The sequence below is a fragment of the Budorcas taxicolor genome, chromosome 7, assembly GCF_023091745.1.
Source record: "Budorcas taxicolor isolate Tak-1 chromosome 7, Takin1.1, whole genome shotgun sequence".
Lineage (NCBI taxonomy): Eukaryota > Metazoa > Chordata > Mammalia > Artiodactyla > Bovidae > Budorcas > Budorcas taxicolor.
The window spans coordinates 95,831,957-95,904,045 of record NC_068916.1 but is presented as its reverse complement, the minus strand read 5'-3'; the positions used below and the strand labels follow the sequence as shown (position 1 = coordinate 95,904,045).

General features: G+C 40.4%; 2 protein-coding genes across 3 annotated transcripts in view; both read left to right on the top strand.

Annotated features, from left to right (window-relative positions):
* Positions 1–7,260, top strand: part of RIOK2 (RIO kinase 2) — a 20,324-nt gene extending 13,064 nt beyond the window's left edge. The window contains exons 6-10 of one of the 2 annotated variants that reach the window (XM_052643670.1): positions 332–523; positions 2,049–2,141; positions 2,872–3,387; positions 4,622–4,718; positions 7,015–7,260. In XM_052643670.1, coding sequence (XP_052499630.1) covers positions 332–523; positions 2,049–2,141; positions 2,872–3,387; positions 4,622–4,718; positions 7,015–7,179 — 1,063 coding nt within the window. In that variant the 3' untranslated portion in view covers positions 7,180–7,260. The remainder of the gene's footprint in view (positions 1–331; positions 524–2,048; positions 2,142–2,871; positions 3,388–4,621; positions 4,719–7,014) is intronic. The other variant, XM_052643671.1, reaches the window with a different exon arrangement.
* An 11,026-nt stretch (positions 7,261–18,286) lies between these two features.
* On the top strand, positions 18,287–71,159 carry LIX1 (limb and CNS expressed 1). Its single transcript, XM_052644200.1, has 6 exons — positions 18,287–18,368; positions 40,108–40,271; positions 56,360–56,500; positions 59,550–59,645; positions 68,189–68,266; positions 70,872–71,159. The coding sequence occupies exons 1-6, from the start codon at positions 18,287–18,289 to the stop codon at positions 71,157–71,159; spliced, it is 849 nt and encodes a 282-aa protein (XP_052500160.1).
* Positions 71,160–72,089: the final 930 nt, after the last annotated feature.

The window sequence follows — 72,089 nt, the reverse complement described above, 5'->3', positions numbered from 1 at the left end:
GTAGTTTTGACAAGAGCTATTTTATTGGAGCAGGATGAATGAAAGCCTGTTTGAAATGGGTTCATTAGAATGGGAGGAAAAAAATTGGAGAAAGCACAACTAGAGGAGTTTGGTTATAAAGAATGCAGAACAAAGAATGTGTGTAGTAGTGGAAAGAAAATGCAGATTTGAGTGCGTTGTAGCTTTTTTTTTAAATAAGAGGTATCATATCATGTCTATATGCAGATAGGAATGAAGAGAGGCTTGAAGTGGAAATTATATGTAAATACACCCGTGCTTGTTTTAATTAAAATTATGAATGAGGACAAATTAACCATTTCCATACTTTCAGATGTCAAATACACCATGTTGAAGATCTTGCCTCAGTATATGATGAAGCTATGGAACTAATTGTTAAACTTGCAAATCATGGACTGATTCATGGAGATTTCAATGAATTCAATCTCATTTTGGATAAAGATGACCATATTACCATGATCGATTTTCCACAGATGGTTTCAACTTCTCATCCCAATGCTGAATGGTATACTCTGGACATGGCTGTGTTTATGTGTGCTGCAGTCATTTTTTAATTTATTCTTAAAGTTTTCAGCCTTGTCATACTGCCATTTGGTTAATAACTGTTTTGAAGTGGCTGATAAGGATATCAGAGTGCTAGGATCTTTCCACCTAAGAACTTTTCTTACTCCTCAGTATTTTAAAGGTGAAAAAAAATGCACATTGATCCAGTTTTTAAAATTTATTTATTCATTAAAATAATATTGTTTAAAAAAAATAATAGTGTTTATTAGAAGTCTGAGGAAACTTTACTTTTATAAATCATCAAAAGAATTTGAATTACTCTTGTAAGTTGACAAACTTGCAAAAGTCAAGCTTTCTTAGCGATGGAACTATCTATCCAAACAAACTTTGGGGTAGAACCCCAATTTTTAAAACAAAAGCCTGCTCAGAAGTAGGGACACAGAAGGGGGAACCCTGAACACCATCCTTTCTGCCTTTTTCTGCTTTTCTCTCTGTTGCATAGTTGCCTCCAAGAGGATTTCACCCAGCATAATTTAATAATTTTTTATGGCCTTAATGAAAGTTGTGGTTTTATACTGAACCTCAGTTACCAGTCAGATAATGATACCACCTCCTATCATTTTTAGCTTTTATTTTGTTAAGAGAAAGGAATTCATGTAAAACCTCATCCTGACACAGGGCAGAATCAATTTATATACTGTGGTAATCTTATTTCCCCTGTTGCTTGACCATCTAAACAAGCCCAATTGTGAAATATGACACAACATTTTCCTTTATGTGTTTGTATTCCATGATGCAATTGAGCATAATCAAATTAAGGCTGAGTACTTTTCTCTCCTGTTCTTTCAATTCCATGTCATCCTGTCTCTCAATTCTCCCTTTCTGGACACCTTCTAGAGAATTTAATCTGTTCCTGCTACTTTATGGTTACCTAAAAAGCACCCTGATACTCAGAGGTCCTTCTACTCCCAGATTAGCGTGTCTTCAGATTACTATTTATAAGCCATAGCATTATTAATCTCTTATAGATGTTTACTGCATATTAGCTATTGGGTAATAAAGATAATATAACCATAACATTCATTAGTCCCCAAACTTTTTCTTCTGAGTCACTAGTCTGTTTTTGTCTTCAACTTTCCCAGTTGACTAGAGGTTCTAGTGAACATAGTTGATGGGAACTATAACTAGACAGACTGAAAAGTAGAAACTGGCCCCCAAACTGCAGGCCCGTATCTTCTTTTTCTTGTTTCATATGTGTATCTGTCACAGTATGGGGAAACCTTGGGTTTATTCTAACCATAGAAACTGTATGCCCTTGACAGCTTATAGTCCTTGTTAGTTCCTCTGCTTTTAGTTTTAGTTCTTCAGATACTGGAAACTGATTTATTTTTCTTTTGAGTAACATCCTTTTCTCTTTCATGTAAGGATAAGAGCGTCATAACAAATAGCAGGGATGTTGTCATTGGCTAATAAGGAAAAAGATGAGCAACAAAGTCTGTATATAAAAATGATTCTTGCTTTTGCAGGTATTTTGACAGAGATGTTAAATGCATTAGAGATTTCTTCATGAAACGTTTCAGCTATGAAAGTGAGCTTTTCCCAACCTTTAGTGATATAAGGTTTGTACACTGTATTGCATAAGATGATAGAATTCTGTTAAAATACCTGATTTATTTACTTAGAAGTTAATGCTTTCATCTAAAAATTTTTTGAATAGTGACCTTTGGTACATTATAACCGTTGTTCAGTATCACTGCTGGTAATATACAAAGGAAAGTTAAAAATTATGCCTCCCTGTGGTCCAGTAACCTTACTGAATTTGGAGGAGGAACATACTTAGTTTCTTATAAATTCAAGAACTCTTATTCAATAACAGATGCTCTGTGAAGAACATATTTTTAAGAAATAAAGTCAAGTGTTTATCAGAATTTGTGTTTTTCCTTTATTCTCTATAGAAACTATCTTTAATTGATTCATGGAACATAATTCTCACAGCCAAATTTTCTCATTCTATATGCTCAGTTAAGATGCCATTTTCTAATTTGGGATGATTGACCTAACTTAAAATTGTTAGCCCCTTCTGAAAGTTAATGCACCGAAATTTCTGTAACTTTTCTAATATCTATTGCTCTTCGCGGTCCTTTTATTCTTAAATGACAACTAACATGTCTTTTATATTTGTGTACTTAAGTGATTTAAGTATTACCTTTTAGGCAGAGAAAAACCTTTAAAAGCTATAAACTGTTAAACTCATTTAAGAGCAATGATTCATCAGAATACTAAATACACTTGCTCATGTCAGGTGGATTTTTTTCTCTCTCCTAAATGCATAATGTTCTTTTTTTCTAGGAGGGAGGATTCTCTTGACGTAGAGGTTTCTGCCAGCGGCTACACAAAGGAGATGCAGGCAGACGACGAACTGCTTCACCCAGCAGGTCCAGATGATAAAAATATTGAAACAGAGGAGAGATCTGAGTCCCCATTTTCTGATGAGGAGATGTCAGAAAGAGCCAAGGATTGTAGATCAGAAAATGAAAGTGGACGAAACTCTGTAGGTGAATCAGTTGGCTGCTGTTGCGGGTCACTTGAAAACCTTGAGCAAATAAAGGAAGAGAGTTTGTCAGAGGACAATGCTGATGCACACAGATTCGAAATGACTGAATTCAGTCAAGCTTTAGAAGAAATAGGAGGGCAGGTTGTTGAAAGCAGTTCTGTAACTGAATTTCCCGGGGAGAACAGCAGACGTGAACGTGACGCCAGGCAGGATGGTGAGACAGGAATCCTCGTGGGCCCTGAGGAGGCTGAAGATGAGTGCCCTCATCTGATTGCCTTGTCATCATTAAACAAAGAATTCAGGCCTTTCAGGTATAGATTTTTGTTGATTGTTTTTTCACTTTAATCTGGAGACCTATACTTTGATTTTGATAAATGAGTGCTTTTTTCAAATGGCATGACAGCTGTATTCTGCATCAGATGTGCAGATAGCTCAGTCAGTAGAGCATCCATTTAATCTGAGGGTGCAGGGTTCAAGTCCCTGTTCGGGCACAACATTCCTTTGGGGCTTCCCTGGTAGCTCAGCTGGTAAAGAATTCGCCTGCAGTGCAGGAGAGCCCAGTTCGATTCTTGGATCAGGAAGATCCGCTGGAGAAGGGATAGGCTACCCACTCCAGTGTTCTTGGGCTTCCTTGGTGGCTCAGCTGGTAAAGAATCTGCCTGCAATGTGGGAGACCTGGGTTTGATCCCTGGGTTGGGAAGATCCCCCGGAGAAGGGAAAGGCTACTCACTCCAGTATTCTGGCCTGGAGAATTCCATGGACTCTATAGTCCATGGGGTCTCAAAGAGTCAGACACAGCTGAGCAACTTTTACTTTCATGCATAGAATAAAAGCAAATATCACTTTTATTGTTAAAATTCAAATAACTCTATCTACCGTTGACTTGATGCTACCACATGTATTCAGTTTTAAGCAGTTCTGCCTTAAAATTCAAATGATTACTTTCAAATAATAAATTGATAAGGTTTTAAATGTATGAATTGTTTGTATTTTTTAATAATTATTCATCTAACATGTTTGATTATAGTCTAATAAAAATATAGTAAGTGTTCTCTTAATATACATACTTAAAATGAATTTTATCTGGTACTTTGAAACTTCTGTATTTATTTGTTAATGTACAATTAAAATTACCATTACATAGCTCAGTCAGTAAGGAATCTGCCTGCAGTGCAGGAGACCTGGGTTCGATCCCTGGGTTGGGGAGATCCCTTGGAGAAGGAAATGGCAACCCACTCCAGTATCCTTGCCTGGAAAATCTCATGGACAGAGGAGCCTGGTGGACTGCAGTCCATGGGGTCGCAAAGAGTCAGGCACGACTGAGCAACTAACACTATTTTTCTTGTAAGATTTTTTTTGGACAAATTTCACATATTCATGAATCAGCCTCAGCTTAGATAGCAAAAGATGAAAAATTTAACTTTCAGATAGGGGTAGTTTAATGAAATGGCTTTATTTCAGAATATTGATAGTAAAATTCTATAAATTAATCAAGCATAATTAACTGTTAAGAATTAACTATGTAAATTTTTATTTTATTTTTAGAGATGAAGAAAATATTGAAGATACTAATCAACATAGAACAAGAACCCCGAGTGTTACTTCTGTGGGCAGTGTTTTAAGCTGTTCAACGATTCCTCCGGTAACTATTCATTCAACATTTCCAGGATGTTCACTGGGTCACTCTTGTGGGCTTCCCAGGTGGTGCTAGTGGTAAAGAACCTGCCTATCGATGTAGGAGACATAAATGGCAACCCACTCTGGTATTCTTGCCTGGAGAATCCCCATGGACAGAGGAGCCTGGCGGGCTACAGTCCACAGGGTCGCAAAGAGTTGGACACGACTGAGCATGCGCAGAACCACATGGTCTGCAGTTGGTTGACTCTGCAGTTGCAGAGGCGCCTCTCATGCAGGCGGCTGACTCTTGTGTTATACTCAGATTTTTGACTTTAAAGTGGGTCCATGCCCCTAACACAGCCTCACTGTTCAAGGGTCAACTGTATTTTATTTACCATTTCATCATTCTTTTTTAAATATAGTAATGTGGATTTTTTTCCCCACTTGTTTTTAACATAAAAGTTAAATTTGTAGGACTTATAAATTGTTCTAAATTAGGGCATGCATGCATAGTAATTCATTATCTCCTTGTTTTCTTTAGCTGCTTGATATGATTATCTTAGGTCTCGGCTGAAGTAAAGAACCAAGGGGAAGTTCAAGCAGAATATTTAGAAAATGAATTGATTTTTTCTTTTCTTAGAGCTATCCTGGAGGCCTCTGTCTGAATTCTTATTTAAATATGGTACACATTCTACAATTTTCCCAGTCTCCAATCTGTTGAGTGCTTTCTTTCCTAGTTTTATCTCTTTTTTCGTACCAAGCTTACTTTTTTATGGGACAGTATGGACTTGAGTAGTTATTTGGGTGGGCGGGGAGAGGACTTTTTATTACTAGATATGTCTTTTTATCCTGTTCTCACACCTGATTGAGAATTTTAAGTATTAGAGTTGTGATTTGGAAATAACTGACTTCAGAAGTCTGAAGGTGTTGCTCTGTTGTCTTGGTGATGTTAGGACGCCAGGCTTATGATGCTGATCTGATTCAGGTTTCTGGTCTCCTGGGGTGAGGAACTGTGACAGTTGCCTTGTTTCCTGAGATAGAGAAAAGGCACTCCCATGTTAAACTTTCAGCCAGTCCTAATGCTTTCAGTCATGAAACTTCTGCAGTACCAACCAGGTAGTTCTGAAACTGTGACTTTCCTGAGACTGCATCTCATAGGGTATCAGCCTCTGTAGGAACTTGCATTCTGATTCTTGTTTCTCTTTCTCTTTTTTTACTTTTGTTCCCATTGAGAATCATCAGACTAAAATAAAGAAGGATAACTTGTTAAAGCCCGTCTGCCTAACTATGTGAAATAGTCCAAAGTCTGCATTTAACTCAACTCATCCAGATTTTTACACTAATACACATACGGTCCAAGAAACACTGCATTAGGAAGATTAGTTTTCCTAGTTCCTTTTTACCTCTCACATCCATTAGTCTTTACTTTTTAATGACAGATTTTTAATAAATGCTGCCTTGTGCTTAACAGGGTGAGGCATAGTAAGAGACCCTTGCTTCAATCCTTTCACCGTTCAACTTCTTTTTTTAGGAGAGGTTGGATGATGTAAGATTATATATGATTAAATAACAGGCTGAATACTCCAGAGGGGGAAAAAAGGTTGCTATGAACAAAATATTCATCTTGCATGTCATTTGGCATTGGCAGCCTGTGTCTTAAGTGATAAAGAAATAATTTGAATTTATGATCGTTCATCATATGAAAACATGTTTCTCCCAGAAACTGAGGACTTTTCCATGAGTAATTCCTGCCATCAAGTCGTTTCTATACCTAAAGTTATGAAAGCGCTCTTAAATGTATTTGACCAGTACTAAGTGCTTTCAGACATAATTTTCTGCTACAGAACCATACCTGCTTTTACTTAGAAAGCAAAGGAATAAGCAAATTTTTTTGTCTTGGGGTTTTTTTTTGGTTTTTTTGTTGGTGGTGGTGGTTTTGTTTTCCATCTTGTTGGGTTTGGGTTTTGAGGATTTGTTTGGCCAATTGTTTGGTTTTCCCAGTTTTCCCTGTGACACTAGGTGGCACTATGATGATTTGTTACTCAAATTGTGACTGTTCACTACTATACTGCTATACCCTGCTTTTTGCTGTGATCTGTATTTCAGTTGGGAATTTAATTCCTCCTATTTAGTAGCAGTTCAGTGTTTTGTTTTATTGCCGGTTAATACAGTATACTGTCAGTGTTTGGAACTTTTTAAACTCAAGCTTTTAACAGAAAATTTTAAAATATTAGCAATGTAAATCTTTTCTTTTATTGACCGTTTACTCCTTATCAAAATGATCAGTTAGTTTTCAGTGATACTAATTCATATCTTTCCAGGAATTGGTGAAACAGAAGGTGAAACGTCAGTTGACGAAACAACAAAAATCAGCTGTAAGACGAAGATTACAGAAGGGAGAAGCAAATATATTCACCAAGCAACGGCGGGAAAACATGCAGAATATTAAATCAAGTTTGGAAGCAGCTAGTTTTTGGGGAGAGTAATATATTTAAGACCTTGACTATATTGCACTATGATCCCTTTTTAAGCCACCTTTAGTATTTTTTGGACCAAGGCAGATATATAAATAGGTAAATAAACTTTCTTTCATTGATAAACTTGACTCATTCAATACATGTTTTCTAAAAAATAGATGAGAGTAATTCTCTGCTAAAGCAACAGTTTTCCAAGTTATTTTTGTTAGGAATATTTGAGTAGTTTTTGAAATCTGAATATCACTGTGCTTGTTGTTTCTTTGTTCTCTCCCAGTACATTGCTTGGTTTCATATCCCAGCTTTTCCATTTACCAGTGGGAACTTTAAAGCAGGTCTCATTTCTCTCTCCCTCTTTTTTTTTTCCTCCTCCGCCTCAGTTTTCATACTGTTAAAATTGGGTTTATAACTACTTCGTAGTATTGTTTTGAGGACTGTATGAGAATGCACAGAAAGCACTTGGAACAATGCCCAGCACTTCAGAGTGTACCTGGGCATTGGAATGATAATTATAGTAATATTTATCTTTCAGAAAATTTGCTGATGACTTGATTGTGTTTCATGTAGCCACTGGAAGAATTCACTGCCATCTATTTTTTTTAGTCTCCAGTATTAAGGATAAGCCAGCAATGTCTGTCTATTTCCATTTCTTAAATTGGTAACATGATAATGGGAGCAGAAACTTGAGACAGTCCTGCCATGATTTTTTGCTGTTTCCAGATTTTATGCCGCCTGAGCAGAGGTAGACCTAAGGGTGGGGAGGAGTAGAAAGGACGGGAAGCAGAGGTAAGGGTGGGGAGGAGTGGAAAGGACGGGAAGAGAAAGATTCTCATGACCCTCAGCTGGGTGAGTCGAGAACATGCTTCACATCAAAGTTAACAAACGTGGTTGACCCTTGAACAACATGGGTTTGAGCTGCGAGGGTCCACTTATACACAGATTTCTTTTTTTTTTTTTTTTTAAGTAAATACATACTACAGTCCTGTTTGGTCTGAGGTTGGCTGAATCTGCAGGTGTAGGAGGGCTGACTAAAGTTACAGGTGGAGATTTCGCTGCCTTGGGGGTCATTTCCCCCAGGAAAAAAGGATACATAAGGCGTGGTTTCTCCCTCAAAGACTTTATTATGCAGTGAGATGTGAAAATGGGTTCTTAGATACACGTAACTAATAATAATCCAGTCCCTTCAGCACCAGCATGGCCAGGAAGAGAGGTGTCCCCTGCAGTGGAGATGGCCAGTAGGTGGCAGTGTCACCCCGCAGTTGCCGGCCAGGATGACCTTGAATTACTTGATACTTGATACCACTGGCCAGGAGATGTAACAGCAGATTATTTCCCAAGCTTGATAAAGACAGCAGATTCCCTTTAACCTTTGCAAAACTAGTTCTACTGCCCATTCCCAGTAAACCTCTCTGATAAATTCACTTTAATAATAATATAGATGCAAGAAAATGTCAAATCCAAGTCCCTTGATAATTATACTAATTTTGAAAGTATTTACATAGCTTTGAATTTTAGGTATGTCTTTAAATGCAGGTATTCATTTTTTATAATCTATCTACTTTAAAGCGTTTTAATAACAAAGTTGAAGACAATGTAACAGAACCACAGACTATTTTGGAATACATTTTCTTATATTAAAAAGTTTCAAAAACAAATTGGGAATGAAACTATATGGCTTCACCCTACTCAGCTTTATTCAGCTGATCAGTCTACTTTTGAGTGTCTGTTACCTAACAGTCTACAATTTGAGGAACTTAGAAGGCAAATAAACATAGTTCTTATGTTTAATAGCCTAAGATTTCCCATTAGTCAAATAGACAAATTTAATTCTGGGTCCAATCACAATAATGATTCTTAAAAGATGTTTTTAAGTGACCCTCATTTAGAATTTAGAGACTTTGCCTTATCAGACAAGATGTAACCCTCAGATTTTAAAGCATCCGAAGTGAACAATCTTCCCTGGTGGCTCAGACAGTAAAAGCGTCTGCCTGCAAGGCAGGAGACCTGGGTTCAATCCCTGTGTCGGGAAGATCCCCTGGAGAAGGAAATGGCAACCCACTGTAGTACCCTTGCCTGGAAAATACGCTGGACAGAGAAGCCTGGTAGGCTGCAGTCCGTGGGGTAGCAAAGAGTCGGACACGACGGAGCGACTTCACTCACTCACTCAGTGAACAAATAAGAAAAATTTTAAGTCTGCTACTACAAATGTAGTGAAAGTATTGTGATTCAGAACACTTGGTGAACCTGGGAGTCTGAGAGAAAAATCCTGCTTCTGCCACTTCGCTGAGGTACTTCCCATACCCTCACTTTTTTGATCTGTAAATGAAGACATGTAATGGTGCCCGTGTCAGGGTTGTTCTGAAGACAAAATGAAGCAACACCTTATAGGAGCTTAGCACAGGATGTGATACATTACAAGCATCCCTTAGCATCCTCTGGGGATTGGTTCCACGACCACCTGTGGGTATCAAAATCCTCTCTTGTTCAAGTCCCTCATAAAAGTGCAAACATGTGGACTCCCTCTCAGAGTTTCTGCCTCTAAGGATATAGAGAGCTGAGTAGAGTATGTATTACTCGAATGACTTAAAGTTACCAAAAGGGAGAGCCCAAAGGAATCTTTTTTCATGGTGTTTCAGCTGATTTTATCAAGGCGCACAGATGCTTTGCTTGCAGCCTTAAGTTGTCTACTTGGTGTTCCCTTGAAATGAGCTTTTCCTATAAATAACAAGTTTTGTAACCCTAAGTTTGTGGTGTTGATGGCCATTGGTCTGCTCTTTGGACACAGATGGCTGGCTGAGCTTTCTCCAGAACCATAAAGATCTTTTAAAAGGTACTAACTGTAAGGTTAGTGTAGCTCAAGATAATCATTCTCTTAGTTAAGTGCTCAGTAAATTTTCTGACAAAACATAGAGTTGCCTAATCTAAAAACTCCGCAGGTAAAGCTGCTGCCTCACAGATTTAATCAGCTGCTTCCGCAGGATAGAGGGTCGAGTTCAGGGTCTCAGGGGGAGCATTCCCCTGCGCTGTAGGTTTGTTTCATGTTGCAAATTGAGTGCTCTGGGTGGGCTAAGGTTCACCACCTTTGTTCGTCATCCCTCTTCAGAACAACTCCCGAGAGAGCATGGGGCCATCTTAGTTTGACCTTGACGTGCTTTATGAAGTACTGGAACCATCTTTCTCAACTGTATAATGCTGGGCATTGGTAAGGTTCAGAATAGTCACGAGCTGCACAGTTGGATAATAACCAGGAGTGGGAAACAATACTCAAAAGACTAATATTGATGCATTTAACGATCTTAAGTTTTTCTCTTAATATTGTAAATAATGATGACATTAAGAATCAAGTCATTGTCGCTTTAATCTCATAAATAGGAGCTATACCTCATAAATATGTTGATTAGGATATTTGTCAAGTATTGTGTGCTTCCTTTTAGAAAAAAGTACAACCGCTTAAATGAATCAAAAAAAAAAAACCCTGATTACTGTAACTGTGCTGTTGGTAAAAGAGGTGTCTACCTAAGAGTCCTACATTAGGAAAAAGAAAACGTCCAGTTTTCTAAGTGTTTGGTGTGGTATAAAGTGACATCTGGGGAAGGGGTACACAGGTTTTTTTAATGAAATTTTTGTTGACTGAAGGACTCAAAGTAGACTACACTAAAGAGCCTGATACCATGATTCTAGTGCTGAGGAATTTCTAAGGACAAAAGAAGTGAAATGCCAGAGTGTTTTGGTGAGCTATCTTGGGCAAGGGGGATTAGGTTAAATAGGTAGACTGAAAGAGCTTGCTAAGGAAATCATGCAGAAAATTCAGACGACAGGAATTAAGGTAGAAAGCTTATTACAGTGTATGTGGAGAAAGGTGGTGTGGTAAAGATGATTTTGAAATTTTTTTTTAATTTATTGAAGTATAGTTGATTTGCAATGTTGTGTCCATTGCTGTACGGCAAAATGACTCAGTTTTTTCTTTTTTTTTTTTCATATTCTTTCCCATTCTGGTTTATCACAGGATACTGAATATAGTGCTATACAGTAGGCACCTTGTTTAGCCATTGTATATTTATTTTTTAAAAAATAAGTCTAACTTGATGTATTAGGAAAATGAATGATTTTAGATTTTTAAGCAGTGCAATTATTTGACTTTAAAGAAGTGGGTGGAACTAAAGGAACTTTGTCAAAGTTAGACAGTGGACTGAAGGAAAACCAAAATCTAAAGTGTTAATCCTGTCGTCAGCCTAAGTATTCCAACTAAGACAATCTGAACTAGAATCCTATCCTAGAGTCTTGATTGTCTTATTCCTATTTTAGAGATAAGAAAACTTTCAGTGTAAACTAACTTCCCCAAAGTCACATTGACTGGATAAGGTTGGAACTGAGAGAAAAGATAAAATTCATGCTAACAGCTAGGCAAACAGGAGAAGCAGGTGGTTTAAAGCTTTTCAATTCTCCAAGTGAGTAAGCTCCACAGACTGTGATTTGTCTTCTGGTGCCATGGAAATACGAGAGAAGACAGTCCTATAGCCAGACCCGGCTTTGAGTCCTGTCTTTCACAAAGTTCCTCCATTTTTAGAAAGTGGTTGGTTTGTTGTTGTTGTTGTTTTTGTTTATTTTTCCATAACAAGCCTTTGCATCTTCTCACAGGCCCAAGAAAATCCATGTCAGTAGACTGAAGCCCTGAGTGGAATATCTCTGATTGGAGGAGGTGGAAGGGAAACAGGGTAATACCAAAGAAATAGTTATTTTTCCTTGAGCTCAAGTCTGCTGCAGCACCTTGAGATATATTTCCCTCTAACTTGGTCGTTCTCCAGTTTTCAATTTGTGGAAAAATAGCTCCCCTTTCTATCCCTCCTTCTTTAAACAAATTTGGAAAGAAATAATGTTTCCTCTTAGTCAGCAGGACGCACGCTAAGTGCATTGCTCTGGCGGAGACTGCATAGGAAGTGAAATGGAAATTACAGTTCCCAGTGCGAAATGGATGGGCTTTTATCTTAATGTAAGCGTGTCCATAAGTGTGGCCTGAAGTGAACTGAGAGTATACTAATGATTCAGTCTTTACCGGAAGCTGCATCTGAAATAAATGGAGCTGTGAAGTTACTGGCTTGCTTGAACCTCATGTTGCCATCAACTGATCTCAGGTTTGTCATTTGTTCATAGCCAAAAACATTTCCCTTGGTTTGTTTTAATCTAATAACTAATTCTTTTCATAGTCTAGATTTTCATTTTAAATTGCTTACTGTTGCAAAGTTTTAAGCATTTCATGCAATTCATACCCAGAAGTGTGGCATTACATTAAGAAAAAAAGAAGGTAGCTAATTAGCCCATGTAAACTGGTGTGTCTCACCCCCCAGCATGCCCATTATATAGAGTGGCTCAGAGACTCAAATGGAATTCAGGTAACTCTTTTAAGATCCAGCTGATCATTTCATAGTCATAGCTTATGTAGGTTTTTCCCCACCACCTAAATTTTTGTCCTGGACAGCAGGAAGCAGAGTCAACAGGGGTGGTGGTCCTGTGAGAAAGTGCAGGGAGAGGGAGAAGAACCAATAATCAGATTAAGTTTTCTGGAAGATAAAATATTGTCGTAAAGGCCACTGGCAAAGTCCACTCTAACAAGCTAAAAGAAAAATTTTAACTCTTCTTTCAAAGTACATATTATCCTGGAAGTACAGGGAGCCAGTAGTCAGTTCAGTTTCCACAGAACACGTATCTCATGACCCAAGGTTTGGCATCATCATCTCCAGTCTTGTAAATCTGAACGTCCAGAGTCTTCCACCATTTAAAAAACTCTGAATTTATCCTGGAACTGTTAACCTGTGAACTAACAAAGTCTTCCCCCAATGATATCTTTGTCCTCCAAAGTACTTCTTAGAGAATCAATTGTACTTCTCTTTAGAGACCAAATACCAGGATAGGGCTGAGTACTTGGTTACACAAAACAACCAGCATGGCGTCGGCTCATTCAGGATCCTCAAATATATTGAAACAAGGTGCAGGTAAATGAGGGGTTTCCTTTCACTGTGCTTTTTGGTTAAGAGTTGACTCTGACTGCTCTGGCAAAGATAAAGGGCAGTTCACTAGAGTGGTTCTGTCCAGTGGGGAGGGAAATTACTTCAGGAAAGCATTTTTCATAATTTTCTATAAAAATTAGAGAATATACATTCCTTTATAAATTGGAGAATTAATTTTCTTGTTATTCATGTAGTTTAACAGATTAATACTTAATATCCTGAATGTAGAAAAATATCAATGAACAAATAACCTGAGATAGGGCTCTTTCATGTGGCCTGTGTTTTTAAGCTTCTTTTGTCTGGTAAACTGAAGCTGCCTCTCCCAACTGACCCCTCTCATAAATACCTTCCTTGATGCAAACATTTCATTGGTCTCTTCCCAGCTGAGAGTAAACAAATTAACACTGAGCAGCCATTTCATTCCTTTTACTTGTTCCTTCACAGCTACAAGTAAACAAAGTTGATGCTAACCAGCCATTCATTCTTCCTACTGGCCCCTTCCTAGTTGAGGCTAAACAAAGCTGACACTGAACAGTCATTAGTCATTACCTCTGCAAAGGCAGTTTCTTCCTGGCCTTGCCCTTTTCCCCCGTCCCCCATACCCCCAGCAACACTACACAGGGCTCTGACCCTCTTTGGCCAACCTGGCATTTCGGACCTTCCAGTTCCCCCACACATCTCCATTGGAATCTGGAAGGAGGTGCTGTCAATCTTTCCCCACTGTTTTTGTTTTAAATAGTCCTGAATTGGCTCAGGCTCACTTACTGCAAGGAGATCCAGCCAGTCCATCCTAAAGGAAATTAGTCCTGAATATTCTTTGAAAGGAATGATCCTGATGCTGAAACTCAAATACTTTGGCCACCTGATGCAAAGAACTTACTCATTGGAAAAGACCCTGATGCTGGGAAAGATTGATGGCAGGAGGAGAAGGGAATGACAGAGGGTGAGATGGTTGGGTGGCATCACCCAACACAATGGACATGAATTTGAGTAAACTTTGGGAGTTGGTGATGGACAGGGAGGCCTGGTGTGCTGCAGTCCATGGGGTCACAAAGAGTCGGACACGACTGAGCAACTGAACTGAACTGACTCTTTGGAGTTGGCATACGTTGTGCTAACACTGTTCAGGACCTGTATTCCCGCCAGTTGCACTCCAGCCTCATCTACAGACCAGCTCTCCTGTTTCACTTACCCCATCTTCCTCCTCCAGGGCCAGGCACTGCATGAAGTGACGCCGCCAGTAGGAGAGTGGAGATACTTCCTGTTTTAACTGAAGATAATTCTTTGTTGCATTTATTCTGTTTATTTTAATTGATGGCTTGCCTCCTTATCAGTTTTACCTGTAATGAGCTAGTTAACAACAAGAGATTGCTCATCTGTATTATTAACCATCCTATCTGGGAGCTTAGTACATGCTGTGGCACTTGGCCTTCCCCTTTTACCACTCGCTGATAAGTTTTGAACACTAAATATATCAGTTGGATGCCATTTCTCATACTTCTAAGTGGTATTCTTGACAGGATTTCTAAAAACATCATTTTGTATTTTAACTGTAGTCATCTGCCCTGTTTTACTAATTGTGCTTTTGGCGTATGACTAGAGGTGGTGAGATCTAATGTGTGAACCGTAGAATCTGTACTAACATGGGCGCACAGCACAGGGGTTTCTCAGGCTTTTTCATCTTCATCAGGTGCTTTCTACATCAGAGAGAGAGAATGGTGAGAAACCGAGCTGTTTTTCTAGACTTTCACAATAGTGCTTTGAGGAAGGTGAGAAGTCTTTAAAGGGAATATGCAAAGACTTCAGACTGGACCTAATGAAAAAGAAGCAACTATACTATCCAACTGGAATGTTGTATATCCACCTTTCTAGAATTCCCTTGTTTTATATTATTTCTTAAAATAGAACCCATTAGGGATCATGATTTTTTTTTTAATAGTCTTTGCAAAGCTGTTTTGGGGTTCTCTAAGCAGTGGAGAGTGAAAACGTTGGCTTAAAGCTCAACATTCAGAAAACGAAGATCATGGCATCTGGTCCCATCACGTCATGGGAAATAGATGGAGAAACAGTGGAAACAGTGTCAGACTTTATTTTGGGGGGCTCCAAAATCACTGCACATGGTGACTGCAGCCATGAAATTAAAAGACGCTTACTCCTTGGAAGGAAAGTTTTGACCAACCTAGATAGCATATTCAAAAGCAGAGACATTACTTTGCCGACTAAGTTCCGTCTAGTCAAGGCTATGGTTTTTCCAGTGGTCATGTATGGATGTGAGAGTTGGACTGTGAAGAAGGCTGAGCACCGAAGAATTGATACTTTTGAACTGTGGTGTTGGAGAAGACTCTTGAGAGTCCCTTGGACTGCAAGGAGATCCAACCAGTCCATTCTGAAGGAGATCAGCCCTGGGATTTCTTTGAACTGTGGTGTTGGAGAAGACTCTTGAGAGTCCCTTGGACTGCAAGGAGATCCAACCAGTCCATTCTGAAGGAGATCAGCCCTGGGATTTCTTTGGAAGGAATGATGCTGAAGCTGAAGCTCCAGTATTTTGGCCACCTCATGTGAAGAGTTGACTCATTGGAAAAGACCCTGATGCTGGGAGGGATTGGGGGTAGGAGGAGAAGGGGACGACAGAGGAGGAGATGGCTGGATGGCATCACTGACTCGATAGATGTGAATCTGAGTGAACTCCGGGAGTTGGTGATGGACAGGGAGGCCTGGCGTGCTGCGATTCATGGGGTCACAAAGAGTAGGACACGACTGAGCGACTGAACTGAACTGAACTGAACTAAACTGAAGCACATGTTCAGGCTTCTCAGGTGGCTCAGTGGTGAAGAATCCATGGATCCCTGGGTCAGGAAGATCCTCTGAAGAAGGGAGTGGCCACCCACTCCAGTATTTTTGCCTGGGAAATCCCATGGGCAGAGGAGCCTGGCAGCCTACACTCACTGGGTGGCAAAGCCTCAGACACGCTTAGCAACTGAGAAACAGCAGCAAACAGATTCTCATAGTTCACCTTTTTAGAAAAATCTCTGGAGGTTGAAGACAGGTTTTAATAAAGGCTTACCCTTCCTTCTAGTTAGCATTAATGGTACCTTTGATTTCACCCTATGAATATGTGTCCCTTTTTATTGATGAAGGGATATAAAGTTGACTATGAAAACAAAAGTGATCTTTATGAAAACAATCTAGCTTTTAGGAAATAAATCTATGACTTTCCAGAAGTTGAGAAAATGTATGTTAATATTTGTGCTCATTTGCAATGCAGCCATAGAGTCACAGATGTTGGATCTAAAAGAGAGCGTCTGGCACAAACCCCAAATTTTTTAGATGAGGATTCCAAGTCCCAAGAAGATGAGTGACTTTCTCAAAGTTACACAGATAACAAAAATCAAATCCCAGATCATACTAATACCAAATTCAGTGTTCCTTCCTCCACCTTACACATCTAAAGTACTACTGGAATTAGATTTAATCCCATAAAAAGTCCATTGTTGATTAAAATCCCAGCATTAATCATTTCTAATTTTTCTGCTTTTAGATTATCAGTCTTCTTTGAGAATGCCGTACTTTTTGTTGTTGTTGTTGTTGTTCTTCTTCTTCCAATGGGAATGTTTCCAATTCAGTTATCACACTGAAAATATTATGCATTCACTTATCCTTCATGTCCAATCAGTATATAATCGTTTTTAATCTCCAAGCCATCCAGTTTCTCTTAAATTATAAACTAGATGGCAAAGACATTGATGATTTCATATTACAGCGCATGGAAAGTACACCTGTGTCTTCACATGAAGTGTGATTCTTTCAATTAATTTTCTTTATACTGTCTTTGCACTCTGGGGCAGCCCTTGTGGGATATACATATTCCTGTGGGCATTTACTAAGTGACAGTCCTTATAATAGGAATTACTATTCTAGCCTCATTCCTTCTGTTTCCTTTTATTAAGCCCACCCCTTCTACCAACTAGCTGAAGAAACTGATCACATTGAAAACATTTTATATAGTCTTTAAAGGACTGCATTCAGTTAATCATATGGTACAACATGATTATGGAATCTGGAAATTGGAAAACAATCTCTTGTGCCTACAAATAAAAGTAAAGAAGTCCTCAATAATCCTTCAACTAATGTGGGTTACAGCCACTGAAATCAATTCTTCTATATCTGGTGTAAAACCTTGTTACTGCAGTGGAATTCTATGACATGTCTCCTGTGAAAAGACTATTTAATATTGTTGTGAGCAGTGTAGGACCTCAATAGAAAAAGCAGCTTTGTTTTCTTCAGATGTTTTTGTAACCACCTATATTCTCTGAAACATATTTTTACTTCTCCTGGAATTTTTAGTATAAAAAGTTATCATGAAGAGAAGTGAATATCAGAATTCATTAAAATCAATCTTGGGAATGATTTGCCTTGAAGGATAAAGAGGGAAACAAATGTTGCCAGACAAAGCCAAAAGACAGACTATGAAATTTTACTTGTCACTGCCCATCAAAGTGACTATAATTTGGGTGGATGAAAAAATTAAACACTTAGCTCCCAAAGAGATGCTTCTGAATTCAAACTGAAAGCATGATCTAGAGCCTGGCTACATCCACAATCTTTATAGCACTTTTACCAAAGAAGAGTTTAGATTATATGGATTCTAAGCTGGAAATTCCTTTGCTACTAAGGAAACTTTCTTGAGAAATCATCTTCCTGATTCTATGTACCCGAAGACAGCACATCAAAAGATGAATGACCAAAAGAAATACCGAAGTCAGAAAACTGCACACCATTCAGGCAAAATCTGGTTTGAGAGGAAGGCTGTTTGCATGATTAGTGAGCTTCCCCAGCTAGCCTGTAGGTGGGTGTGTTTAACAGAAGGAAGCAATGGGAACCCGCCTGTCAGCCAGCCTTTAGAGCTAATTAGCTCAGCATACAACAAAGATAAGTGAGCCTGGGAGGAGGGCCCCCTGAGGGGTCTTAAGATTCTGGGAAATGTCTGATTGGCAGATGTTAAAAGAGATTCTTTGGTAATCCTGTGCATCAATGAGCTGCACAAATTCAGACCAGGACTGCAAGAATCCAGGCATGAGGGCACTGTGCAGCAGGCTCGCACAGGCAGACACAAGATGGACAGAACCTTGGAATCCCTGAGACACATCATTGCCCAAGTCTTGCCTCACAGAGACCCGGCTCTGGTCTTCAAAGACTGTAAGTACTGCAGGGGAAAAAGTTTTTTTAGACTGTTTTAGAAAATAGTCCTAAATGTCTAGTCACATCTTATTTAAGTATGTTTTCTCCTAAATCTCTGTAGTCGTGTGCTGTGGTCTAAGTGGTATTTAACTTGTTCCTGACTTCAGTCAGGAGAATGATTTCATTTCACCTACGGGTATCAGTCGCTGGGTTACTTTTTTCAATGATACATCTTGCTAACAGTTTAGAAGTCTGTCCTAAAGTCTAAGACTCGCCTCAGACTTGATGAACTTTTCCAGATGCTCTTTAAAATAAATCAAAGCTGATTTGGTACTAGGATTAAAACAAAAAATAACTTGAAGACGATAATAAGATATATCCCCTTTTAAACCTGTTTAGTCCTCCATGCCATTTATTAGTTTTGTTAAAAATGTACTGTGTTTGAACTGTTTTGTTGCAAACAAAAGTTAACAATAAATCACCGCTGAGCTCTTAAATTTTGATAACAAATGATAACACTTTAGTTAAAAGGCCAATAAAATAAGATGTCTTCCCACCTCTACAACAACACGTTCCCCCTACACACACACACACACACACACAAACTAAACAACTATGCAGGGCAGAGTTATTTCAAAATCTTTTTTTAATGATTATGAAAAATAATTCAATCAAGATTTCCAATTCTGGCAATACTATTAAACCATTTGTCATGTAACTGTTTCTGGAACCAATTTGACTTCCTGCTGCTGCAAGACAGACTATCTTCGCCTTGTATCTTATCTACAGTGGGGTTCATATTACAAAGGGCTTCTGAAACAGAACTTTGCTATGGAGCTGCCCAAAAGGTAAAATGCATATGGAATTTTTTTTCTTTTTAAACTTCAATAAGTTACAGCTTTCTTCTTTGGGAATCTCATATGTTTGTCTCCATCAAAACATCAATGGTTTGGATTTTTGCTTTCTGATTGCCGAATAATGTTCGTTTCCAGATGTCCTTTTAGTTTATATTTCTCATATGTGTGATGCAGAGATGTTAGGCAATTTTATTCTATAAGATATTCTTCCTAGAAATCAAATTGTAACCAATTTGCCCTCTAAGGCATAAAGTGAAAAATCTGCTCTTTCTTTTTTCTTTCTTCCTTTATTTCTCTTTTGTTCTCTTGGTTTCTAATTTTCTTGCTTTCTTTTAAATACTGTTTTCAAGCATGTGTCAATAGCTGTGTTAGAACTAACAAAAATCTCTCCCCACCCCCTCCCGTCTAGCCTGGAATCTATTCAGGTTTGGCATGTTTTTTAAGTGAAGAGGCAAGGAAAGACTGCTTATCTCCTACCATAGCACTGAATTCACTAGTGAAGGGCAAAAGGGCTCTCGACTTAACACTTTGGATAAATTGTAGAGGACCAGGGCTCTTGCGCTGAGGGTTTGGATAGTGGAAACAGTAAAAAGAAATAGAGGTAAAATGTTTCACTGAGTTCACTGTGAATTTAAGAAACTTCACCTGAAGTTATATGGACCACTTTCTGAATCCAACTAAATCCCAGCAGCTGTTTACGTTTTACCAGAGAAAGTAAGATAGAAAAGGGTTAAAATAAAACGTAACTTATGCCCTGTCATCTAGGCCTTTGTGGAAACTCTTTTATGCGGCAAAGAAAAGAAGTGTCACACATTTTGTTTATTAACACGGAACGTAAATTTAATCAGAGAGTATTGCCTGATTACCCTAGAATGGGCTGACACTCTGCGACTGCTTGCAAGGCTTAATAGGCGTGAATTTTAACTACTGAGCCTCTCCCTTCAGGTGTTTCTAATCTGAAAAATGACTAAATGAAAGTAAGCCAAATGGCAGATTTCTGTGCCAGGGATTTTTTATGTTATCGAAACATCCAACCACTCACCATCCTCGTGGAATAAATGGGAACAGGTTCACAGACTTGCTGAGGCAGACTTCACAGGGGCCTATGCCCTGCCTTGGCAACCTACCATGCATATGCCAGGGTTTAGCACATGGACTCATTTTCATTGGCACAGCCCTAAGTTGCTACCACTGCACGCCTGCTTCACCCAGCCTGTAAAAAGTCACCATCAACCTTGAATAGCAGGTTCTAAGCAGCCTCCTCTCCTCTAGTCACTCCTGGCTCCTTTTCCCCCCACCCCAGGCCAGCCTATTTTTTGCCAAAAGGGAAGAACTGAGCACCTCAGCACATCACTGCCAACTCCATAAGAAAAATTACTACCTTGCTTTCCTGCAAGATGAAAGGCCAGTTCAATGATGTTTGAAACCATACACAGTTGAACAAAGGAGCATAGAAAAATAATAACAGTCTGTGTTTTTCTAAATTTCTCTTCTGTAAATGCAAAGGTAGTTTGTTTTTTGTTTTTTTATCCTTTTATTCTTCTGAAACGTAGAATACAAGAGAGGTACATTTGATTAATTTGCTTCCCTCACTTGGCTTTCAATTTGTATAAAAACAAGCAATAGTAAATTGAATTTTCTCCTCAAGTTGGTCAGGAAAAGTACCCAGGGAGTTTTCTGGTCTGAGACTAATGCACATGGGGATAGTTATATTCATTTAAAGAAATAAAATATGAATGCTTTTCTCAGCCAAGGAGGTCTTCCACGTGGCATTTTGTATTGCATTAAATCTCTAGTTTATTTTAGGCAAGGTGTTCATCTGACAAAACTTGTAATTTGTTTATTTTCTTTCCTGAAAGGAAATGAATTTCATGACATTTTCCCCCTTTTCTCTATTTCGAGTTTCAAATGAAAAATAATAGAAAGAAATTTTAAATGAGGTGGGCTCTAGGTTTGTAATTTGTTCATCTAAGCTGACGCGAGACTGTTCTCCACTGCCTGAAAGTCTCCACTTTGTAACAGGTATCTCCAGGAGTCTGTACTGCCCGACAGAATCTCTTTGCAGAGGAAGTAAGGCATATGTCCTTGTTGCCTTCTATTCTTGGCTTTGTGCAGCATCCAATTTCTTTTCTTGTGTCATCACAACCTAAGATGAGCTATCCTGAAAGCAGCCTGTGTCAGCTTTCTTGAGTTTGTGTGTAAGCTTACTATCTGTTGGCCATAGTTTAATGGATTCTCACATGCTTGCCCAAATGAAGTCACCACCCCCCGATTTCAAGATGTCTTCATGTTCAGATCCTATCCTGTTAACTCTTCAAATTGCAAGAGCATCATAAGCTTATCTGCCATCTTTGGGATCTTTCTTCATGCATCATTAGTAATGCTAGGATGTCAAGTCCTCATCCTATGATTAAGACACTATGCTAAGAATGTTTATTCTTCACAGCATGTCAATAATGCAGGTACTATTGTGATTTATAGTGAGAGAAGTGAAGTTGCTAGAGCTTAAGGTGACCTGCTCAAGGCCACACCTAATGAAATGATACAGCCAGGATTCAAATTCTATATTCCAACTTCTCACCTTTAACTGAAACAAGACATTGCCTCTCGGAAGAGTTATGTTGCTACGCCATTTGTGCGGTCATGGCAGTGTCTGTCAGGACAACAGGTGGGACTGAAATGGACCTTTCTGGGTATTCGGAGAGAGTCCATTAAATAAGCTTATCTGAGTGGAAGCATAATAGGGGAGTGAGAGGGGAAGGGAATTTTTTGAAGAGAAAGAACAGTTTGCCGAAAGGCAAATCAGGCAATACAAGAACGACGCATCAGGGAAGGTGGCGACAAGGCTGAAAAGGCAGGTGGAATCACGCTCCAGTGTAGGCAACAGGGAGCTGTTGGAGTTAACAGTGATCCTAGATTAGTTCTGAAAGCATAGGGAATTATGTTGTATTGGGGAAAAGATTGTATTGACATCTGTTGAAGGTACACTTCCTGATATTAAGTTGGGGAGAACTACAGCTTTTTTACAGCAAGAATCCTTTTGCCCATTCAGGCAAGATACAAGAGTTGTAAATGTAAACATGCCTATAGGGAGAAACCACTTTCACTAAATAAAGCCAAAATTATGACAAACTTTCTCAAACAGATAGTTACAAACTATCTTAGTTGTCACCGAAACCCTGAGAATGTGTTGGTTTCTAGCACTGATTTATAAAGTAATGTGTTAGATTTCACTAATGTTCCCCCAAATTTTGCAATGAAAACAAATCAGGTGGAACCTTTACTAAACATTGCACAATGAGAAGAAAAATTTTTCACATATTTGAAAGTTGTTAACTCTTCCATTTGAGGAGACACTTTTCTGTATGAAAGCTTATATTTATCCCAGTTAGGTGAATACTTCAAAAAGTACATTTTTACCCTTTGGAAAAATTGGACCAGACTATAGAACCATTAAAAATGTCTTATTAATCGTGATTCTGGCTGTATAGAATGCAAGGGAGGAAAAATTCTCAAGAGTCAAGTATTTTCCCCGCCCCATGCTTTTTAGCATAGTTATCTGAAATCTATAGATTTGATGATACATTTATGGTTTCTGCATTTCACGTAGAGGAATGGAGTGGGAAGTGAGAGATGAAGGCCCTTGTGCAGTAAAATCCCTCCACGTATTGCATTGCATTCCACCACAGAAAGTGTGCTGGAAAGAGCATGGTTAAAACACAAAAAACAAAAACCTCTACCTCTTGCTAGCTCGTTTTAGATTAATGACTACATCCTAATTACAATAATTTGAACTCTGATAATTTTAGCATCTAAACTGTGGATGCCTGTTCTACTGAAGAAGCCTATTCAAATGCTAGTTTTACTTTATTGTAGGATACAACTATTTTTATTTTGACTTATTTCAAGAGAAAAATGCAGATTTCAGTCCAGCTATCTGTGGCATAAGCACTGTTCTCTTCTCCTTTTTTTCAGTAAAGATTCATTTGGCAGAGTTTAAGTACTAATAGTGCCAGAGGAAAATTTTTCAAAATGGAAAAAAAGGAAGAGGCTTCTTGATCACTTAATGGCAACATCTGTCTTAATACATTTATTTCTTAATATATAAATAAGATTTCACAAATCAAAAAGAATATTGATTGACACCAATCCTGGGATCAAGTCTGGTGCTTCTCCACGGTCTGCAGTCTCATCTCACCGTAGGCTTCTTTTTTTGCCAGTTAAGATTTGTTAGCCTGAGCTCAACTTTAACAACTTCTGAAACTCATGTGTTAAGTTACAGCCCATAATACGATACAGCTGCACAAGGGTGAGTTTCTAAGTTATGATTTTTCTGTTTAAATGATACGGTTTTACTGATTATGTGCTACAGATTGATTTAAGAAATGTAAGACAACTTTAGAAGCCTTTCATAAAAGAATCTTCTTTATTGAATACATTTCATGTTGACATTTTAACCCCAAAGGCTCTTATTCCTTTTCTTCCATGTTCAAATGCTCACATCAGTTTAATCTGTCAAGGTAGTTTCTAAAACTCCTATTTTAAAAGAAAAAGAGGGAAAAAAGAATCCTACTGAAAGTTTAATAATGACAAAATAGGCAATTATTACAGTCCCTGTCGTTTTCTACATTCTCTCTCTGGTGTCCTTGGAATCCTGTTTGCATTATGGTTTCACTTTGTTTTTCCCTTCCTCTGCGATGATAATCAGTTGATCCCTATTTTGATCCCTTCCCATTACACAGCTGTGGGAACCCATCATTTAGTTACCGCTCCTTTGGCACTTATGGACTGCATAGTATAGTTTACATTTTTCGCACAGGGCTCTGCCCCATGAGTTATAGTTTTGCTGGCATGTTTTTTTCCACATCTCAGTTGCAAGTCCCAGGAGGGCAAAGCCATAGCTTGACCTCTATGTAGCCACCAGAGGCATCCCTCACAGGGCCAAGCACCTAGCAGGTGTACAACAGACTCTTTTGGTCACTGATTCACTGGTTTTCTCCCTCTCAAAAAGGAGGAAGACTTTTCCCATTGTCAGGTGAAATATGACGAGATAAATGGTACTGGGACTGACTAAGCCATCATCCATTGACACCTTAATCACAGCCTAATTGCACACAGCGTTCAGTGGACAGCTCTGTGAGACAGGAGGGCACATCTTCTTCAGAAGAAGGGGTTCCGAAAATAAACACAGCCACCTCAGACGACTTCCCCAGAGTGCTGCCTCAGGTTGACCTTGGTATTCTGATATCACTCAGTCAGGTCCAACTCTTTGTGACCCCATGGACTGTAGCCCCGCCAGGGTCCTCTTTCCATGAGATTCTCCAGCCAAGAGTACTGGACTGGGTAGCCATTTCCTTCTCCAGCAGATCTTCCCAACCCAGGAATCAAACCCAGTTCTCCTGCATTACAGGCAGATTCTTTACCATCTGAGCCACCCGGGAAGCCCCTGGCCTTGGTAGAGCAGCCCAAATTATCCCCTGTACCACACTGGCACAGTGACTCAGATCGCCAGTTCTTATTTTCCTTCTCTCAGGCTACCCTCAACTCTGATTCACCAGAGGCTGTGTACATCAAGCTCTTTAGGGCTGAACTCTGTCTGTGCCTTGTACAAAAACCCAGTTAAATAGCTGTGGCAGGGTCACGGATAGCTTTCTTATAATGACTATACCGGGGGAAAGTTCGTGACGTACCTAAAGCCGCATTTGCACAGATTTGACCGTTTTAACTAAACAGAACTGGTCAGCAAAGCAACAGTGTTTGCTCTTTTGTTGTTTTTTGTTTTCTTGGGTCTTTGATTGTTATCTAAAGTCAACAGTCCTACAAAGTCTCTCCCTTTTTTAAAAAAATTGGCGTATAATTGCTTTACAGTGTTGTGTTAGGTGCTGCTGTGCAACCCAGTGAATCAGCTCTGTGTATTCACATAGCCGCACGCACCCCCACCCCACCTATCCGGGTCACCACAGAGCACCGAGCTGAGCTCCTGCACTGTATTGCAGATTCCCGCCAGCTAGCTGTTTCACACATGGTCGTCTATTTATGTCAGGCCTGATCTACCAGTCCATCCATTCTCCGCTCCCGTTCCTTCTCCTGCTGTGCCCACATACCTGTTCTCTACGTCCGTGTCTCTATTCCTGCCCTAGAACGAGGTCCCTCTGTTCTGTTTTTCTAGATCCCACATACATGCGTTAATATAGGATATTTGTTTTTCCCTTTCTGACTTACAGTGCAAATCCAATGCCCAGTGGTACGTGGGAAAGATATATACTTCCTAGTTGCTTAAGCAGATTACATCAGGTTTTTAGTCTATGTAGTTTTTGTGATTGGATGACATCATCTGAACCATGACGTACATGAAAACCATGATGTACGTTGAAAACTTGGGAGTTCAAGTGCTGCCTTTTAATGGTGGTATATTTAATGACCTTTTATTTTGTCTTTGTGATTCCATCTTGTTCCTTGATATTCTCTCTCTTAAAAAGTTACCTTGTACTTCCAAAGATTTTTTTTTCTTTTTTAAGTTTCATTTAACACAAGGAGCCTGGCCTGGTGCTCTGGAGCTCTGGAGCTCCTAGAGCTAGGAGGTGGAAGGGAGGGGATATATATAGATAGATAGATGGATATAATTATGACTGATTCATGTTGTTGTATGTCAGAAACCAACACAACATTGTAAAGCACTTATCCTCCAATAAAAAAGTATCATTTAAATTTCTCCCCCAAATGATTATAGCTCATCAATTTTAAATTCTAAAGGTGAAAATTAAAGCAAAAAGAATGATGTAATTTTTTTTTTTTTTAATATTTTGGAGAGTCTTCCAAGAGGTTAATTTTGTAAAGCAACCCAAAGGACTTAATTCCCTCAGAAAACGTGTTCAGGATGGAGAACAGGGACCAGGTCAGAAGAAAAGAAAAAGGAAACAAAAGAAGAAATATGATCAGCTGTCCAACTGCTGCAGGAGCTAGGCACTGACTCTGGAGAATAACTAAAAGAAAGCTACTAATGCTGGGAACAAAGCAAGACTCTACGCTATCTCATATCTGTGTGTGGTTGTGGCTACCTTTGAGAGACTGTCTACAGAAAAGAAGACGTGGCCCAAGTTTCTTGCATGTTGTACACGACACATAAGCGGTGTCAGCAAGATTCCGTTAGCCTGATCAGAACTTGTCAGAGCCTGAGAATGGTTATAAATGTTTAGACAGCTGACTCTGTTGGTCACTGTCCTGGTGTTTGCCAAGCCAAGCACAAGACCTAAAGGAACCTAATTTTGCATGAATGTCAAATTGTTAAGATGCCTTGAGCTTGCTCCTTAAATTATTTGGGAATCCTTTTCCTGTTTCTCCTCGACAAAACTAGGGGATCACATTTACAAAAACAAGGTATATGTGATTGAATTGCTAGAACAGAAAATGCTGTTCATTTTATTTAAAAATATCACCTGCTAAGAGTAATTTATAGTTAAAGATTATATTAAATCATTACATATCATAAATCCATCTGTTTGGAGGCAGAGAATCAATTTGAAACTATGTTTCTCATCTTGAAAGCCTCTAACTGGTTTATCCTAAAATGGTAGCCTTTCCAATTTGTCTTAGTTTTTGGCAAAGGAAATTTTTACCCAGCTAAAATTTTTGCTCATGTAAGGCATAAAGAAATAGGCTCCTTTTTTCTGATAGATTTATGACATGCTTTTAAGATCCCTTATTGCTGACAAATGACTGTCTTTCCAGTCAGGACTTACCTCATATTAGGTAATTGAACTGGGCAATGAACTATAATGTTTCTACTTTCCCAAAGCATAAGAGTTATTAACATTAATTTGAAATAAGTGTTAGTCCCTTTCTGTAGTTTTTCCTAAGAGCAGGTCTGTTACCATTAGCATTCATTAGAAAATGAAAAATTGTACAAACATCCATGTTTCCAGATTTTGGAAAAAGCTTCATAATAGCCAAAAAATAGAGGGAAGAAATACTACATGTTTTTGTAGTATTTCTTCCCTCTATTTTTTGGCTATTATGAAGCTTTGACTTTACCAGTGAATGATATTAAAAGAGTTTTCTCATTTCCATCTCTGAATTCTTCACATATCTTAGACACAAATTAAATAGCCCAACGTGTACAATTAGAGAATTTTCAGACATGAGACTATTTTCAGAATGTTTAATGATATGGTTTCCAATCTAGGAACAGTCAGTTTCAAAGATGCAATGTGCAAGCACATAATCATGCCCTTTCCTTTCTTTCTTCACCTTCTCCAACCACAAATAATAGCTAACCCTCTAGTGTTTACTATGCGTGAAGCTCTATTCTGAGCATTTTCCATTTTAAGCTTTACAGCAACCCTGTAAATACTGCCTTTTACAGACAGAACAGGGGCACTTGGTAGGTATCTCGGCACAGGAGAGACCAGATTCAGACCCAGGCATTCTGACTCCAGTTCAGTTCAGTTCAGTCATTAAGTCATGTCCGCCTCTTTGCGACTTCATGAACCACAGCACTCCAGGCCTCCCTGTCCATCACCAACTCCTGGAGTCCACCCAAACCCATGTCCATCTCATGCTCTGTCGTCCCCTTCTCCTCCTGCCCCCAATCTTTCCCAGCATCAGAGTCTTTTCAAATGAGTCAACTCTTCACATCAGGTGGCCAAAGTATTGGAGTTTCAGCTTCAACATCAATCCTTCGAGTGAACACCCAGGACTGATCTCCTTTAGGATGGACTGGCTCCAGAGTCCTAGCTTTTAACTACCTACATACACTGCCTGCCTATGGATAAAATGGGGAAAGACAAGATGCAGTACACATTTCATTGAGTTTGAATCAAAACCTCTACTTGAGGACTCTCCTATAACAAACTCTCTAATCCATGGCACATTTACATCTTCCGAATCTCAGAATTCCCATATGAAAACATAGGGCATGTGTCCCTGTTGGCACCTCCATCATGCCCAATCTATGGAAATGACAAGATTTAAGTTTTTAGGATTCATGGACCTAACATTCCAGGTTTCTATGCAATAATGCTGAAGGAGCTGAAGTTGAACAGTTCTTTGAAGACCTACAAGACCTTTTAGAACTAACACCCAAAAAAGATGCCCTTTTCATTGTAGGGGACTGGAATGCAAAAGTAGGAAGTCAAGAAACACCTAGGGTAACAGGCAAATTTGGCCTTGGAATGTGGAATGAAGCAGGGCAAAGGCTAATAGAGTTTTGCCAAGAAAATGCACTCGTCATAGCAAACACCCTCTTCCAACAACACAAAAGACTCTACACATGGACATCACCAGATGGTCAACACCGAAATCAGATTGATTATATTCTTTGCAGCCAAAGATGGAGAAGCCCTATACAGTCAGCAAAAACAAGACCAGAAGCTGACTGTGGCTCAGATCATGAACTCCTTATTGCCAAATTCAGACTTATATTGAAGAAAGTGTGAAAAACCACTAGACCATTCAGGTATGACCTAAATCAAATCCCTTATGATTATACAGTGGAAGTGAGAAATAGGTTTCACGGATTAGATCTGATAGACAGAGTGCCTGATGAACTATGGACGGGGGTTTGTGGCATTGTGCAGGAGACAGGGATCAAGACCATCCCCATGGAAAAGAAATGCAAAATAGCAAAATATCTGTCTGGGGAGGCCTTACAAATAGCTGTGAAAAGAAGGGAAGTGAAAAGCAAAGGAGGAAAGGAAAGATATAAGCATCTGAATGCAGAGTTCCAAAGAATAGCAAGGAGAGACAAGAAAGCCTTCTTCAGCTATCAGTGCAAAGAAATAGAGGAAAACAACACAATGGGAAAGATTAGAGATCTCTTCAAGAAAATTAGAGATACCAAGGGAATATTTCATGCAAAGATGGGCTCGATAAAGGACAGAAATGGTATGGACCTAACAGAAGCAGAAGCTATTAAGAAGAAGTGGCAAGAATACACAGAAGAACTGTACAAAAAATAGCTTCATGACCCAGATAATCATGATGGTGTGATCACTCATCTAGAGCCAGACATCCTGGAATGTGAAGTCAAGTGGGCCTTAGAAAGCATCACTACGAACAAAGCTAGTGGAGGTGATGGAATTCCAGTTGAGCTATTTCAAATCCTGAAAGATGATGCTGTGAAAGTGCTGTACTCAATATGCCAGCAAATCTGGAAAACTCAGCAGTGGCCACAGGACTGGAAAAGGTCAATTTTCATTCCAATCCCAAAGAAAGGCAATGCCAAAGAATGCTCAACCTGCCACACAATTGCAATCATCTCACACACTAGTAAAGCCTCTTGATGAAAGTGAAAGAGGAGAGTGAAAAAGTTGGCTTAAAGCTCAATATTCAGAAAACGAAGATCATGGCATCCGGTCCCATCACTTCATGGGAAATAGATGGGGAAACAGTGTCAGACTTTATTTTTGGGGGCTCCAAAATCACTGCAGATGGTGACTGCAGCCATGAAATTAAAAGACACTTACTCCTTAGAAGGAAAGTTATGACCAACCTAGATAGCATATTCAAAAGCAGAGACATTGCTTTGCCAACAAAGGTCCATCTAGTCAAGGCTATGGTTTTTCCAGTAGTCATGTATGGATGTGAGAGTTGGACTGTGAAGAAAGCTGAGCGCCTTAGAATTGATGCGTTTGAACTGTGGTGTTGGAGAAGACTCTTGAGAGTCCCTTGGACTGCAAGGAGATCCAATCAGTCCATTCTAAAGGAGATCAGTCCTGGGTGTTCTTTGGAAGAAATGATGCCAAAGCTGAAACTCTAGTACTTTGGCCACCTCATGCGAAGAGTTGACTCATTGAAAAAGACTCTGATGCTGGGAGGGATTGGGGGCAGGATGAGAAGAGGATGACAGAGGATGAGATGGCTGGATGGCATCGCTGACTTGATGGACATGAGTTTGAGTGAACTCCGGGAGCTGGTAATGGACAGGGTGGCCTGGTGTGCTGCTATTCATGGGGTCACAAAGAGTCAGACATTACTGAGCGACTGAACTGAACTGAAATGAAGTTTTTAGGATAAAAGCCCTCTGAGAGGCTTCATGCTCCTTCCTTCTAGGTTGCCAAAGGAGCAGTCTTCTTCCTCCATCTCCTACCCACTCCTTGTAGATTTTTCTGCCCAAGATCCTACCAGACAAACATTTTTCCTGGACTCACCCAGATGCATAAGAGCAATCACACATTTTTTCATGCATTTGTGACCTTGTTTTTCATGAATGGAGCCTCTACAGACAGCACAGCACCTCAAAGGCAAAGGACAAGGAAATCCGTGCCCCTGCCTTTCTCACCCACTTGCATAAGGCTTGGGCACTGGAACAATATAATTAATTTCCAGTTATTAAAAGAAGCAAAGTCCCCTTGCCCTGTTGCTTATCAAATTGTACCCCCTTCTTCATGGCATACTTTCCTATCACTCCCACACACAATTCCTCCACTGAAGCATTACTATTTTCCCTACTCTTTTTGTCAAATGCCACTCTCACTTTTGGGGGGAGCATAGTTTCTACTACTTTCCCCATCCTGGTCTAAATCTCATTTTTCTGAGGAGGTGCAGCTTAGGCTCTCTTCGTCTACATAATTTTTTCTGTCCTTTTCAGTCAACATTTATCTACTTTTCTCCTTAAATGTACTTAGTTCAGTTCAGTTCAGTCATGTCCAACTCTTTGCAACCCCATGGACTGCAGCACGCCAGGCCTCCCTGTCCATCACCAACTCTTGGAGTTTACCCAAACCCATGTCCATCGAGTCCAGTGATGCCATCCAACCATCTCATCCTCTGTCGTCCCCTTTTCCTCCTGCCTCTAATCTTTCCCAGCATCAGGGTCTTTTCAAATGAGTCAGTTCTTTGCATCAGGTGGCCAAAGTATTGGAGTTTCAGCTTCAACATCAGTCCTGCCAATGAATATTCAGGATTGATTTCCTTTTGGATGGACTGGGTGGATCTCCTTGCAGTCCAAGAGACTCTCAAGAATCTTCTCCAACACCACAGTTCAAAAGCATCAATTCTTCAGTGCTCAGCTTCCTTTATAGTCCAACTTAGTTATTGTGCCATAAATTTTAGAGCTCTAAATATTACCTTAAAATCACTTCTGTTACACAATGTAGCAGTTTAATATTTTGTTAACAAATTATATTATGAATTCATTATTTCTGCACTCAAACTGTAAATCTTTATGTGCAAAGGCCTATTTTGACCTTTTTTTGTTTCCTTTTTGACTCTGTGCCATCAAGGTCAGGGTCCCCAGATAGACCAGGGCCTCATTGCTGGTTAATTGTGTATTCTGTTCCACTGATCCCAGAGATACTACTTTCAAATCCTTTTCAACACTATCCTCCAGGCAGTCAACATAAATGGAGAACTGATACTTTAAGACAAAATTACTTCGATCTCTGTTCAGCATACCCATAAGCTCTAGTTATCATGAAAGTAAAACCCTAGCTGGCAAGCAACTAGCAATCACCCTACCCAGGCTTCATCTTCCTGCACATACTCAACCATCTCCAGCTGAGACATGGCTATCACCAACACACCCACGCTGTGTGGGCACCATGGTGGTTCATATAAAAAATCTCCTATTCTAGAAGGAAGTCTTAATCTCTCCATGAATTGTACTTTAAAAGTACTCCAAGAGTACTTTCACCTCTCTTCTGTGTTCATTCCATTGCACGGTTCAGATGTGGAGTATTGTTTAGAGTCCAGATGAATTCAGCAACTGCTTCTACATGAACAGGCCTGTGCTAGATACCAAGGAGGATACAGAGAAGAATGAACCAGAGTGTCCATCCTCTGGAATCACAATCTTCTGTGAGGTAAATAACATACAGCTCTTCTCTATAAGATGAATGGTTATCCCAAGGCATTTCATTCCTCTGGCCAGAAGTAAGCCCAGCCAAGTCTGACTTGATAAATTTAGCCAGGAGCACCACATCCATTTTATTAGCATGGTTTATAGGAGATTAAGTGCTGAGACACAGGGCCGCTGATGGAATAAGAGCATTCAAGGAAAGGCCATTCATGTGGGCTGGAATCAGGCAGTAAGGCATGATGGAGGAGGTGGCATTTCCTCTGAAATTTGAGAGTAAATTAGATGGCTAGAGAGGAGAGGCAGAAACAACACTCAGGGTAGGAAGGAGGACTTGAACCAAAGCACGGGGAAAAAAGCATGCAGTGTGTGTTCAAGGGCAAGTGAAGTCACTGCCTTTGCTGAAGCTAACTGAGGCTTTCTGCTGGAAAGGGTCAAAGGCTGGACTGTTAAGGTGTCCACACTGTTGGATGTCTTCATTGGTCCACTGCCTTCTGTGAAGCTTTAATGCTAAACTTTATAATCAGAAAGAAAGCTGCAGGAAGGGGGAAACCTCACTTAATGAAAGACTTGCTTGGAGATCTAGTCACTCCTCTGGAGACTCTCATGTTCAAATTTCAAAACACAGTGAGAAAGAAATTACCCACAATAATGCCTATCAACTGCATAGCAAATTGTCTTCTTATTGATAAAAAAGTATTCAAAACCACTGAAGAGGTTTGTTTTAGTCAGCTTGGGCTGCTGGAACAAAATACCACAGACTGGGTGGCTTAAACAACAGAAATGTAATAGTATTTCTCACAGATCTAAGATACAGTTGCTGGCAGAATCAGTGTTTTGGTGAGAGACCTCTTCCTGGTTTACAAATGGCAGCCTTCTTGCTGTGTCCTCACAAGGCTGAGAGAGGAAACTGTGGTGTCTCCTTCTGCTTTTATAATGATACCAGTCCCATCGTGGGGCTCTAACCCTCATCAGTTCAGCTCAGTTCAGTCACTCAGTCGTGTCCGACTTTGCGACCCCATGGACTGCAGCACACCAGGCCTCCAGGTCCATCACCAACTCCTGGAGCTTACTCAAACTCATGTTTATTGAGTCAGTGATGCCATCCAACCATCTCATCCTCTGTCATCCCCTTCTCCTCCTGCCCTCAATCTTTCCCAGCATCAGGGTCTTTTCAAATAAGTCAGCTCTTTGCATCAGGTGGCCAAAGTATTGGAGTTTCAGCTTCAACATCAGTCCTTCCAATGAACATTCAGGACTGATCTCCTTTAGGATGGACTGGTTGGATCTCCTTGCAGTCCAAGGCACTCACAAGAGTCTTCTCCAACACCACAGTTCAAAAGCATCAATTCTGCACTCAGCTTTCTTTATAGTCCAACTCTCATATCCATACATGACTACTGGAAAAACCAAAGCCTTGGCAAAGTAATGTCTCTGCTTTTTAATATACTGCGTAGGTTTGTCATAACTTTCCTTCCAAGGAGTAAGTTTCTTTTAGTTTCATGGCTACAGTCACCATCTGCAGTGATTTTGGAGCCCAAGAATATTAAGTCTGTCACTGTTTCCACTGTTTCTCCATCTATTTGCCATGAAGATCTTTGCAACCCCATGGACAGGATAGTCCATAGCATTCTCCAGGCCAGAATACTGGAGTGGGTAGCCTTTCCCTTCTCCAGGGGATCTTCCCAACCCAAGGACTGAACCCAGGTTTCCCGCATTGCAGGCAGATTCTTTTTCAGCTGAGCCACAAGGGAAGCCCAAGAATACTGGAGTGAGTAGCCTATCCCTTCTCCAGAAGATCTTCCAGACCCACGAATCGAACCAGAATCTCCTGCATTACAGGTGTATTCTTTACCAACTGAGCTATTAGTTTACATCTAACCTCATAAGGTTACGTCTAACCCTCATAAGGACTTCCCTTGTGGCTCAGATGGTAAAGCATCTACCTACAATGTGGGAGACCCAGGTTTGATCCCTGGGTCAGGAAGATCCACTGGAGAAGGAAATGGCAACCCACTCCAGTACTCTTGCCTCGAAAATCCCATGGATGGAGGAGTGTGGTATGCTACAGTCCATGGGGTCGCAAAGAGTCGGACACAACTGAGCGACTTCACTTCACTTCAACCCTCATAACCTCATCTAAACCTGACTATCTCCCTGTGTTCCCAACTTTTAATAACATCATATTGTGAGTTAGGGCTTCAGTATATGAATGTGTGAGAGACACAAATATTTAGTCCAGAACAGGGTCTATTACATGTGTCTGAGAAAGCAACGTGGAGTAATGGAGAGTGATTAAGAAGTCTGATATGCAAAGTCAACTCAGGGGTTATTTTGGTTTTTTCTTGTTTTAACTCTCAGATGTTATAATCTGATAGAAGTCACAAAAAGGAACTGGATTTCATGCGATCATTCCTAGGATCTCCCCAACAATTCTCTCTCCTTCCACTTCCTCTCATACCCCCAGCCTCAGCCATTTGATATTCTATTTCTGTATAGTAATTTTTCCAGTTAAACATCAGTAGCCTTATCAAAGGCAAGACCTATGGATGGCCTATGAGTGTTAAACCCTGAAGTTGGAAGGTCACTCAACTTGTTCTGACTCCAGCATCAGCCAGGTTGTTACCCATCTGATTTCTCTGGATCTCCAGCTCAGGATTCACTGCCTCTCTCCTGTCTGGTGTCTAGACTTCCCATGAATGATTAGTGTATCTTGTCCTGCTTATGAATAAAAGCCCTTTTCCTTTAGTGTCCATTCAAACAATGTAGAAACTCTTCAAAAAGCATTTCACTAAACTTTGGGAGAAATAATGCATAGCCAAAAAAATATGTGTTCCAGACTATAGCCCCCTGACCCTCAGGGAGAAGGCACAATCAGGCAGAGAGACTTGACCTTGACTTGTATTCATGCCCCTCTTCCCAGGAAACCGGCTCCAAGGCCGTCCTCAGTGCTCTGTCATTTGCTGTTGTTCCTCTTGTGGTCTCTTCTTCAGTCATTTTTCCTTGAAAGGAGGGACTGGAATGTGAGGCTTAATCACAGCCCCTTCTGAAGCCCATGACTGTTGGGTGTTTACAGTGTTGCTTTTAGCCAGAGCAGAGTACTGGCTGAAGGTTGATCAGGACACCTCTTCACATGACACAGACTGACATTCACTGTGACAATTCCAAGCTGGCAATGTGTCATATCAAGTGCATGGAGAAATATAAATATTAACCCTTTGCTTTGTTTGACTGCCAAAGACAAGCATCAGAAAAATGGTCCATAGAAAGGGGTAGGTGAAGTAATTCTTGTGCAGAGTCCCCTATACCTTCCCTGCCAACAGCTTCACAAAGGCAGCACATCTTGCGTAACTTTAATGGCATCAGCTATTCAGCCACCATTTATTATGCTTCTAAAATCCTCCTGATAGGTGTAGACACGCATGAAAACAACTTAAATTCCATTTTAATTAGGAGTGGCTCAGAATGAGCAAAGAGCGAGACTATACATCCAGACCAAACGAAGTTGAAACTCCCAAGGCTGAGTTAATAGCTGTGTGACTGGACTGTACCCTGAGCATCTTTTAACTTCTTATCTCTAGGTTGCAGATGATAATACCTATTTCTAGAAGGTGTTGTAAGAGTTAAATGAGAAAATGCCTAATACCTGGCATATAATAGGCACGTGATAAGGGAGACGAGAAGAGCAACTTCTTCCTACCCTACCCAGGGCTTCTCCAACTTTAATGTGTGTTGGATTGCCTGAGAATCTTGTTAAAAATGTAGACTCTGGTTCAGTAGGCCTGGGGTGGGGCCTGAGACCCTGCATTTCTAACAAGTCCCCACGTAGTATCCATGCTATCTCAGAGCACTGCAGTTTCCAGGGGAAAGGTTTAGAGATTATTTTGGGTTTGTTTTCATTTTAAGAAGCTATTGTTGGAGGTAGATCTTTAAAAAAAAAAAAAGAAAAAAGAGTAGGTGCCAGCCAGGAAGATGACAGAATGGAAAGGCATTCAAGAGGGCAGATAGAAGCAAGGGGCTTGCTAGCAGCATAAAAGGCATGAGAGAGAGAGGGGCCTGGGATTTGATTTGAGGAGAGAAGTTTGGGATGAGAAAGAGAATCAAGACATAGGGCCTTCTGTGACTTGTCAAGGAGCTATTTGCTCTGCAGGTAATGAGGGACCCACAAAAGGATTTTAAGATGGGAGTGATTTAATCAACGAGAAGGTTCTGAAAGATTACCTGGCAACAGCTGGGGATGGGTTAGATGGGAGGGTGGCTGGAGTCAGGAGGGTACTGTGGTATATATGGTGAGATGTGAACCCATGAAGCAGTGGCAATATTAACTGAGAGGAAGCGGTGATCAGAGACATTGGGATATGGAAGGGACAGAACTCTAGCCCTTATTAGGTCTGGAAAGAGGAAATTAAGTTGAAAGTTCCTGTCAGTTTTCTGATTTGTGTGACTGGGTAGATGATAATATCACTTTTTAAGTGGCTCAGGAAACGAGTTTTTTGGAAAAGAAAATGGGTTGAGTTTGAGCAATATGTTGAATTTAAGCCACAAACAAATGGAAAGATCTACTAACAAAGCTGAAGTTACAGGAGAATGTAACCATTGGCGTATATTATGGTAGATGGATGAATAGAGATAGGCTCTGTTATTCAAGAGCAACAGAGTGAAGCAGGAAAAGACGAAGACAAACAAGACTCTCACGCAAAACACCGTGAAGGGTGAGCAGAGGAAGAGAGACCCATGAAAACGACTCAGAAGAAATGATAGCAACAGGGAGAATACAGTCAAAAAGGCTAGGGATATGAAAGTTTCTAGCAGAAATTTATCAGCTGTGTCAAATGCAGTTAGAGGTCAAATAAATACGGACTGAAAGTTAGAATTAGTGATATTTGCCAGAGTTGTTTCGGAAGCTTAATGTAGCAGAACGCCGGATTGTGGTGGGTTAAAAATGAACGGAAGATAGAGAAGCAGAGAGAGTAATACAGAATCTTCTCTCCAGCAGCTTGGGCTATATTGAGAAAATCTGAATAACTAGCGACCAAAAGTAGCCCCGAGGTCAAGTACTTCTTTTGATTGATTATGCATTTATTGTTGTCTTGGGCATACATATGGCTGCTGAGAAGCAGTGAGGAGAAGAAACATTTAAAAATAGAAGGGCAAGAGAATGCCCAGTAGAAGCGACACAAATTCACGTGAAACTGAGGGAAATAAGGTGGACCTGAGCACACGCACAGATGGGTCCCTACACGTAAGGAGAGATATCGCATGCTTGGTGGCCTAAGTTTGTAACATGAAAGTTGGGGTCATGGCTGGTCCGTGAAGGTGCAGCTGCAGCTGGAGTCTAAACTGTGCCGTGAGGACTTTCCTCACATTTGGGTGGTTTTGTTCAGCATACGTGACCTTTTGTTAGCGTTCTCTTTGACGCTGTCTGTGAACTTTGTTTGTTACTACCTCAAAAAAATAAAGAAGCGTGTGCTTCATAAATAAAGCATCTTCAGATATGCTGATCTTGGAAATTCCAAACAACAAGCTGGCCCTCTTCCCTCTGCACTCCATTCATCTGGTTTTCCAGTCGACAAGAGGAGATAGAGATAGAAAGATGAGTTGTGTGTGTGCATGTACATATGTTGCACTTTTCAGAGGTGATGACATACACAAGACCATCAAAGAAATCCTTCAAAGTTGCAGAATAAAAGATCTGAAACCTGCTACTTTTATTCCTCCATAAATTTTACTTAGTATGTACTTTGAACTCTAATCCACACAGTTTTACATGCCAAAATTCTTGTGTTCATTTTACCTAGATAAGTATGAGTCTTCATCTTCTTACTCCAGGTCTTAGCTGAACATCATTCAGCAATGAACTAACTTAAAATAGCAGCCTAATGGCCCTTGCTGACTATCAGAGCAACAGACCGCTGGTTTTGGTTTTAGGCTTCAAGACATCACTGCTGAATTCTGGAGATACCTACAAGTAGAAAGATGGATCAGCTGGCTCAAAAAATACTTGTTTTCCTGGACATGGGAGGGAGTGGAAGTTAGGGAGCAGAAACACAATTTAGGAAATGAAAGTTCTATTCTGAGTGACGTCAACTGGTAGAAAATATCACTTCAAATATTTCTGAATGAATGAAAAATGTCTGTGATTACTAAGCTCACCTCGACCAATCAGCATACATTTTATTGGTTAATTCAATTATCTCCCCTGACAGTCTTATATTTCCCGGTTTATTTCCCAAAATACATCTTAAATACTAAAAACTGCAGTTCTTAAATATATACAGACATCCAATTCCTTAGGCATCTCAATAATTTTCCTGAACTATGCCCTGTAAAGCTGGAAGCTGATCAGTGACCTAAGAATGAAGTAAAAGAGCCAGGTGCTCTATTCAACAGCTTAGAAGGTGGTTGTGAAATATTTTTGCCTCCAGATCAAACTGTGACTCTCCTGATTTCCTGCAAAATAGCAAAGCCCTACATTTTGAAGCACATATATTCAGAAATCTATCAGGAGGATGTCAAAGGGCCTAGACACCATACTACACAAAGAATGTTTGAAAGAAAAAAGCTATTTAATCTAGAACTTGAGGAAACCTGAGAGCTTTCTACATTAGTATGCCTTCATATACAAGTGAGAGACACCAATTCAAAATGGCTTAAGGAAAAAGCAGTTGTGTTGGTTCAGGAGCTCAGACTACGACATGAGAACATAGTCTGTCTTTCCCTGTCTCTTGGTTCTGCCCTTCTCCATGCTGGCTTGCTTTTCAGCTGTGATTTCCTCCTTACTTGGAGCAGCACCACACTTCTCTCCCATACCTCCAACAATCTAGTGAAAAAGGAGAATCCAGTCTTCCACTATTCCCAGCAAAAATTATTGGACCCTAAGTGACTTGACTTTGAGGTAATATCCAGCCTTCAGCCCTGGAGAAGACATGATTGAAAGAAAGGTGGTTCATTAAAGAAAGCTTTTAGGCTATTCCTACAAAGAGGAAAAGCAAATGCCGGGTAGGCAAAAACAACATATTTCCTATGCCACATTCAAGTATGTAGTGGGTTTGCTTGCGAAGATGGGGATTAACTTCTCTGAGGTCAGAGTCCCAGAAATGAGAAATAGCCTGCTTGCAGGAACATTATAGGAATGCAGATTTCAGCTCATTCCCCAAAAGGACCTTTTTATAGTTAAAACCATTAGCATCTGAGATGGTCCACCTTAAGATGTGCCAAGTACCAGGTCCTTCCACATGTTCAGAATCAGGGCAGATGAGCAGCTGTCAGTGGAGCTGTGCAAGGAATTCGGGCATCGAGCAGAGTTTCTCCGGCATGACCTATAGAGTCTCCTTTGCCTCTACAATTCTATTATCCTTGTTAATTTCCACAATTCAATTTGCAGTAGAGGATAAACAAACCCACCTAATTTGATCTGGAACTTCTGCAGGCTATCACAGGTCATTTAATCCAAAACACATGGCTGTAGCCATTACTATGTTTTCTGAAGTCATCTAACAGACGTGGTCCTTAACAAGGTTTCCATGTTATTAGTTTCACTTACAGTTTTTTTTTTTTTTCCCCAGCCTCTTGCTTATTACACAATTGCTTTCATTCTCCTTTAGATTAGGGTGGAGAGGAGCATGAAAGAGTTTTCTTCTTTCTGCTTTTCTCCTCTTAAATCCTAAAATAGGTGCGTTCCAATGAAAGTTTCATTGCCTGTATGTTTACCTTTCCCTTTGCAGGTCTAAGGATCCATGAGAAATGGGATTCATGGATAATCATAGCTCTGGACAGAATTTTTAAGGAAAATTTTCAAAGAAGGAAGAGATTTTTAAATTTGATATCAAAAATTAAATTGTAATTTTAACAGGCTGCAATGTCATTAGAATTATGGTGCCAAACCCCTTCAGCCATGCTCATGAAAAATTAAACACTTTTGTGTTAAATAGTATTTGCCTCTTTCACAACTGAAAGCACCCCACCCCCACCCCACCCGAACATACACATACTCTGTTTTCCTTACACTGGAAATGACATGTTACACAATCCAACCCACAAATACAATATTGTTTTTGCCAGGGTATGTCCACCCTTAATTACTGATTATTTTTCTTTTCTTTTTCAGTGAATGTTGTGTCAATGTTACAGGAATTTTGGGAAAGCAAGCAGCAGCAGAGGGCTGCATTCCCGAGTGAAGGTGTGGTGGTCTATGAGTCGCTGCCATCTCCTGGGCCACCCTACGTGAGTTATGTGACCCTCCCAGGGGGAAGCTGTTTTGGCAATTTTCAGGTAAGAAACCATAAACTGATCAGTGAAAGCTGATAGAGATAACATAGAGTAAGCCTTTTTGTAAAATGGTAACATCGTTAAGTTTTCTTGGTTGTAATGAAAAAAAGTTGTGCCATATTCCGTTACATCAGAGAAAAATTGGTCAGAGGTTCTGGCTTTAAAATTGAGTAGTTTTTAATTAGGGTGCTATCCCCTGATATTGCTTTGTCGGAAATGAATTTTAAAGCATTTTATTTGCCTGATAGCTGCTGCCTTTTCCCTCAAACATTTTGGAATAAGCCTTAAAGAACAAAGGAACTTGGGCAAAGTTCTTCCATCAGGGCCTTTCCATCAGTAGAAAGTCTTCATGTTCATGAAATCTGTCATCAAATAGTAATCAATCTACCACACACCAGAGCATGAACCTACAGCAAAGGTTGAGAGTCACAGGGCTGGGTTCAGGCTGGGTTCAGGCTGGGTTCAGGCACCTGTGCTAATCCCAAGTTCTGCTCTGAATATCTGTAGACATTGGGGAAATGTTTATCTATTTCCCTGATTCTGAGATAGGGAATAATACCCATGGGGTTTGTTGGGAGTCATATGAGATATACATGCAATGTGTTTATCTGGTTATAGAGGTATTCCAAGCAGTGTTCTGATCTTCAGTATAAAGATTCTTCCAGTTGGTTAATTCTTTATTATGTTTATGAAAGGGGTATAAATGATGATACATTTCTAGTTGTACCCCTAGATTGTTTGTACAAACAATCAGCATCTGACTATCCAGTGTGTGCAACAAATACTCATTGAGTGACTAGGAGATATCAAGCACTGGGCCAAGTAATGAGGATATATGGTCCATACTTTGAGGAAAGAAATGTACAAAAAATTTATAGTAATTACATCATTATATTCGAGGGTCAATGAAGGCATAAAGGTAAGAACTTCTCAGTTTACCAATCACCTTTGTATATAGCCCTTTGGTATAGTAACCTTTCTTAATTTTCAATAGCTGGCAAAAATGCCTCAATTATAGTTTATGGACAATGTGAAACTCAGAACTCAACTTTCCCTCTTAGCTTTGACAACTAAGAAGTTCAGAGGCAAGATTTCAGTGTATCTCTTTGGAGTAGAAATCTATAAAACTTTGCATCATGTAATTCTTAGGACTAATCTCATACTTGATATTATTTATATCTCTGCCTTTACCCTTCCTTTGAACTTGGTGTGCCTCACTCATTTTATTTCATCCTGTTACCATGTATCTTTTATATTATTTCAAATCCTTTGTGGAGTGAAGGGAAGATGTAGTTTAATAAATAGACCCACAACCCTATGCCTAAGGAAAGTCAAAAAAGGATTCACAGGAAGCAATCACAAATGGAGATGTGCAATTGAGGGTGTCTTTGCCAATTGGTGAAGGCAAGATGACATTCTCAGCCTAGCGAACAAAGTGTACACAGGCATGGAATGAGAGAACCACAAGCATTTTCAGAATGAGAGGAGCCTAAGTGTGTCTGTGGCAGCGAAATGGTAGAAGATGGTTAGGCCCTCACATCAAGCTCTAAGTGTCTTCATGCTTTGCAATGAAGAATAGGCTTTATTCTATATAAAATCAAAACCCTTGAAAAATTCTGAGCAGGTGCAAGATATATTCAAGCATCTTTCAGAAGACTTACTCTGACAGGAGCATGGGGTAATTTTAAAGAACTGCCTTCAAAACTTCAGACACTGCCAGCCAGTGGGGTCTTGCTTTCTTCTGCCCTGAGCTGTGGTCAGCAGTAGATTTTTACCTCTGACTAGTGAAAGTGAATTGCCTGATGAGGATGATTTGAAAGTGGTCTAGAAGCTTTAGAACAGAACTTGAGGTAACCCTAGACACTTTGGCATGAATGAGGGACAGGGGAGGGGAAAGAAAGGCAGCAACTGAGGAGAGGATTCTCTAATCCTTGTGAGTCTGTAGGTCCATCGCTGAGCATTCAACGTAAAGGCTGCCCATTCATACAGAGTTTGCATCTGACTTCTATTCAGGGGAGGCCTCCTATGAAAACAGACCTACTCAGCCACAGAGCAAGGTCTTGCCAGCTGCTTAAATAATCTGGGTTTTATTTTTTTGTCCGTGAATGTCAAAGATCTAAAGATCACCAAACATCTGAAGAAAAGCAAAAGAAAAAAGGCAAACAAATAAAAGAACAGAAACAATTCAAACAGCAGAGTACCTAAAATAGTGTTACAAAAAGTATCTTCAGAAAATTATGAAAAGATAAGTATCCCTGAAATAGCTATGGAAAAAGAAGCAAGCAGGAAACAGGAAATTTAAAATGCGATCACAAGATTGGAACAATAAAATTAAAAAGTGAGTAAATAGATGAGTAGACATAGATCACAGACAAACTGATAAAGGATAACAAAGTGAAAACTAAATAACAAAGCAAATTTTCTGGAACTTAGAGCAAAAAGACAAAGAGATGGAAAAAAGACAGGACAGGAAACGTGGGACTAATCCTGGAGGTAAACAGTAATCTAATAAGCCTTCTAGAAAGAGACAAAGGAAATAAGGGGACGAAATAAATACTAAGAGATAAATACAAAGAAGAATTTGTATTAATACAAATAAATACAAAGAAAATTTCTTTGAGTTAAAGCAGCACAGATATTCATATTGAAATGGCTCACCATCTTCCAAGCAAGTTCATAACAAAAGTTACACAGCTCTGTGACTGTATGAGACTTAGGGACCGCATTCTGTTCATGGATCAAAGGACTTTCATCATTGATTTCACTCTTTGCAGGGATTTTGTTTTGTTTTAAGGTAGATTGGACTTATATGCAGGATACCTTTAGAGGATCTGATATGAAATAGGGCCAAAACTGGCAAACCCGGTCAACAAAATCAAAAACTGTGTCTTTGAAAAGATAAATAAGAAAGACATTTGTGAGTGTGACCTACTTATGAAGTTCTATCGCCGCCTTCTCTTCGTGTCTAAACCCTGCCTGCCTTCCCAGACTTCACTCAGATAGCATGTTCTCCATGAACTTTCCCTGAATCTTCCTATTAGAAGTCTCTACCTCCTCTGATTTTCCAAAGCAGTTATCCTTGTTTCTTTTCTAGTATTTAATGTTTTTTACCTTATACTACTTATGGGGCTTCCCTGTATGCTCAGTGGTAGACAATTTGCCTACAGTGCAGGACACTTGAGTTCAATCCCTGGGTCAGGAAGATCCCCTGGAGAAGGAAATGGCAACCCACTCTAATGTTCTTGCCTGGAAAATCCCATGGACAGAGAAGCCTGGTGGGCTGCAACCTATAGGGTCACAAAGGAGTGGGATATGGCTTAGTGACTAAAGAGCAACAACAGCTACTTATGTGCATGTTCGGTCTCTATAATACAACGTAAGTGCCTCAGGGACAGAGTCTCTAGCCTTATATCGCTAAAATGTCAAGTACTGTGTTTTGCATATAGTAAGTGCCTAATAATTGTTATTGAAAAGTAAAAAACTGATAGTTTCTCAGTCGTGTCTGACTCCTTACAACCTCATGAACTGTAGCCCAGCCAGGCTCTCCTGTCCATGGAATTCTCCAGACAAGAATACTGGAGTGGGTAGCCATTCCCTTCTCCAAGGGGTCTTCCCAACCCAGAAATCAAATTCAGGTCTCCTGCATTGCAGGCAGATTTCTTTACCATTTGAACCACCAGGGAAGTTGAATGAATAGCTAAATGATGAATAACAAATCAAAAAAATCAATGACATTTATATTTGTCCTTTTTTAGAATATTATCACTAATGACTGATATATAAAACAGTATATACTGTTATATACAACATAATATGTCAACTAAGGTATTTCACCTAACTCTGCAAGATGGTGGGCTAGAAAGGAAAAATCAGTAACATTAAAGTCAGCTGATATTATTGTGTTCCTGTCTGTGATTAGTTTGTAAAGTGAATTGATTTTAACTTATTGATTAAAAAAAAATCTTCTAATTCTCTCTGAATTTCATTTATGCAAAGTAACTTTTCCTCCACCCACAATCTCACATAACCAATATTTGGCCATACTCGCACCCCGGGATGTGTTATGTTTGTTCATATGTAATAGCTACATTTATTATAATGTACTTAGAATATAACACATTTGACAGATCTGTGAATGGATCTAGAGGATGTAAGTCTAAGAAATTTTAATGTTTTGTTTTTGTATTTGCTGCCTTGAGAACTATGAATTTCCCAATCATCCCATAAATTTCTATCCCAAATGGTAAGACTTTCCATATGTAGTAAATTTACCATCCTCTTTGTGGTCTCTAAAAAACAGGAAACAAAATTTTTAAAACTGAACTCTTCAGCAAGGTGGCCTCTTGGTGATTTCTCTGATCATTTCAGGGTTTCCTTTTCCTTATGTTTAAACCATCATATTTTAAGGTTCTCAGGAGGATTGTTAACATCCTTGCTTTAAAAGATCCAGAATTTCCTGAATCAAATATGTTTTGAAAATGTGCTTGGGTGATTGGCTGCCAAATCTTAACCCATTTGGCCCCCAAAAGTGTGATTTGAGAAAGGAAAACCAGGAAGGGAAAAAGAGAAAAAGAAAATTTCTCCAAAAGCAATGTCCTTATACTTTTCTTGGTTCTTCAGAAACCATCTTAAAAGCTATTTTCACCACATAACATTTCATCATCTTTTTGCCAGCAGTTGGTTTGTGAGAGCCTACATGCTCATTCCTGCAATGCCTCTCATGTAATCAAATGTCACCCTTGTGCACTGCAAATCATTTCACGATGGATTATTAACGCCAAGACCATGTGCTGGGACATGGAGAAATCATTATGCCAGCAGTAGCCTTCTTACTGAGCCATGGACGTCACCTCCAATGGTGCCAAGTAACTGAAAATACTTGAAGTGGAGTATGGGACTGGACTGCAGGATTAATCCTTCTGGTTCATGAAAGCTCTAAGAGATTACGCCCATTCATTCTTTAGAAAAGCGGTATTCAGACTGAGCTTAGTCTTCTGATTAATCAAAGGAAAGCAGTCAAAAGGCTCTGGTAGACACAAACCACTGGTTTTATGAAAAGAAACCTCCCACTGAAGTAAACGGGAGGCTTGTGTCCAAGAAGACTAATTGAAGAATTTTCAGTTGGTTTTGATGCCACAACCCCCTAAAAAACAGCCAGAGGGAGATAAATCAACCATAAATCTGCCTTTTAACCGTGCCTTCATAAACTACTTTGGTATAGAAAAAGAGAAGTGAAAATATGATTTGTTTTTTAGTTTCTAAACAATAAATAAAACAATCTATTGTTACTAAACTATTTTTCTTTTAGAAAGTTATACTGAAACACATTAGTGCTTATTGTCTTTTATAAAAGAAACTATCTTCTAATACTGCAGGCATTAAGTATGAATTCATGCATTTTGGATGTATTCTCTCCATGCCATTTTTGTCTAGGCAGTTAATCCTTCCCTAGCCACATATCATGACCATGAAAACTTGCAATAATTTCCACTTTTTACAATAAGAACAACACAAGAGCCATCAGCTCAACGTCTGGCTCCCCTCTTGATGAACTCAGAAGAAAAGCCACTCATTGTTTCAGCAGCTGTTTTTGTTTCCAAATCCAAAAGGGGGAACTTAATTGAGTATTTTCTCTTATTTTATATTTTGATTAAAAGTTTTGTGATTCAAGTTTTTGTTTTCCAGCCAGTGACATAGTCTTCCCTATAGTCTGCTAGAATGATTTGGGTTAGTGCATTTTATTCTTATTTGGAATAAAAAGTAAAAATTTTTTTGAGTATAATACTACACCACGTGATTATTTATGTATATGAGTTTTGATTGTATAAAAAATGTATCCTCTGGCTAAAACACTGATGTGATAGTGTAATTTATTTGACGTTTAGGACGCTAATTCACTGCAGTACTTTTTTTTTCACCTATTTTGTGGTACTTGGGCTTTTTGTATTGTGCCAAGCGCCATATAAAATTGAGACATTTAATATTTCCATAAAAATATGTTGATTGATTTTTTTTCTTTTCTTTTCATTTTCAACCAATATATGGCATTGTGTAACAAGTCACAGTTGGGAGAAGTAAGTGGGGAAACACTCAGAGCAAATGAGCTTCTTCCAAAGCACTGTCTGTGAGAGGCCTTCCATTTTTATGCCAGTTGGTTTTCACACCAAAGCCTTTGCCTGGGAAGACTACTTTTCTACAACCCATCACCTGGAAAAACTACTTTTCCTAGGTACATACTACCCAAAAGAAGGATAGGTATGTTTCATTTGTTTTAGTTATTTTTAGGCCTATAGTATCTCTAGTCCACACCCCTCCCCAAAAGTATATGTGTTCAAATTAAGGCTCAAAAAGAGTGAACGGAGCACCTAAAAGCACACATCTACATCATCAGGACTAGGATTCAAGTCCTCCCCTGACTCTAGAACATTACTCCATACCACCACCCATAAAGAAGGCTGAGCACCAAAGAGTTGATGCTTTCAAACTGATGCTGGAGAAGACTCTTGAGAGTCTCTTGGACAGGAAGGAGATCAAACCAGTTAATCCCTAAAGGAAATCAACCCTGAATATTCATTGGAAGGATTGATGGTGAAGCTTCGGTACTTTGGCCACATGATGTGAAGAGCTGACTCATTGGCAAAAAAAACCCTGATGCTGGGAAAGATTGAGGGCAGAGGAGAAGAGGGCAACAGAGAATGAGATGGTTGGGTGACATCAGTGACTGAAAAAACATGAGTTTGGGCAAACTCTGGCAGATAGTGAAGAACAGGAAGCCTGGCATGCTGCAGTCCATGGGGTCACAAAGAGTTGGACATGACAGCAACTGAACAACAACATTTTTAAGACAATAAATGCACTTTACTATCAGATATTAAACATATTTTAGACTTTCATAAGTTGCATGATTCTCCTTTTTGTTTTAAAGTCTTAAATCACAATGAACTAAGTTTATGAAATTAAGCTTTTCCCAAGAGAGAAGGACTAGGAGAAAATTTGATTAATTCATAGTCATGGCTAAATGGAATTGTAATGTTCTCTTTTTACTGATTATTAAATAAGGCCTAGCCTTTTAACATTCCATGCTCCAAAGAAAGATTTAGTTCCTGCCATAAAATTGAGACTACTGCCTTGCACTAATGCTGTTTTAATGTCAACTATTACTGTTTGAAATCAGCCATGACCTTTTCTCTGTCACTAGATTTGTATACCTTGATGCAGACGCACGGCATGCTATGCAATATAACTTAACTTCTAAAGGAGGTATTCCTGGTAGAAATCTCCACAGGAAAGCATCCTGTTTGGCAACTAATGAGACTCAAAGATAGGAAGATTAGTTAAAACCCCTTCCCATTTGAAACTCATATGTCAGCTAATGATCCAGGCTTTAATGGCTTGCCTGTGAAACTGGAAGTGAGTATTGTTTTAATGAGACCTGGTTATCACCCAGAACTCTTTGCTGACTTTTCATCAAGCAAAGTAAACAGAGATAGTTACATATTGCTGTTCCTAAAAGAACCTCCACATATAGTGAAAGATAATGCTTGGGGAAAGGTTCCAGGTAAATAGACTTGGGACAATCTCCAGAGGGGTTCCCCAGCCTTTGCTGTTAAACTTTAGGAAGATGCTCACAGTCTTAGGAGTTGCTGAGTGAGGAAGAAAGGCTGACTTCACCTTTCCCCACCCCATCCCTGCATCTCTCTCCACACAATCAGAGCCAAGTCCTCTTACATCAAAGCAACTGTAAAAATAAACCAAAATTTTGAGCCCTGATCAATCCATCTTGTCTTCACCTTAACTTGAAAAAAAGAATAAGAAGAAAAGAAAAAAGGGAAAAGAAAAAAAACCTCCAGGAGCCAAACACAACATGGTTTTGTAATAGTTGCCAGGGACCTGGGTCTAGGTAGAATAGCATTTGCAGCAATGGTAAAGGAGGAGGAGGCCAGGTGGTTTATATTATAAAAATAACATTCTGACCCACCATGTGCATGAAACGTTTCTTTCAGTTGACAGGAACTGGGTGAGATTTCCCTGAAAATTGGACTCCCAGACCAGCCCCTCCCCCACACCTAGCAAAGACCATCCCCCCGACGCCCCACCCACCCCCTACCCCCATCCCCATTCCCAGCACACACAGAGCTCCAAATTGTTCCCAATGTATTTACAGCCAGCCTGACCTACAGGGGAAGAGACACCATATTAACTTGGGTGATTGAGTCTTAACGGTTGCCCTTTTCTTCATCACCATCTGGGAAGGGGGAAAAAAAAGCTAATATATCTACAATTAGATAAATTGGAACACATGCACATGTTCATGCTTAGACCAGGGCAGTCAAGGTCTTAAAGAACTGAGAGGGGGACAATTAGCATCAGGGCCTGGTTGGTGTGGCATTCTGTGTGCTGATGGCTTGCTGTCAGGATGGAACCAAGGTGTTGGTGACACTGCCCAGAGCTGGCAGGCCGTACACGCAAACTCTGCAAGTCACTTGCTGAGACTTGGACTCTGAGTCACACCAGCAAATGCCCCCCACCACCTGAATGACAGGCTTGACAGCCTAAAGAATCTGGGCAAGAATTCTCACCTCACACAGAGTCCGTTTATTTGGTTTTGCCACCTGCAAAGTCCCAGCTTGGGAGAGCCCCTTGGGTCCAACATGCTATTGAGCAAATGCCACTAAATAACACTGATCTGCTGTTGGCCCCAGAGAAGACGGCGTCTTCAGCTTTGAGTCTACATGTAGACACAGTCTGTCAAATGTATAATACATGACGGGTCTTTTTCAAAAAACCTGCTCCTAACCAACCACTTTTCAGCTCCTCAGCTACCACCGGTAGGCACAGAGTAAAGTGTACCTAACTTGATTTGGGATCTGCACACTTATTTTTCTTGATGTCTTTAAAATGCAAATGTGAAAAATTCTAAAAAGTCTATTGTTTAAGATGGAGAAAAGTCACTTATATTGATATCTTTTCACAGACTTTCTTTTGAAAGCCCTATAGTTGGGGTGTATGGACAGAAAAATATTAGTATCCAGAAATAGTCACTCAATACATGTTCTAATACAAAGCATGGGAAAAACTGTTAATAAAATGAGGAATACTAGGAAAGTTAATATTCAGAGTATAAACTGTGTCATCCTGGCTGGAAAATGTTTCTGTGAGTAGTAATGCACTTATAATAATTTCAATTTTTATTGTTATCAATAATTAACAATAAAACTAATATCTTATTGGGCATTTCTATGCTTACAATATGTACATGACTGCTAAAATTTTATTTCAATGAATTTCAAAAATTTCTGTACATCCTAAAAAATGGACTAACTACTATTTTATTTCAGGACAGCCCATTGACCCACAAATAAATCTTGGTTTAATTTTTCTGTTGTATAGTATGACACATGGAAAATTATCATGAAGAAATAAGAACTGCTGAGTAAAAAGGAATATTGAGACTTAAGTTAGAAGTGCCTATAGACTTCCTAAAGGCTTAATTTTAGAAGAACAGTCATAAATGATTTTTTTTTTCAACCTGAATCCTGCTGTCCCTAACTTTTGTGTAAAAGTAATTTCTCTAGTAAGAAATTAGGCTGTTTCATGTTAGCAGAGGTGGATTTACTATTGCAATATTGAGATTCATAATGACATGTATGGACTTCCCTGGTGGCCCAGACGGTTGTATTTGGTTTGGCCCCTGCCCAACAGCCCCTGACACCCCTAGGATTTCCTAAGTGATAAGAGTGATAAAGGTATCTTTTAGTATTCATAACAAATAAAGGGTTATACCACACCTGAGTTTATGTTAATGAAGTGGCTTTGGGGGAAGCTCCTAGTGATGGGGCCTGGTTGCTAGGAGAATCAGCCATTTGATGAGAAGTTTAGAATTTTCAGCCCCAACCTCTGATCTGATAAGGGAGACGAGCTACAGATTGATTTATGCACCTACCAGTGGCCAAAGATTTCATCAATCACGCTTATGTTATGAAGACTCCATACAAGTCCTAAATGGTGGGATTCAGAGAGCTTCTAGGTTGGTGGTGCTGGGAGAAGGTGTAGAAGCTTGGAGTCCTTCCACACACACCTCGCTCTATGCATCTTTCTCTGACTGTTTCTGAGTTGTATCCTTTTATAACAAATCAATAATCTATAACTAATTTTTATGAGTTTTCTGAACTGTTCTAGCAAATGATGGATGCTGAGGAAGGACTTGTAGGAATCTGTCATTTTTAGCAGTTTGGTTAGAAACACAGGGAACAGCCTGGACTTGTGTGATTGGTGTCTGAAGGGGGGTCATCTGGTAGATGAGATGGCTTTAGACAGAGCCATCTATGGAATCTGATGCTATCTCCAGGTGGACAGTTTCAGAATTGAGTTAAACTGTAGCATACCCAACCTAGACAGCATATTAAAAAGCAGAGACATCAGTTTGTCAACAAAGGTCCATCTAGTCAAGGCTATGGTTTTTCCAGTGGTCATGTATGGATGTGAGATTTGGACCGAAGAATTGATGCTTTTGAACTGTGGTGTTGGAGAAGACTCTTGAGGGTCCCTCGGACTGCAAGAAGATCCAACCAGTCTATCCTAGAGGAGACCAGTCCTGGGTGAAAATTGGAAGGACTGATGTTGAAGCTGAAACTCCAATACTTTGACCACCTGATGCGAAGAGCTGACTCATTGGAAAAGACCCTGATGCTGGGAAAGATTGAGGGCAGGCAGAGAAGGGGACGACAGAGGATGAGATGGTTAGATGGCATCACCGACTCAATGGACATGAGTTTGAGTGGACTCCAGGAGTTGGTGATGGACAGGGAGGCCTGTGGTTCATGGGGTCTCAAAGAGTCGGACGCGACTGAGCAACTGAACTAAACTGAACGGTAGCATACCCAGCTGGCATAAGAGAATTAGTTGGTGTGAAGGGGAAAACCCCACATGTGGTGGTGACCAGGGGCTGTTCTCCCTCTTGACCATGAAGCCAGTGAGACTTCTGCTGCACAGGTGACTTCAAACTCACAGGCCAGTTTTTAAAATGTGTGATTTCTTATTGTTTTTCTCATACAAAATCCCTCAAACTGGGTAAGCTTCAGGTCCCACACAAAACCTGGTTCTGCCTCTGCTGATTAGAAATGAGACAGAACGGACAGAAGCTAGAGCAACATTCCTCTAAGGATAGTCCTGGATCCACCTGCCTCAGAATCACCTGGGAAGCTTGTTAAAATGCAGACCCCCACTGCGGTCCATCTAAAGAGACTCTGACTGGGAATGTGCATGAAAACTAAAGGTTTCGAATTTTTGGTTTGGACTGATGGCTGAGGCTTAGCAATGGTCTTTATAACATACCCTGTGGGCTCCTAGTAGCTTGTCAATGATCTCACATCCAAAATAAAATAAAGAGCCAGAAGGAGCTGGTCTTGGGAGAATTTCTCATCCGGTGGAGCCGGAGAAGTTTAATCTAAATGACTTTTTGCTCTTCAAGGGTTACCAAATATATCTTAAAGTTGTTGAGGTAAAACCCTTAAAATTTGTGTGGTAAAACTCTCAAGTCTCTTGGCTCCATTCTTAACCAAGGGAACAATTCCAGACAGCACAAGAAAATTCTAACAGGGGCTGACAGTTGATCTCCTGTTCTAATCACAGCTGGTCTTTCTCCATTTTCCTTCTCCCTATGGTCCAGGTGAAGAAAAGAACCAAAAGGACATAGGAGAGAAGATGATATTAATATAATTGTTAGCACATGCCTTCATCACTGAGGACAGTTTCTTGAGACACTACACTGCTTCTCCCTTGGCCTTTTCTTTTTAAAGAAGTTGAGTTCATCATGTGGGGATGGGAGGAGATATTCTTGGAATCTTATGTCAGAACAATCCACGGAGTACCAAGTATTTAGCTTGGGCTAAAGTATGACTTCCCTGGTGGCTCAGACGGTAAAGCATCTGCCTACAATGCAGGAGACCTGGGTTCGATCCCTGGGTTGGGAAGATCTCCTGGAGAAGGAAATGGCAACCCATGCCAGTACTCTTGCTTGGAAAATCCCATGGACAGAGGAGCCTGGTAGGCTACAGTCCATGGGGTCACAAAGAGTCAGACGGAACTGAGCTACTTCACTCACTCACTCAAAGTACTATCTATACTGATTTGGGGAATGCTGGGAGACTTTAGCCAAATTATATCTCTTCTCTATTCCAAGGTGGGTGACCATTTCTGTGACAAGCAGTATAGTGTTGTGGTTAAAAATCTGGGCTTTTAAGTCTGACAGACAGGGGGTTTAATCCTGCTTTGATAATTTTTTAAGTTGTATGACTTTGGGCTATATAACCTCTGTTTTCTCAAGGGAAAAGTAAAGATCACAATAAAATAAACCTTACAGGATTGTGGTGATAACTAAATGTGACAATCGACATAAAACACTTAGCTTGTGCATGCGTGCCAAGTCACTTCAGTCGTGTTCAACTCTTTGGGACTCTGTGAGCTATAGCCTGCCAGGCTCCTCTGTCCATGAGATTTCCTAGGCAAGAATATTGGAGTGGGTTGCCATTTCTTCCTCCAGGGGATCTTCCGGACCCAGGGATCAAACCCATGTCTCTTATGTCTCCTGCATTGGTAGGTGGGTTCTTACCACTAGCACCACCTGGAACAGCTTAGCTCAGCACCCAGCAACAAGGATTACTATTAGTGAGCTCTGCCTCAAGGAAATGGCAACCCACTCCAGTATTCTTGCCTGGAAAATCCCATGGACAGAGGAGCCTGGCAGACTACAGTCCATGGGATTGCAAAGAGTAGGACACGACTGAGCAACTAAGACAGACAGACCTCAAGGGTGGGCTGAAGAAGTTCCCAATTACCTGATGGGAGCAAAGCTTCTGTGTTAGCTATCTGTGGCTGGGTAACAGATTGCCACAGAACTTCTCATTGTCTCACTCTGAGGATCAGGGATCTGGAAGCCGCTTAGTTGGGTAGTTCTGACCCAGGGTCTCCCAGAGGTTGCAGTCAAGCCTGGAGCCACAGACATCTAAAGGCATGATGGAGTCTGGAGGATCAGCTTCCAATCTCCCTCAGAAGGCTCTTGGCAGTAGGAATTAGTTAGATCCTTAGCATATGTACCTTTCAGTTGGACTACTCACAACACAGCAGCTGACTCTTCTAGAGAGAAAGCAAGAGTGACCAGGAAGGACCACAGTGCCTTTTATAACCTAATATCAAATGTGACGTACCATAGCTTCTGCCGTATTCTGTTGGTTACACAGACCAACCCTGTACAGTATGGGAGGGGACTGTACAAGTGTGTGAATACCAGGAGGCAGAGATCGCTGGGTGTTTTCTCAGAGGCTGGCTACCCCCACCTTTAAATAGTTTTCCTGAGCAATGCCGCAGATGCTCTTTTTTTTTTTTTTTTTGGCTTTAATTTTAGAGCTGAGAGGCTTTGAAATGATTATAGTTGTTTATAATCTACCGGCAAATGAAAGACATCCAAGCATCAAGATAAATGTCTGAGTGGGGTCTTCTGGCCACTTGAAAGACACGTGGCTCCACATGCTAAAGAAATCCACAGCTGACTTTGGTAAGATCTTGACTATTAAATATTCCAGCCCTGCACTTTCACGAAGTGCAAAGGACAGAAGTTGTCTCTCTGTGTTAACAAGTAAGAATGGTTAGCGGAGAAGTCATGGTTTACAAATCTGTATTTATGACTGGGGTCTGGCTGACAAACAGCAAGAATAAACCATACAACCTGGGGAGTCCAATTCCAGCAGGAAGTTGCTTTGAAATAACATCATACTTCATTCACTCCCCAAATGATGTCTTTGACGACCAGTTTGGACACATCAATAAAACGTCCTGTCACTTACCATATTTTATTTTCTTGCAGCATTTCCCACTGTTTGATGGTAACTCTCACAGTGCATGTTCTTACAGCAGAATCCACACTCTGATTTAGATTTGCCAAGTAGATTGATTTTGGCCAAATTTCCTGTCCAAACACAGGTCCTTACAGTTTGAGAGTTCCCACTAAAAGACTGCTAAAGAAAAATATGCAGTTTTACTGGCTCGGATTTGTAGCTCCAAAATTTAAAAGAAAGCGGCTGGTTAACATTACAGACATTTTGAAGTACTTGTCTTTCAGAAATGCAAAGAACAATAGCAAGGAAAGCCTTTGATCGCTCAGAATTTATTTTATTTTATTTTATGTACTTATTAATTGGTACACTTTCTCCCCCATTTTAACCAAAGATTCTGTACATTGAAACCATAAAATAAGTAAAGACATGTGTCTTCTTTAAAAATCTTGATACTGGTTAAGTCTCAGCGTCCTTTTCTGTGCTTTCTGGGTAAAGGCTTTCTCTGTTCTCTCAGCCCTGCAACACTTTGATCTCAGAAGCAGTGCCATTTGGTTGTAAATGTATGTGGCGCCTTTGATCTAGTACTTAGCTGGTCTTATTTAAAATAGATAGCTTCTTTTATCTAAGTCGTGTTTACTAGGTCTCACTCTATGAAAGATGGTTTAAATTGCTGTTATTTAGATAGAAAGTTATATAAAGTTTCGTAAGAGTGCCCAGATCTGAATCTAATTCTCTAAATTTTAAAACCCCAACGGCATTATTATATGTTTCATACAGCAAATTCTTATTAAAATGAGCTGCTTTTACAGATGTCAGGTAATATTTGCAAAAACTCTGTTTGGTTTTTAACAGGGAACTGATTTTCCAAAGAATAATAAACATATCCTACACTCGGGCAAAACTAGTACTCTCAGAGCGCCTGAACTAAAAGGCCAGTTTTCCCCTCTGCAATTCACATATTAGTATATTTTTCTATTACTGGATTATGAATACAATAAAGGGTATATTGAAATGGGACTATTTAAAATTAATAAGGATAAGTGTAAATCTTAAATTCTCTTTAAGAGGATTTCTTTAATACTTTGTCAGTCACTTTAGTGATGGGTGCTTTCAATTTCCTAGGCTATATTCAATTATTCATTCAACAAACTATGTTGCAGGTGCAAAGACAGAGAGCTGATTAAGTCAAAGACTCCAGCCTTAGGTTGCTCACAGCCTGGGGCTGAGCGGCAGAGCGCTAGTAGACAATTACACTTCAGTGTGGTGTGTCCCTCTTATGGATGCTGGTCCTCCCAGCCTGCAATGGGAGTGGTCAGGGAAAGTTTCCTGGAAGAGGTGGTACCCAAGCTTTAATGAAAGACTACTGACTCAGAATTCAGTATCCTGTAAATTTCCAGCCAAATCCATAATTGCAAAGACACCTCTCCCAGTCTCCACACCCCTGGTTTAATGCAGGTGGCCTAAACCTTGAGAGAGGTTTAAAGCTTAAAGGGCTTTGGTGCCTGAAGCTACCTGAAAGGCTTATAGATTGCCATCCAACACCAAAGAGAAAAAGCCCAAACCATCTTTCACAGAAGCCACTTGGTCCTAACCTGAAGGTTAAAACAACATAAGCCTGAGGTACTCTCATAGAGTGTTACCACATTCTGGGTATTTTCAGTGCTTTCTCTATATTAATGAATTGAGCCTATCCTCAACCCTACAACACAGGGACCCACTATTATTCCCATTTAGAGGGGAGGAAATTGAAGCATAGAAAGACAAGTTTGTCCCTGGTTTTTCAACTCGTAAGTTCCAGAGTTGGAATCAGAACCCAAGGAGTCTGACTCCAGAATATACGTTTTTAATTATTATGTTAAACATGTCTCCCATTTTCCTTCGTTCCTTACTTTGTTTTCTCTGAAATAAAGATTTGAGGAGGGCCCTGGTAATGAGTGCAATCACTGAGCACAGAACAGTTGCCATTATTACTTTTGTTATTATTTATTAACAGAGTGTGAAAGCCTCTCGTACATAGTAGGCATTCAGTGACTGTGAAATCAGACTAAAACATTTGAAGACTAACCAAGACATTTGCATGGGCTCTGGGGCTGCAAGAAAGTCTGCACGACCATCAAGGGGATTAGCAATGGCAATGGAAGAATAGATGCAGACAGTGAATGTATAAATAGAAATAAGTGTCCAGAGACCCATTGAGTTGGGGCGAAATGATGAGATGCCAGATTCTTTAATGACTCCTTTTCTCCTTCCCTTCTTAAGTGCTGCTTAAGTAGAGCTGAGGCCAGGCGGGATGCAGCTAAAGTGGCCCTAATCAACTCCCTCTTCAACGAGCTGCCCTCTCGCCGAATCACCAAGGAATTCATTATGGAGAGTGTGCAGGAAGCAGTTGCCTCCACCAGTGTGAGTACCCACCAGGGAAGGGGGAGCTGGCTATACTGAGAGTACTGAGGCCTTTGAATCTTAGGAGATGCTAATGTGTACAAGTTCTTTAAGAACTGTGCAGGTTTGTTTTTTTTTTCCCCCATTAAATCATTAATTTTCAGCAAAAAGAGCACTTAGATTGAAAATCATGATATTGGGGCTGTCTCCCTATCCATGTCTCAGCAAGATTCTTTAGCCTTCCTGGATCACAATTAATCAAGCTGTCTATCAAAGTGGATCGAATTATCCATCTCGATTTGTTTATTTGGGTGTTTGCTGTTTGAGGAGCACTGATTCTTTTAGGGCCTGAGGATGCATGCAGTTGAATACCGCTTTAACCTAGACATAAAGTTCAGTTTTTCCCAAACTTGACTAATCATAAAAATTTTCTGAAGCGCTTGTTAAAAGTGCCAATTCCCCAGCCAGCGTGAGGTCCTGCAATCTGTGTTTTTAAGGAAATACTAACTGCTTGAAGTGAAGTGAAATGAACGTCATTCAGTTGTGTGTGACTCTTGGCAACCCCATGGACTCTACAGTCCATGGAATTCTCCAGTATTCTGGAGAATACTGGAGTGGGTAGCCTTTCCCTTCTCCAGGGGAATCTTCCCTACCCAGGGATCGAACCCAGGTCTCCCACATTGCAGCTAGATTCTTTACCAGCTGAGCCACAAGGGAAACCCACTAACTGCTTAGCTAAGAGAAAAGCTGTATGCCTAATATTTGTTAGATGTTAGAGTTATCACACTAAATATCGATTATTTTATTCCGAGAGCTCTGGAAATTTCTGTAATAGATGTAATTAAATGCAAAGTGCTTTGAGAGCCAAACTATGTCTTAGAAATTCAGACAGGACATTTTGTCGCCAATCTAGGAGTAGATTATTTGCCCCATGTATTATTTGGCGGTCCTGATCCTTGTACCTCCAAACTATAAATCATTTTCACCACGGAGGAAGCCTTGGGTCTCACCTGGGGCAGGCGTCTCCCTTTGTGTCCTTAAAGTGCAGAAACCAAAGGGCATTACCAAAGAGATAAGCTACCTCCTGCTTCGCCTTTAGCATGGATCAACCCTATCTGAGACTTTCATTCCCTTATTCCCTTAACCTGACTATGCAAGTCAAGGTTCTGTCATTCTGGAGAAGCTACTGATAAGGAAGATGATATTATCCCACCAGCTGTGACCTTTTTTACTGCCTTCCCCCTCTTAAATGGTCTTATCACACAGAGAAGCGATGAGGGGGCAGCGGCAGAGACTGAGAGTGGTTGTCCTGGCAGAGAGACTTCAGGGAGCTCTGGTCTGTCTCTGCTCTGAGGATGAAAGGAAGCCTTTATTTTTCTGCCCTGTAAATTTCAAGTGCCTTTGAGGAGAAGTTAGGAAAATGATGCCTGATTTATATGTGTGGAATTTACTCAGGAGCAGGGAGGGGTCCTCAGTGTAAATGTAATTTATCATTTTTTTCATGGAAATTTCTAAGGAAGGAGAATATATATGGTTCATAGGCTTCTGGATGGATTTCCTCTGGGATATTTAAAAAGCCAACATAAATATTTCGGCAGTAGTGTGTTAATGTTATTGCATTCAAAAGCTATAAATTTGCGGGTATCTGATGCTGGCAGTTGTTTGTTCAGTCTTACAAAGCCATTGCCCACCTTCTCAGGAATCCAAGGCCATGGGATATTGAAGGGCAGGCCCCAGTGCCATTCCAGAGCTCATGTTAGCTTTTTTTATTGCCACTCCCCATAACCAAATATTAAAGGGGAATTTCATTTTTCCCCATCACCCACCCACCTTGTTTCTTAAAGATTAAGTGGTCCAGAATTGAAAAAATATAAACCAAGATCCATGTCTCCAAGTTGAACACCAGCCTATTATGAAAAGCTCCCACTGAGAATCACGGTGGTCAAACATCAACGTGAATCAGCCACAGGTGTACATATGTCCCCTCTCTCTTGAACCTTCAAATTAAAAAAAAATAAATTTTTTAAAAAAAGAATCATGGTGGTAAAATATGAATGGTCCATACAACTGGAAAATTTTTTCCCTGTTAATTACATAATTTGCTTGGTGATCATAAGAATCTTATGACGCAAGTCAGCATTTCAAGATTTCAATAATGGATGAAAACAGCCTCGAAGGGCAACCATTCATTCAGTTCAGTTCAGTTCAGTTCAGTTCAGTCGCTCAGTCACAACTGACTCTTTGCGACTCCATGAACCACAGCATGCCAGGCCTCCCTGTCCATCACCAACTACCAGAGTCTACCCAAACCCATGTCCATTGAGTCGGTGATGCCATCCAACCATCTCATCCTCTGTCGTCCCCTTCTCCTCCGGCCCTCAATCTTTCCCAGCCTCAGGGTCTTTTCCAATGAGTCAGCTCTTCACAGAGTTGCAGCTTTAACATCATTCCTTCCAAAGAACACCCAGGACTGATCCCCTTTAGAATGGACTGGTTGGATCTTCTTGAAGTGCAAGGGACTCTCCAGAGTCTTCTCCAACACCACAGTTCAAAAGTATCAATTCTTCAGCACTCAGGCCTCTTTACAGTCCAACTCTCACATCCATACATGACTGCTGGAAAAACCATAGCCTTGATTAGATGGACCTTTGTTGACAAAGTGATGTCTCTGCTTTTTAATATGCTGTCTACATTGGTCATAACTTTCCTTCCCAGGAGTAGGCGTCTTTTAATTTCATGGCTGCTCATTAGGGAGGCATTAATGCCACTACCAACAAAAACTCTATAGAGATGTGGCAATTTCTACTTTAGTATAATTATTCTTTTTGAGTATATAATCAGTTAACATTCTAATGAAAAGCTAGATTCAAATTGACTTCAAAATCCTCTTCACTTAGAGATGGTGAGATTAAGGCTTTTATCCCCAATCAGCTGGAGATGGTTGTAAGGTGCACACCTGAAGGGTTTAGAACCACAGGAGTTTCACCGTGGGGCCACAGGATTCATTCATGACCCCCAAAGAGGAGGAGGAAACATCCGTGATGCTCTCCTTTTCTGCTTCCTTCCCAAGGGCACTTTGGATGATGCAGACGACCCAAGCACCAGCGTCGGAGCCTATCACTACATGCTGGAGTCAAACATGGGGAAGACCATGCTGGAGTTTCAGGTGCCCGCCGCATGTTTATTTTGCTACACAGTCCCTAGAAGCCTGGGGGAATGCCAGTCTTATCACAAACAGCTCTTCGTTTATTTTGGTCATTTTAATTTAACCCTCTTAGGATCCAGCACTATAACTCTGTTTTAGCAGCACTGCAGTAGGCTAAAACAAACAAGTCAACAAGGCACAATCTGTGCTTCTTCAAAGAAAGTAGAAGACTTAAGCTAAGAAACAGGTAGGGAACATTACCATCTTATGACCCTAATAACACTTTACCAGCTTTTCAGTATAAAGCTCCCCTTTAAATCAAATCAAACAGCTTGAAATACTGGTCATGACCATTTGGTTCTTAATTTTCAGAAGTTATAGATGAAGGTGACTGCATGTATGTTAACAATTTCCCCATCTGTTATGATATTTTTGGTAAACAAGATCTGCCATCTCCTATCATTAAGTAAATAAAAACATTTAGCAAGCTCTAGCTGTTTTCATTCCACTGCTGACAAGCAATAATAGAGCTAAGGAACTATATTACCTGCTATTTGTAAATTAATTATATTAGTAGTAAGAAGAAGAAGATGAGCTTACACTCATTGGATGCTTACATTGTCTGGCACTGTGCTAAGCATTTAACAAGTCTTACCTTAATTTAACCTTTACAATAAACGTATGAGTATTTATTATACCCATATCATCATTGAAGGAAGTATGACATACAGCTTAGTAAATGGCACAGCCTGGGTTCAGACCCAGGCAGTCTGATTTCTGAGTTCATATTTTGACTATTATCCTATATTGGGCTCGACAGACAAAAATTCAATAGTGGTTGAGAATGAAAAGTATGCTCTCTAAAAAACTAAATTTGAATACAGTTGACCATCCATATACATCAATGCTACTAAGAATCAATATGCAGTGTTATAATAAGGAGACTTTACTTCCAAGATTTCTATTATTTTAGGTTAGATTCCAAGAAGAAATCAGAATATAAAGTTTTATGGACAAAAATGTTCATCGTGGTATAATTTACAGTGGTGGTATAGCTGAATCCTAAAGCCAGCTTTCAAATACCATCTTTGGTACCTTTCAAATTCTTTTCCTGATTACAGTGCCACAGCCACTTACTTCTCAGCTGGATATGTCCATCCTGCCCATTTTAAAATTCATTAATTTCACTCACCACTCTCTTATTTGATTGAAGCAAAAATGCTCTTTTCTCATCCTTTCCTAGGAAGATCTCAGTCATCCAGATTTCTCCTTAAGCAGTTGTGGTCTCACTGACCTTTGATGTTGCTTGTCTTGATTTGCAAAAGACCTTGAAGCTCACCTTCTGGTATAGACAGCGGCTTGCAGCAGCCAGTGGTTCTCAGCCCAGGCTGGGGAGTGGGTTCGGCTGCTCACCTCTGAATCTGTTTTCTCATTTGTACATAAATCAGGAAGAATAATAGTAGCAGTAATAGCAGTGCTACCTCACTGTGCCATTGTGGAGATTAAACGAGACTGCATAGGGAGTTCAGAACGGCTCCTGGTATATGGTAAATTCTCATTAAAAAAATGACAACTGATAGATATATATTTCTGAAGAAGGCCTGCTTTACTTGAAATGCCAGAGGCTCCCAGATGGACTCCTCCAACAGCTTTATCTAACTTAAGTCTCCAGAAGAGGACAAAGTAGCTTCCCAGCAATAAATGCTTCAGGGCCCTGGGTCTCCTGCATTGCAGGCAGATTCTTTGCCAACTGAGCTATAGGGGAAGCCCTGCTATAGAATACCAGAGTGAAACTGGCAAGTCATTTTTTATATCCCATAACAATCTAAAGTCAAACAGAGAAAACATAAAAAGGGAAGCGCATGACACAAGAGAAGGAACACGAACTAAAAAAAATCATACAGATCCAAGAGCCAAGCCTGTTCTACTGCTTGTCACCTGTGAACTCAGCCATTCTGAGACTCAGTTTTTCTCATCTACAAAATAAGAATCATGATGTCCATTGTGTAGACTTTTTGTGGGACTTATACAATGTGACATTTATAAAGCATTTAGCACAATGATGCCCTAAGAAAGAAATCATTTATTTTAATTTCTCCTCTCTCCCTGACAGAAAAATATTGTACTTTTTTTTTTTCTTACAGAATGAATGTTGCCTGGCCAAGAACGTGGTAGCTTGTATAGGATTTAGTAACTGTTTTCAGAACAATTAAGAATGATTTTTTTTTTAATGCAGTGGGTTAGTCTGCCAAATATAGGGAAGGCAAAAAAAATTTTTTTTAATTTTTAAATTCTGTCCAAGTACTATGAAAGGCTGTACTCAACCTTCTTTTAGTAATACTTTTTTTTTAATTGCCTTACTATGGGCTGCATGTTTTCTGTGTGGTCTGCGTAGTAAGGTATTTAAGAATGTGAAATAATAATTTGACTCATATTGTGGAAATGCTTCATAAATTCTCATAAAGGAGGCTGGGTGCCCGATGCAGGAAAAATCCAAACTCCCTCCTCCCAGTAGGGATGCTGGCAACCCACAGGGAGGGCCATGAAGTACATCCCTCTTCCTTCCTCCAGCCCCAGGCTGCCTGCTGGTTTCCTACACATTCCTCCGGGGCCTGGGTTAAATGCATCAACTTGTTTCTGCTCATAATGGGAACTGACCACAGGCCCGGGCTGTTTGCAGTCCACACAGCAATTCAGTCCCCGCGGTGGGTAATAGATGTGCGTTTGTATCTAGCTATGGATGACTATACAGCCTAAAGACAAGACTGGCGTCTCCTGACTGCCCTCGGGCTTTCCAGGGGGGCCGTTAAGCGGCAAGAGCTCAGAAGAAACCTGATAGGTTTCTGCTTACCTTCACTTCATGCGCGGGAGGCTGGGGTGCCTGTTTAAGGTAGCCTTGCCTCTCTCCGTAGAGAAAACTGCCTCTTGTTTGCAGGGGTGGGATGGCGGAGGCTCTAGCCACTGGGTCTTGTCAAGGTCAGATTCAAGGCAGACTTTGACTGAAGCTGGTTAATATATTTATTCTGAAGCCTAATGCAATCCAAAGATGAGCTGTTTATTTACATCTTTGCTAAATTCTCCAGGTTGCCTTTTAAAACCTCATCCCATAAACAAATTTCCTCTTAAATCCATTCTCTTGGGTGGGGAGATGGTGCCCACCTGCTTTTCAAGTTCTCCATTTACACTGTTTGTTTTTCTTATTCCTGATGAATCACAGAACCAAGCCAGTCTCCCAGACAGAGTTCCAGAGAGAAGCAGTGTTCATTTTCTCCCTGCGAAGTAGCTGGGAGGCCACACATTGTTTCTCGTAGGAGGCAACACCAGGAAGCTCTGTGAGGACAGACCCCAGTCGTTGGTTTAGATTTAATGATGACAACATGAACCAGAAAAGCTGTAGAATGAAAGCTACAACTGCAATGTTCCTAAAGAGAAAGAAAACACAGGACTCAATTCACCATTTGATTTCGGATTTACTTATGGGGGCTCCCTGTGGCTCAGACAGTAAAGAATCTGCCTGCAGTGCAGGAGACCCAGTTTCGATCTCTGGGTCAGGAAGATCCCCTGGAGAAGGAAATAGCTTTCCACTCCAGGAGTCTAGCCTGGAGAATTCCATGGATAGAGGAGCCTGGTGGGCTACAGTCTATGGGTCACAAAGAGTCAGACACAACTGAGCAACTAATACTTAGTAAAGGGAACTGGCTACATAATTTATGGTGCCTGGTGCAAAATGAAAGTTTAAGCCTTTTGTTCCAAAATTGCTATGAATTTAAAGATAGCAAAGCACTAAACCAAGCTCAAAGCCTGTGTGACTGCACAGATCACAAGCTTGTGAAACTGCCCTAGTCCCTGAGACAAGATCCCCAGAACAGCCCAGACTAGGGTAAGAAGAGTCAAGCATTCAACTGGGGTACAAAATTTGAAGGAGCAACAAAAATTTCAGTAATCAAGGCAAATAATATTATAATGCAATACATTTAAAACTCAAACATGCAAAAATCTATGACAAATGCAACATCCAAATTTTAAATAAAGATAAGATTTTAAATAAAAGACCCTGAACTTGTACGACTCACCTTAAGTCTTGCTTCACTCACCTGGCCCTAGTCTCAACCCCACCTCTAGGCCAGCTTCTTGTTTATCTGTAAGCCCATGTAGAGAAGCCAGGCTTCTATGTCAGCCTACGTTACAAACACAGCTCAAAGACTTCAGTGAGGAAGAAGCAGGACAGATAGCCCACCAAACAGACTTCATTCAAAATGATGGGGCTTCAACAAGTAGAAAACAAGGCTGAGAAGACCAGGCAGTGAGGTTTCATGGGAAAACTGGGAAGTGAGTCCTCACAGAAGCCCACAGCCACCCTCTCCTTGCCAGTCTTTCATAATGCAAGGATTTCCAATGGCATCAATGATAAGCACGCAAGGATTTCCTGGGGTTGAGCCAGGGTTCACACAGCTTCAGGAAGATCTGAAGATAGCGAACTTGGTCAGTTCAGGTCAGTTCAGTTCAGTCGCTCAGTCGTGTCCGACCCTTTGTAACCTCATGGACTGCAGCGCACTAGGTCTCCCTGTCTATCACCAACTCCAAACCAATGTCCATTGAGTCGGTGATGCCATCCAACCATCCCATCCTCTATCGTCCCCTTCTTCTCCCGCCTTCAATCTTTCCCAGCATCAGGGTCTTTTCAAATGAGTCAGCTCTTCACATCAGGTGGCCAAAGTATTGGAGTTGCAGCTTCAACATCAGTCCTTCCAATGAATACTCAGGACTGATTTCCCTTAGGATGGATTGGTTGGGTCTCCTTGCAGTCCAAGGGACTCTCAAGAGTCTTCTCCAACACCACAGTTCAAAAGCATCAATTCTTGGTCATGTGATGGGAAATAAAGAAGTGGGACAGGGAGAATGTGGAAATATCTCAGTAGACTTCATAGGACGATGGTAAGGTCTGTTATCTCCAGAGAGGAGGGCAAGCACTGCAGATCAGGACACAAAGTAAGAAGGTAGAAAGAAGGTTACCTTTCCTGGGGGCTTTAGGAACAAGAGCCGCAGGGAAGAAGAGGCAGTTGTGTTACTGCAGAGGGAACAACTGCTTGATGATAGGATAGAAATTTAGACAAACCAGAGGGGGTGAGGAGGATAATCCTCCTCCTGCAGGCGAAAACAGTCCAAGTCTCAGTGGGGAAGTTTTATAACAGGGGTAGGTTACCAAGGGATATGAGAAAGATTTCCAGTTCTGTTCACAGAATTGTGGGTTCCACAGTGTTAGGAGGGTTGCTGAGTGACACAACAGAAATTTATCTGGATGTGGGGCTTGGCTCATAAATAAGAATGAAAGCTTAGAGGACATTGGAGGAAAAATATATTATGAAGGTGACAGTTATCAGAGGATGGAATTAAGAGCTCTGTTAGCAATAGGTTGTTTCTCAAACTGGGCCACACAGATGCAAGGACGATGCCAGGAGGGTTGCTGAAGTCACAAAATAAACTCAATACCTCTTTCTGGGTTGTCGACATTACGTGAAGATCGCAGGATAAGGAAAGGAGTGGAGTGGCATTCATTTTCCGCTTTAAGGAAATGGACATATACAATAAAATGCAAAATTTAAGAGGAGTCTTACAATAAAACATGTGTCAATATTGTCCCTCCTGTAACACCATGGAGATTACTTCATATCAGAACCTAAAGAGCATTCCTATCCTCTTTTTTATGTCTGCAAAGCATTCGGTGAGTAGGCCTGAGGGTATAGCAAGGAGGGCAACACAAGTTTGCCTTCCTCAGCCACTGGGGTTATCTTGATAAAAGACACTGTGGTCGGAGCCAGATTAGATTATGGATTTGGTTAGGGAACAAAAGATTCTCACTTTCCCAAAGTAGCACAGTGATGTGGCAGAGTAGAAATCTGGATGGGGGCAGAGAGAAGTGGAGAGGAGTCACAAGAGGGGTGAGTTCCCCTGGCACTGGATCCAGGGCCCTGGGCAGACATGCGGTCAGTGTGGCTCAGCTGGTGTCCATGTTATATTTTAATTAATGGAAGCACATGGCTTTGCCCTTACCAGAGTCTCTGCTCTTGGGCTTCCCTGATGGCTCAGACAGTATCTGCCTGCAATGTGGGAAACCCGAGTTTGATCCCTGGGTCGGGAACATCCCCTGGAGAAGGGAATGGCAACCCACTCCTGTGTTCTTGCCTGGAGAATTCCATGGAAAGAGGAATGGCGGGCTACCGTCCATAGGGTCGCAAAGAGTCAGATACAACTGAGCAACTAACAATGTGTGTTCTTGTGGTGCTTACCACGTAGTAATACATACACAAAATCCTAAACCGAAAAGAAGAAAAGCATTACATTCTAAGGGCAATTTAAACATGAGAATAGTGCTATTCAGACATGAGACATTTAGACATGAGAATATTTATTCTGATGATCTTATCTCTTTAAATTTTACCTCATAATTTTAAGGTAACTGTAATCTCAAACTGAGCTTATGTCTCCAGATTTCATAGTGAAAACGTTTTCCAGAGCAACCAGACATAAAGACAATAAAAGTCCACTTTTTTTTTTTGAATGGGCACAAGACATCTGTTCTAATGTTAAGCTTTCATAATTTGTCTCATGATCAGGAAGTTCCTTAACTGTACTGTTATTTTCCAATAGGTATGTGGCTGTGGTTTATACTACCACTAATCCACTGTTTCTCTGATCAAAAAAGAAAGGGAAAAAAAATGTAGATAACTTCAATGGAAGACTGCTAATCCTAATCATATTGGAAAAACAAAATCTTCAGTATGTTGAATACATGTTAGCTTAATACTCAGTATCATGCAGGGAAAGGATGATGCTGACAGAAAGGCTAAATGCTGTGCTCAGCCCTGGCCATTGGATGTGAAAACTGTGGGTGGCTTTAATGTCAATTCATCCTTATTGGTCATATTTTAAGGCATTTTCTTGACTGAATTTATAAACTCAGGGGTATTTTACAGTTTCTGTAGTTTCTCCATTATATGCTCTCTATATATTTTTTTGCCTGAATTTTTTAAAATTTAAATTATTTTCATATGGCATACTGTCACATGGTTCAAAGCTCAAAAGGTACAAACGAGTGTCAGAGGAAAGTCTCGCTTCATTTTTCTCCCAGAGGCGACTCATGTTCCCAGATTCTTTTGTATCTTGTCAGAAGTCTTCTAGGCATTTATAAGCAAATATTTATAGGCATCTTCTAATTCTTTTTTAATCAAATAGTAACATACAGTATACATGTTGGACACCTTGCTTTTAACAACACCTCACAGAGACTCTGCATTAGAACGAGAAAGCTTTCTCACCCTTTGTGATTGCGTTGTATTTGGTAGGATGACTGTGTTGTAAGGGAGAAAGAATCATTTTCTTTTTATTCTTCTGAATTCTTAGCTGAGACTCCTGTAATGAAAGACAGATTAGGAAGAGAAAAACAGAAGTACACCTCATGTATGTGTGAGAGATACCCAGGGAAAAATGAGGAGCTCCACAAGGTGGCTTAGAATTCAGGATTAAATACCATCTTACTACGGAAGGGAGAGGGGTATAGGCCTCTCGGGAAAGCGCATGTGAGCCTGCTCAGTTGCTCAGTCATGTCTGAATCTTTGCAGCCCATGGACTACAGCCCATCAGGCTCCACGTGGGTCCTCTGCCCGTGGGATTCCCCAGGCAAGCATACTTGAACGGGCAGCCATTTCCTCCTCCAGGGGATCTTCCCGACCCAGGGGTCGAACCTGTGTCTCTTAGGTCTCCTGCACTGGCAGACAGATCCTTTACAGCTGAGCCACCAGGGAAGCCCCTCAGCAGAAAGGAGGTCATCTTTAAGATGAATTGATCCTTAGAAGAATAGATAGCAGATAAGATAGTGACAAAGTTTGGCTGAGCATGGAGGGGACTTCAGTTTCTACTTCTGTGATGAGTCAGTATACCCTGGTTGATGAAACTTCTGGAGAAGGGAGTTATAACAATTAAGTTCCTTTTGGAGGATCTGTCTTTTGGGAGATAAGGGGAGTTCAGAGAAAGCCTCTTCCTCTGTTTGCGGTTTTTTAAGTAGTTACAGCTCAAAATAATCAAGATACCAAAGTTGCGTATTTGGGGGTGCTATATTCCGCTGCACTTCAGGATTTAACCATTCCTTCTTGTAACCATTTCATCTAAGCGTTCCTTTAAAAATGAACATTTAAAATATTGCCAGTCTCAGGCAATTTTCTTTAAACTGATGCAATGAATAGCCTTGCCTACACATTATTCGAAGATGTGCTGGTATATTTATATAACTTCCTGGGTGTAAAATTGTTACAGCATATGTGTTTACACTGTTGAGAAGTATTTGTCCGTTATTTAATAGTTCATGCCAAATGTAGATAAAACAGAGGAGGGAAGGAAAAACGCTCCGGAAGCCTCCGACTGTGGTATTTGAAAAGTCTCAAAGTGTTCTGACAGTACTGTATATTCCATTTTCCTGATATAGTTGGGAGTTAGAGTTTGGCAATCACTGAGGCACTTTCTTTCACATTTCTGCTTTGAGACTAATGACAAGCATTTGGGTTTTATAGGAGCTTATGACCATTTTCCAACTATTGCACTGGAACGGAAGCCTCAAAGCCCTTCGTGAAACAAAATGTTCCCGACAGGTGAGAGTTTACCAATAAAAAGCAGGTTTGTGTTGTATGGCATCTTCCACTAAGGTTCCTTTATCTGAATTTTTCTCTGTGTAGTACCTTATTTATTAAAAGCAGAGGATATATATACTGTGCTTAGTCACTCCATTGTGTCCGACTCTTTGAGACCCTCTGGACTATAGCCCACCAGGCTCATCTGTCCATGGGATTCTCCAGGCAAGAATACTGGAGTGGGTTGCCATGCCCTTCTCCAGGGGATCTTCCCAACCCAGGGATCAAACCCAGATCTCCCTCATTGCAGACAGATACTTCACTGTCTGAGCCACCAGGGAAGTATATGTATACTAACGTGTAAATTTATGTGCATTTATGTGCACATAACTATATGTGCACTATATATAAGTGTACTGCTGCTGCTGCTGCTAAGTCACTTCAGTCGTGTCCAACTCTGTTCGACCCCATAGACGGCAGCCCACTGGGCTCCCCTGTCCCTGGGATTCTCCAGGCAAGAACACTGGAGTGGGTTGCCATTTCCTTCTCCAATGCATGAAAGTGACAAGTGAAAGTGAAGTCGCTTAGTCGTGCCCGACCCTCAGCGACCCCATAGACTGCAGCCTTCCAGGCTCCTTCGTCCATGGGATTTTCCAGGCAGGAGTACTGGAGTGGGGTGCCATTGCCTTCTCCGATAAGTGTACTAACATATATATATATGTATATATATATCTGATATCTCTATCTGATCTCTCTCTGATATATCCATCTAGATTTAGATCTAGATATATCAGTCCAGTTGCATCAGGGACTGACCACATACACACACTAAGAAGAATGTTGGCTGGCCATAGGACAGATTTAGACACCTGTACTGAACACCTGCTAGAATGGAGGGATCACTAAGACAGGCTTAGTTCCTAAGTCAGATATGCAACTACTCCATTCAATGTGCCCCCTCCCACTCTTCAAGGCAGAAAGAAATGTGAGTCTGCACCGCCTCCAAACCTCCTGACCAAGAACAGGTAGTTATGTGTAGCAGGAAGATTCTTCTCACCCCCACCAAACATTCCCAGTGGGCAACAGAACTGATTATAAAGGTGGGAGACATGGTGTTTCCATCACTTCAATTTTTTGTTTTTGTTTTCTATACCTTCAGTTTTTTGTTTTTTCAATCACTTCAGTTTTGGGGTTTGGAAGTTTCTTCTTTATTTTTCAGAGACAGGGTTTCACTATTTCTTAGCTATCTATGAAAAGCATCCTGCCCCCTTTTTTGGTGGCAAAGGCAAACCCCCTCCCGTGGTTCTCACCCTACTCAGTGGTTCTCACCCTACTATCACTTAAGATTTATTCTCCCTTTGTCCCATTAGATTTTGAGGATAGTAGTTTATTTTTGAGAATTTGCTAACAGGAAGTTGTATGAGGAGCAAAGCCTCTACTAGTCGGCAAGATGAGGGGGGATGTAAAAGTTTTCCATGCACTGCTGCCCCAGGAGTTTTTAGTTGTTCTTTGCCTAGAAAGCCTGGCTTTCAAAATGTCAAAGATGGAAAAGAAATGAGTAGCTGACAATGGCTTTGGCTATTTTTTTCTTTTCCTTTGATTTCATAAAAAGCCTTTGAAACATGCCGAGTTGGTTACAAACACTTTTCCGTGATTGTTTTTAATTTGTTAAGGTCATAAATAAATACCATATGTTCTTGAAAATAAAAATAAGCAATGCATCCACTCCACAAGGTCTTCTTAAAGAGCGTTCATCAAACTTATACATGACATTAAGTGAACGGGCAAATTTTCAGCATGAGAATTGGAAGACAGTGATGAATTTTGCATTGTTTGCAGAAAGTAAGAGACAATGCCCATAGTTACCATTATGATATCCATGATGATAATACCTATATTCCATAATTTTTAGGGTCCTTCCCATAGTTACTGTGAGCCATTTAGTCTGTCATCTTCCTTATGCTAACAACACAGCAGTTAGGAAGCTGACTCTCCTGGTGTCTAAGTCTTGTCCTGACTCAAAGCTTCCTGTTTTCTGCAGTAAAAGTGAAAGTGAAGTCGCTCAGTTGTGTCCGACTCTTTGCGACCCCATGGACACCAGGCTCCTCCGTCCATGGGGTTTTCTAGGCAAGAGTACTGGCGTGGGGTGCCACTGCCGTGGGTGTGACCAAACCCAGTTCTTCCTGAATCTTCTGTGCAGTTGTTTCCCTCCACTTTGCCAAAGGAGCTAATGTTGGGCAGAAGGGTTATAAATAAATGAGGTAAAGCTCATACTAATTGTTGTAAGAATGTAGTTTCAAAGGAACATATATTTTCCAGTGAGGTTAGAGTTCTGTTCTGTGAACAGTATTAGGTCATTCCTGGTGGCAGTGTTTTGATTCAACCTGGAGTAACCTTTACTTTGGGTACCAACTTAAGTCATTTTGATCCTTTAAGAGGTGTGTCCTGGGGCTGGGCTTCAGTTCATGAACATCAGAGAGGCTTGGTTGTCAGTAGAACCCCCACAGGTGTTTGTGTGCTGGGGGTGGGAGGTGGAGGCCTAGGAAATGAAGTGTCAGAAGGCCACGAGCCCAGGTACTTTGGTTGCTCTTCACTGATGCTCTGGACCTCGTCTCTTGGTTCGCAGGAAGTCATCTCCTACTATTCCCAGTACTCCCTGGATGAGAAGATGCGCAGCCACATGGCGCTAGACTGGATCATGAAGGAGCGGGAGTCGCCGGGAATCCTCTCCCAAGAGCTGCGAATGGCCCTGAGGGAGCTGGAGGAAGCCAGGAAAGCAGGACAAGAACTACGGTTTTACAAAGAGAAGAAAGAGATCCTGAGTTTAGCCCTGACGCAGATCTACAGTGATCCTGACGCTTCTTCACCCAGTGATGATCAGCTGAGCCTCACGGCCCTTTGCGGCTATCACTAGCAAGACCAGGTCCCAGCTGCCCACAAGGTGGGCAGAAGCCGGACTCTCCCATGAGGAAGCTCGTGGAGAGGTTTGGTCATCAGAGGCTTTAGCACTTCTAGATGCTACGCGAAGGCGATAGTAATTCTCCTCACTTATTCCATGCGCAGTATCTCAAGAGTAGTATGACCCTTTATAGGACCCAGCGTCCCCCTCAATGCAGTTTCCCCATCGCATTCTCAATAGTTTCACCTCAGGCCGAAAGGATGAAGACGGGATTGTTTGAAAAATATTTCCCAGGCCTGGCTTCAACCTGAAGCCTGGCTGACATGTGCCTTGCTGGATTATGTATGTTGTTTCAAAGAAAGAACCAGTGTAGCAACTCCGAAAAGAACACCAGCCAGGACTAGGGAAAGTAGCATGATAGCAATTAAAAAATACTTGGGATTAAAAAACAATATGGATTATTTTTTAAAATATCCAGGGGTCAGAGTTTCTTCTTAAGCTTTGTCAGCGGCAAGATCATTTACACTCCACTAGGTGTAACATAAAACTTCAGTAGGGATTCTATCTGGACATCCCACTATCAAAGATTTTGAAGTGGTAATGGTACGAAAATACTATATAAATGTAACGTGGCTTAAAATGTCATTATCATAATTTTTTTTTAAAAGCCCGCTCTTCCATATGGGGACTAATGTCACCCAGGATAGCATCCTCACTTGTTTTCCTCAAGAAGAATTAATATCCAGTTTTTGTGAGTCCTCTATCAGTCATGTGCATTTTTAACTCGAAAACAGATGAAGTGCTTAATTTTCATGTCTGCCACCTCAGTCATATATCTATAATGGGGACAGTTACTGGCATTTCTAAGATTAAAACATTTTGAAATATCATTAGCACTTAACAGAACTTATATTTACATTTGATTTGTTTCTCCTAGAGAAAAGG

Excerpts from the sequence above, each read along its gene's own strand:
- LIX1 (XM_052644200.1), top strand. The coding sequence starts at position 18,287 with ATGGACAGAACCTTGGAATCCCTGAGACACATCATTGCCCAAGTCTTG. Across the intron at positions 18,369-40,107 it reads GGCTCTGGTCTTCAAAGACT|TGAATGTTGTGTCAATGTTA; the intron begins GTAAGTACTGCA and ends TTTCTTTTTCAG. Across the intron at positions 56,501-59,549 it reads AAGCAGTTGCCTCCACCAGT|GGCACTTTGGATGATGCAGA; the intron begins GTGAGTACCCAC and ends TTCCTTCCCAAG.